Raw genomic sequence first — 72089 nt, 5'->3', positions numbered from 1 at the left:
GTATAGCAAGACAAGCAAACAGTCTTGAGTTTACACACATGAGGTGCTTGGCCCATTAAGTCAGCATATACCATAGTGAGACACAAAGACAACACAGAACCAGATGTGAAAGTAGTAATAACATCATATGAAGTTATATTCACAGGAAATGGGTGCCTCCCAGTAACATAAACATTATGATTAAGAGAAAACACAGAACCTGTGGCATATGCTATGCAAAAATAATTACACAAGCCTTAAGAAAGAGGGTAGAAAAAGAGCTGCAAAATTTGATAGCAAGTGATGTCATTTAGAGAATAGAAGAACCAAAAGATTGGGTTTACTTAGTAATTGCAGAGGAAAAAAGGAGGACGACTATGGTAGTGTAAGGCGCTCAACAAAAACATAAAGGGAGAACACTTCCAGCTACTCACAAGAAGTGACCTGTTGTATGAGCTGGCAGGAGCCAAATACTTCAACAAATGAGATGTGTGGCACGTATTCTGGCAGATTCCCCTTGAACATTGAGAACTCCAAGATCTGCACTTTCAACGCACCCCATTTGTCCATACCATAAAACTGCTTCTTGGAATATGTTTGGCTCCAGAAGTATTTCTGTGTACAATGAGCCAGATACAAAAGGGTCTAGATGGCATGAAAGTGTACATTGATGATGACATAATTTGTGGCAGCAGTGCTACTGAACATCAGGAAAAATTGAGAGGAGAACTGGAAACTACAAAAGCTAATAGTCTTAAATTGAATAAAGCCACATGTCATTTTCAAACAACGGAAATATCACATTTGTGAGAGAAACTGACTTGCAATGGAACCTTGCCCGATGTATCAAAGATTCAAGAAATTGTGAACATATCAAGACATGAAGATTAAAAAGGGAATTCAAAGGCTACTAGGAATATTGAATTACATCAGCAAATCACACGTAACTATACAGCTGGTACAAGTCACCTAAGACCTCTCCTCCACATGGTTACTGACTGGACGTGGATGCCATAGCATAAATGAGAGTTTGGTGATTTAAAGCACATTCTAATATCAGCTCCAGGGCTACAATTTTTTGACCCTTTGAAAGACATCAAACTGTCCATGGATGCCTCAAAAGGAGGGCTGGGAGCAGTACTTTTACAGTGTCAAGGAACCTGATTGATGGCATACAAATCTAGGGTTGTTATAGCCACAGAAAATATGTATGCACAAATTTAAAAAAAGGTATTAGATCTGGCATATGGATATACAAAATTTCCTGACTTTATGGTCATAGCTTCAAAGCAGAAGCTGAGCACACACCACTGATTGCAGAAAATACTGAAGTATGATGTGACCCTGGAGTTCCAACCTGGATGCCACTTATTAATGGCAGACATGCTCTCAAGAGCATATTCTCCCTCTGACAATACACAGTCACATGACCTGCAACCAGCATTAAACATACATGTGAACACAATGAATCGTATGCTGTTATCTCCGGGCATATGGGATGAATTGGAGATGGAAACAGCTAACAATGAAATGATGTAAGCAGTGATACAAGTGATAAGAAAAGGAGGGGAAAATCAACATTTCCCACCCGCATATTCCCACTATAAAATGAGCTATCAGTGATCTTAGAAGTGCTCTTGAAGGGAATGCAGATCATGGTTCTTACAGTGATGAGAAGGAAAATTAATAAGTACATAAAGAGCTCCTGGGGATTACCAAATCAAAAGGAAAGCTAGAGAAGTTGTATTCTGGCCACAGATGAATAGCAGCATCAAAGAAATGGTGAGCATGTGTGGTACATATCAGTACGGAGATTTCCAGCAGAAAAAAACAATACCACATGAATAACTCACAGCTCCAAGGAACAAAGTTGGAATTGGCATGTTCAACTTGAGAAGACATGATCACCTAGTTTTTATAATGGACTAATTAACCAATGTCCCAGAGGTAGTCTCACTTGAAGATACCACTGCAGCAACAGTTGTCAGGCACATTAAATCTGTATTTGCATGTCATTGAATTCCAAGAACAGTAACAGCTGACAACATAACATAGTTCAAAATTGGGGAATTCCTGGACTTTGCTATAATGTACAACTTGCACCATGAGACATGTAGCCCCAAATATCCTCAAGCTAATGGATTAGCTGAATGTGGAATATGCAGTGAAAAACTTGCTCAAAAAAGTAATGGATGCAAGAGAAAATCCATATTTAGCTATAGAGCAACACTACTACAATGTGAAAAGTCACTTAGTGAACTGCTCTACAATAGAAGTATAAATACTTGATTACCAGATATGGGACCAAGAATGATTGATTTTTTAATGAAATGAAATGAATGGAGAAAATGAAATGAATACCAAATCAAAACACTTGAACATTTTAGTTTGCATAGTATGTTAAACTTTGTGCATGGGGATCTTCTTGAAATTCAAAATAACACTTCACACCTAATCATCTTGCATAGGGTCTGCTGGTATTGATACTTAATTGGAATATTTACAGATGGGAGTGAAGAATTAATGGATTCTTGGTGATACAAATTAATATCCATGAGTCATAACAGACTGTGGTGGAAAAAAAAATAAAACAGGACCAAATTCTGCCTTCCAATATGCACATGGAATTCCATTGATGTGCAATGTATATCTGAAGGCAGAATCTTGTCTATATTCTGTGAAAGTAGTATCCTAGATCCACCTGTTAATGCAAAACCAGTAGACCTTATTCTCCCCATATATATATATATATATATATATATATATATACACACACACATATCAGGTTACACTAGAATACCTAGAAAGACTTCAGTTAAGTTACTTCTGAGTTAAATGCATGTGAAAGAGAGGAAAATCAGGCCCTCAATATTGAACCAAATTCAATCATTGTATAATTCCACTGACTTCAGTCATGTGGTATTAGGGATGAATTCTGCCCTCAGGTGGGCCTGTTCAATCCCACTAAATTCAGTGCATTTCTTGGATGTAAACAAATTTGACTCAGTATTTTAAAGTAAGTTTTACCAGAGACATCTAAGGGTCAGATTCTGACTTCATTTGCAGCAGTATAAATCTGGAGAACTTAAATAAAGTCAAGGAATTTACTCATGAATTATTTTGGTGTGGCTGTGATCAGAAGCTGCCCCTAAAATATTTTACATTACAAGGTAGTCCACTCAATTTTAACTTCATTTGTACATTGGGATACCTTACTCCAAGATAAAAATGTCATTGTTTTTGCTCATATTTCATAGTTTGTCTGCCACAAGGGTAAATTGTTCTAATGGAATAAACTTAATCATTATCAATTTGTACATAAGATCTAGGGTATTCACCTACAAGAAAGAGCTCTGGCAATGGCCCAGGAAACAGAGTATGTCATTTTATTACGCAGTTAAATCATAGCAAAATACACTGTGGCACAGACATTATTCTTCTATTCATTAATATTGTGATAGTATCCAAAATATGCTAGGTTCTTTGTGGACTCAGAGGACTAGACATGGTGAAGTTTCTTAAAGACAGGTACACTAGGGATCTGTTCATGAGAATCAATAAGTTCTTGAGAGAAGCCCTCAGCTCTTAATTAAGTTTACTTTGTAATGGATAGAAAAGAAGATAGCTACATTATAATTTAGCTTCTAATTTTGATTAAAAGTTAGGGGTGTAGAATGTGTAATAATCAAATTTAAAAGTTCTTTAATTTACCATATGTGTCCGAAGTGTAATCATAGAGAGGGAACGGATTTACCATCTACTTCACCTCCCTGCCGAGAAAGGATTCCGTATGATGCATTTTCTAGTGTTTTGTTGAAACTAGTTTTGAAATTCCCAACAGATGGAGGTTTCCTTTTTGGGAGACTATTCCATTAATTATTTATAAACCCACGCTACCGATTGCCTTTTGCTTCTGGTGACTCTATCTTCTACACACTTAGTGATTTTTTTTTTAATCTTCATATTCATACTGTTGTTTTATTAGGGAAGGAAGTTACATTTATAGGACAGTAATTTACAGGTTCACACTTCTTTTCCTATTTCTAAATTGGTACTACATTTGCTTCCCTGCATTCTTCTGATTCCTCTCACATTGTCCATGGGTTCCGCTCCCCCTCCCCCCGGCAAAAAAAAATTATTATCAGTGGTTCAGTAAGTCCCAGTAGCCAGTTCCTTTTATGGCCTAGGTTGCACATCATTCAAACAAGCCAAATTATTTCCTCCTCTTCTTTTAATGTAGAGGGAAATGTTCCCCTTTTTACCGTTACTTATTGAAAAGACAAGTGTAAAATTTCATCTTTGTTTCCCAAAAGAAATGTAAGTGTATGAGCCCATTGTAAACAAGAAGTGTAGTTTTGTTTAACTTGTAGTAGGTCTAAGAAATTTATAATTTGGAAGATAATTTCTATCAGTACCTTATATTTCTTATGGTAAAAGTCACTTATATGCTTTAAAGAGTTATTTCTTATTTTCCCAAAATCTATTATTATTTATTGTTATATTTTTCTTAAATTGATCCCCGTTTAGTTGATTTAATCTGATGTTATCTTTGTTTAAATGTATACTGCCTCGAGAAGGTATTCTAGGATTCTGAGGTAATTATTAGACATCTCTATACAACTATCTTGAGAACAAAGAAAGAAGAACTATAGTGTGGCTAGGCTCATCATTATATATATTTAAACAATTCAGGTACTGGATGATTCAAGGTGATAAGCCCTTGAGAGGACCATAATGTGATTATTCTGCAGAGAGGTAGTAAAGTAAATAAGATTATCAATAACAAGCTTATCCACTGATGAGTTCACACTGTGCTGATACAGAAAGTCCTGACACAACTGTAAGGTAATAACAGAAAAAAAGTGTATGTTTGCAAGGGAAGGCTTGTGCTTGAACTATGAAACTTGCAGTGATCAATGCAACATCACCTAGACCCTTTTGTACACTAGCTTCATAACATTTTATGAACTCTTCACAATGTATAACCTAACCAAGTTTTAAAATCTACTAACTAATGTCTCATGTTAAGCATATTTATTTTAAACTTCCTGTCATTCTTAGAGAACTTCGCTTATTTGGTTGGTTTTAAGAGTCTTTTAACATTTCTTTTAACTTGATTTATCACTGAGCTGTGATTGAGATTTGTCACAAACACTCTCACAATCATTCACACCTCCATGCCACAAGTATACTAGCCCTGGTGGCATAGTCTGTCCTTCCCTTGGGGCAGTAGCTAACTCGTACCATCATTCACCCTAACCTTATATCAAGGTAAAGGATTTATGGAGTCTATTCTATTCTGGAGACATAGTGTTATATTTAATTGATTATTCGTTAGGTAAAATCTCTTTCAATTAGATGTCTGTTTTTGAAGCCTTCTTGGTCCCAGAAAACATCACAGACCTTGTTTCTTTTCTGTTATCTTTCCTGCTCCTACTGTGTAGATACTGGTAATAAAATTGTTTCCTTAAATATATAGTGTAATCTGCACCATCTAATTGAGCCTATGGATAATAGGGGATGTTCTTACCCTGGAATTTATTTCAGGTAATGCACTGAGCTGGTTTTAAATCTGTTTTATTGGGATACGTATGAAGCCCCTTGATGGATAATAGGGAAGGTTATAAGCTGATTTTTTAATAAGCATTTTACAAGTGTTGGTGCAAAAACAAAATACAGAGAAAAAGTTCCATAAGTACCAAAAGGAAGTATATAAGTTCAGACTATACCAAATACAGTATCCTAAGAGAGTTTTCCAGGTCAAGATTTTTAAGACTGCCTAGGGATTTTGGGTGTCCAACTTGAGACACCTTAAAGGGGTTTGATTATCAGTGGGTGACTGCTCAACTTTTTTTTAAAATTTGGCCCATTTAAGGTGTGCGAAGTTGGACACCCAGAATCACAAATCAGTTTTGAAACTCTTGCCCCCACAGTCCAGTTTTGAGTAATTGGAATATAGCAGATAATCCTCCAAGTCATAATGCAATTGGTTGGGTTTTTCTTTCTTCAAAATGATAGCTAAACTGGGAACCATTTATTTGGAAGACATTGCTGCCTTAGGCAAAACATCCAGTAAATTGTTCCATTAGTAGAAAGTATTTAATTAACAGAAACAATTGCTCTATGGTTGGACTATGTGCTGATATCAACTTTTGACAATACATCTATTAGTGATTATAATAAAATGTAATGAAATTTTTTATCAGTGCTTCAATCCATTTGCCCAGACATCCACCTGAAGATAAAGCTTCGGATCCACCTTAAAAAAAAATGAAAAAAATCAATATTATGGTCAGTGTTCCACAAATCTTTTCCCAGAAGCTTTAGCTATTGTGATATTGTTATATCAATTGACAGAAAGAGGGGGACATAATTACAGTGCTGTGCATATGGTGTTCTCTAACACTTGCAAAAAAAATAAAATAAAATAAATTAAATTCATGACGAAATAAACTACCTGGAAACTGTGGACATTTGTGTCTGTCACAGGTTGTTATACACTGTAAAGTTTTATGCACAGCTTCTGGGCACATAAGCAGCATCCTCAGTTAATGCTTCTACAGTTTATTTTTAGATCACCCACGTATGCTACTTTAGGTTTTCAGGGAAATCAAAACCCCTAATGGCCTTGTACCATACCAAATGTATTTCATTTTGTTGTCCAGCTGCTGATAGCAGTTTCTCCAATAGGTTTACAAAGATTGGTTCTTTTTTCTTTCTTATTAGCAAGTCTCTGATCTGCATATAATAAAAAAACGCAAGTCCTGCACTTAGGAAGGAAGAATCCCATGCACTGCTACAGGCTTGGTACTGACTGGCTAAGCAGCAGTTCTTCAGAAAAGGACCTGGGGATTACAGTGGACAAGAAGCTGGATATGAGTCAACCGTGTGCCCTTGTTGCCAAGAAGGCCAACGGTATATTGGGCTGTATTAGTAGGAGCATTGCCAGCAGATCGAGGGAAGTGATTATCCCCCTCTATTCAGCATTGGTGAGGCCACACTTGGAGTATTGTGTCCAGTTTTGGGCCCCCCACTACGGAAGGGATGTGGACAAATTGGAGAGAGTCCAGTGGAGGGCAACAAAAATGATTTTGCTGACGCACATGACTTATGAGAAGAGGCTGAGGGAACTGGGGTTATTTAGTCTGCAGAAGAGTGAGGGGGGATTTGATAGCAGCCTTCAACTACCTGAAGCAGGGTTCCAAAGAGGATGGAGCTAGGCTGTTCTCTGTGGTGGCAGATGATAGAACAAGAAGCAATGATCTCAAGTTGCAGTAGAGGAGGTCTAGTTTGGATATTAGGAAACACTATTTCACTAGGAGGGTGGTGAAGCACTGGAATGGGTTACCTGGGGAGGTGGTGGAATCTCCATCCTTAGAGGTTTTTATGGCCCGGCTTGGAAAAAGCCCTGGCTGGGATGATTTAGTTGGGGATTGGTCCTGCTTTGAGCAGGGGGTTGGACTAGATGACCTCCTGAGGTCTCTTCCAACCCTAATGTTCTATGAGTCTATGATTATGCAGGCCAGATTTATTTCACTTTAAAATGAGAGGAGATTATCTTCTCATTAAGTTAGGGAATCTTTGCAGTGGCATATTCCTTTCTTAAATCAAATTTTGTTCAGTCTTTTCTGGTTGGTTTCTGTGCATAGTTACTGCTGGCAGCCCCTGGAATTTGGCAGTCCCATAGTTAAACGTATGGTGGGGTGCTCTATTATGATTGACCCAGTCTTGCTTTTTAAAACTGTCTTTACTGCAATCATGTAGAGGACCAAACCACTTTTAGGGCTAACATAGTTTTGAGGGGAGAATTGAGAAGAAAATCTGGGCAGAGGCAATGGGTAGAAGAGATGTCCAGGAGCATTTCCTACTTTGATATCCTCCGAGGTGCCCCTGGAAATCCTGTGTGCAAAGAGAAGAGAAATTGAAGTAGACTTGCAATTTCTAAAGCATATGATAGACTCTGTCAGGCTCATATGTATAAAATGCATGTGACAAAGTAGGTTTTAAACTGATAGTATGATCTGGCCCAATGACCTGCGTGGAATTACTCTAGATTTATTCCTTTGTAAGTGAGATCAGAATCAGGCTCCACCTATACAAATCAGTTAACAAGATACACTTGGTGGATCACTTCTGAGCCTTACTGCATAGGATTCCTGTTCATTAGTGTTTGTAGAGAAACATATTATATAGATGACATAACTGCCATCTGGTAATCTAATGAGATGGAAGGCAATTAAAAATAATTACTGCTACAATCTCATTAGAAATCTGTCAGGCTGTTTAACTCTGGCCTCCATAATCTACTGCAGCCCATTTTAAATACACTTCAGTCATACATGAAAATAAAACTTAGATCCCAAGTTTCAAATCAGAAAGAGAGAGAGAGTGCCCAAAATTCATGTTTAGTAGGAGGATGAATCACAAGGTAACTATGAAATTTTATGCTGAGGGACAAAAATCAATGATGACAATACACCAGTGTTTTCTTCATCTAACCAAATTAAAAACACTGATCATAACCATTAGCTTTGTTCCCTGAGTATCAGCATATATTATTTTGGTCTGTCTACCTGGAAAAGCAAACTTTCAAAAACATATAATCATTTTCCTAGTTTCAGCAGATAAGAAAAAATGCAATTAAAAAAAATGTGTACACTTTACCATAGTAGTCACTATTACAATCTTTACAACTACTCTTTACAAGTAATGTTACAATTGTGTTCACAGTTCTCCAATGTGTAAAACTGAACTAAAACTAATCCTGACAGAGCCACAAAAGGGAGTAATGAAAGTGTAAGGATTTTGATGATGACCACTCTAGATAGCAGAAAAGTACTGTAAACTGTGCTCCCAATTCCTCTCACACTCAACTAATTAATAAGATTTGATTAAATCATAATAAATGATTCATCAACAAATGTGAGTGTTCACCATACTGCTCTTCAGGGGTCATATTATTTATTCATTTGTAAGTATTAGGATGACCACGAGTTTATTTATGAAGACATCTACTGATTCTGGAGGACTCTTTTATCTAGCAGGCAACGGTATTACAAAATCCAATGGCTGGAAGTTAAAGACAGCAGTCTATGGCCTGTGTTATGCATGAAGTCAGACTAGCGGATCATAATTATTCCTTCTGGCTTTTACAGTCTATATCTCTATGCAAATCTCAGAAGTTTGAGCATCTGAAAATTGATATCAGAAGTGCAATATATCATTTTTATTCTTTTATTCATATTTAAAAACCATTGTCTGGTCAGGGAAAAGAAAATATACCATGTGATTAAGGTGATAAAATATACACCATGAATTGTGACTAGTCAAAGGCATAATTGAAGTGAATAGTCTGAAAACAATTGCACATTGAAATTTATGAACTAAAATTATTCCTTTTTTAGGAAAGAGGAATGGTTTCTGAAAAATTGCAAAAAGCAAAATTAGGCTAAATTTGTTGGATGAATTATTTATTTCCAATTAATAATTTAATACTTTAACCAGGTCCAATAATAACTAAATAAATCTCACTCTTGTGCAGTCCTCAGATGTTTGTGATTTGAGCTGCTTGGGAATTTTACACAAACCATTCCTGTAAATCCTTTTCTAGGTCCTTTTCTGCAGAACTGCTGCCTAGCCATTCGGTCCCTAATCTGTAGTGGTGCATGGGATTCTTCTGTCCTAAGTGCAGGACTCTGCACTTGTCCTTGTTGAATCTCATCAGATTTCTTTTGGTCCAATCCTCTAATTTGTCTAGGTCGCTCTGTATCCTATCCCTACCCTCCAGTGTATCTACCACTCCTCCCAGTTTAGTGTCATCTGCAAACTTGCTGAGGGTGCAATTCACACCATCCTCCAGATCATTTATGAAGGTATTGAACAAAATCTTTGGGGCACTCCACTTGATACCGGCTGCCAACTAGACACTAGACATGGTGCCATTGATCACTACCCGTTGAGCCTGATGATCTACCCAACTTTCTATCCACCTTATAGTCCATTCATCCAGCCTGTACTTCTTTAACTTGTTGGCAAGAATACTGTGGGAGACCGTATCAAAAACTTTGCTAAAGTCAAGGAATAACATGTCCACTGCTTTCCCCTCATCCACAGAGCCATCTGTCTCATCATAGAAGGCAATTAGGTTAGTCAGGCATGACTTGCCCTTGGTGAATCCATGCTGATTGTTCCTGATCACTTTCCTCTCCTCGAAGTGCTTCAAAATTGATTCCTTGAGGACCTGCTCCATGATTTTTCCAGGGACTGAGGTGAGGCTGAGTGACCTGTAGTTCCCCGGATCCTCCTCCTTCCCTTTTTTCAAGATGGGCACTACATTAGCCTTTTTCCAGGCATCCGGGACCTCCCCCGATCGCCATGAGTTTTCAAAGATAATGGCCAATGGCTCTGCAATCACATCAGCCAACTCCTTTAGCACCCTCGGTTGCAGCGCATCCGGCCCCATGGACGTGTGCTCATCCAGCTTTTCTAAATTGTCCTGAACCACTTCTTTCTCTACAGATGGCTGGTCACCTCCTCCCCATACTGCGCTGCTCAGTGCAGTAGTCTGGGAGCTGACCTGGTTCGTGAAGACACACGAACTCTCACAAATTCTGGGTGACAGAATTCCTGTGTGACCTTTGGCAAATCACTTAAGGTTCAATTTCTCAAATTTCTCCTTAAGGTTCAAATACCTAACTGACAGAAGTAATTCAGATCAGAATTTTCCCCAGTAGAGTTACACTATTGCAAAGCTGCTGGAGTTGAGATCAGAATCAAGCCCATTATGTCAGTACTGGCTTTAAGACTGTTTAAGAAACTCCAGTGTTTATTTCAATGGAATCTAGTTACATTATCTTTTGCATTATTTGAACAATGATGTATATTTATGGTATTATAGAGCTGGCATAAATTGAGGCATATAAATGATAGATCAGATTTTAAGGAACATCAACAAAATAACTTCAGGAATTCTCTGACTTCTGAGTGCTTGATCCCTCAGTCATAAAATTGCATTCATGCTAGTTTCTCACATAAAGTTGAAGCATGTGCTATGGAACTGAGAACTTTCTGAAAGTTCTGATTTAATTTTCCTCTCCTAGTTTCATATTCTTATTAATAATGGTCACAAGGTTTGTTGGGTTTCTGTTTTGTTTTTTGCCTTTCTATCCTATCCTTAGGTATAATACATTATTCTCCATATTAGCAGGAGACAAGGCCATTGAACTGCAAAAGCATACTGTAATTTGTCCCTACAGGATGCAACTGTGATAAAAAGCAGTAGCTTTGGGTTTGGCTATTGGCTTACAGGGCATCAGGTGTAAAATCATATGCCATGCTGCGGCAGCCAGGAAGATAATGCAGTTTCACCGCAGGAGAAGGGGGGGGGGAAACAGCAACTTTGGCTCATTAGCAATATGTGTAGATCAGAAGAGTGAAATACTGCTTTCAGTGGGATTCAGAATTTATATTCAAAATGTTGCAGTTGCTGTGAGAAAACACAATAACAATAGTGCAGCACAGTTTCAAAGGCCTAATAAATTAGATTTTCCTTGGCTCAGTCAAAAATATTATATTCAGCAGTTTCAACAATGGCAGGCTCATCTAATTAAATTAAGTGCCTTCAAGCCTGTGCCAGCAACACTTCATAGGGCTGATGTACTAAAGTTTTGCAATATTGCTTATCTGGCATGCGTCCCCAAGAAACAATCACACACATTTCAGAAAACAAGTCTAGAGCTGAAATAAACAGTTGAGGCTCACCGTAGGTACACACCAGCTCTCCTGTCTGTGGTGTAGGACTAGGAAAAAATGGAAGAGTTTCCTAGATGTCTCACTAAAATAGTTTTCTATATTCTGTGGAATTACATGATTACTTTAGGACTACATTTTAATATGCCTATTCAGTTTGAGTCAGTCATATTGAGTTAAAAGGGAATTCTCAAAAGGAAAAGTATTACTCAGTGGCAGAATGGGTGGCAGAATCTGGCCCTTAGTTATATATAGCTCAATTATGCCACCTTAACCACACTGAATAGTACCTTATTCCACCAGTATTCTTACTGGTTTCAATGAAATGGCTTATAAAGTCAGGTACTGCTCAATCTAAGAAAGGGAGCAGAATGAAGCCAAGGATATTTTGGATACAATTTTTATGATGCTGAAATGCCAGCACAAAATGGTATGCTAATCTTATATACTGACCTTTTCTTGTGAAGTCAAAAGAGCTGTGTCCATGAGCTAAGAATCTGGCCCTCATGTATTGTTCCACGTTTCTCATATGTATAAGGGTTGGGGATGCTGTAATTCAGTCCTCAAAAATCCTAGAATTTACCTTTAGCCAGTATTACATGTATAGAACATTCACTCTAATAACTTGTTTATTTACCAGGATATCATCTATATGCACCCCGTGAAGTCACAATGAATAATTAATTATTTTGAAATTACAAAGAATTTGTTTTATATTGAACCTTTGTACAAGCTGTCAGTGTCAAGCATCAAGAGGAAGAGAATCAAATACAAGATGGCACACTGTACTTTGGGTAAGAAGAAAAAGAAATGTGTGCATGCCAAAGGCTGATCTCAACTTATTAAGGTTATAGATGAGCAAGAAGGTGGAGGAGGCAATTATCATAGAAAAAACTCTATCCCCATGATCTCTTACTCTAGCTTTAGGAACACAGAAGAGACTTGCTGACTGAGAACAAAAGGGCTGAGATGGAGTCTAGAGGGACTAGAGGATTTGAAAAACAATCTGGTAGATAGGATGTGGCTGGCCTATAGAGAGCTTTAAATGTCAGGACTCAGGAGTGCAGCTTTAAGAACAGTCCTGAAGAAAAAAATAAAACTTAAAAAAAGTGAACTGGTGAGAGTGGGATGCTGTAACAATCTTTATTTTTTAAAGCATGATTTAATGTAGCAATATAATGAGTGGTCAATAGAGACAGCAGGCTACAAATGTCAAATATCAATCAATATCAGAGTCCTAGGCAGATAGCAGACAGCAGCCTGAAGGGTAGTTTAAGATCCTGACTAATGCCATGATCACGGGGAGATAAGGAGTTAAGCAAAAGGCCATCAAAACTGTTAGGGTGCTTATTCCTTCACCCACTTACTTCCCTGGTCCTTCTCGCATGAACAGAGAGCAACAATACCCGAAGTCCAAAGGTGCAAACAATTCGATGTTTATTGGGGTGAACTTCCAGCAAACATGATTCCAGTTTCCTTCCTCAGTGTCCTCCTTCCCAGCTCAGACACCACAGAGCCTTACACCTGTGTCCTTGTTCCCATTCCTGCCCTTAGCCAAACATGATTCCAATTTCCTTACCCACATTCCCTGTTCCCATCTCCCCCTTTAGCAAAACATGATTCCAATTTCCATACACACATTCCCTGTTCCCATTTTCCCCTTTAGCAAAACATGATTCCAATTTCCGCATCCCCCATTCCCTGTTCCCATCTCCCCCACCCACACACCCATCCCCTCCCACCCACACCCACTCACTTCCTCATTGACTACAGATTATATAGTAAAAATTGATTTCTGCTTAGCTATACCTTAACCAATCATTTTACTGAAATTTAACTAACCAATCCTAACATATTGTAACATGATTATGTAACCAATTATATCCCACCACCTTAATTAGTTTACACCCAGCAAAATTAATTATACAGCAGACAGGAACAATCACAGAACCAGACAGAGATTATACAGACAAACAATAGCAAAGTGGGAACTATAATGACAATGTTGCCGGCACCCAGTGCCGAGAGGCTGAACAACAGCTTGAGTGGTTCGTTACCCGGTGTGCTACACCCAATAATCACAATGGGGTGGAGAAGCAGAAAAGTTTATTTGAAGCTTCAAATAGGTACAGGGAGATTTGAATCTCAAATCCTGTACACAGAGCAGGAAGTTACGCAGGCTTTTATACATCCTTTTCCCCAGCATACTTATCCAATAGCAAGCTGCCCCAAGTATCCATATAGCCAGCCAATCCATTTCCCAGCTAGTTCCCTGGTTCTCTGTATCATTTGTTAAACTATACATAAAGCTGCTTTATTCAGCATTGTTCTTCCATATCTGCCCTGTTTGGCCTTGCTTAGTTTCAGGCAGTCTGACTCTGCAACATATTGTTGCAGATTCTCAGCATAACTGCTGTGTGTGCCTCCAGGCGGGGGGGGCAAGGACACTTGGGCCTAGTATGCAGAGTTGCTGCGAGTGCCTCCAGGCGGGAGGGGGGGCCAAGGACACCTGGGCCTAGTGCGAGGGGGCTTCATCGACACTCGTGGTCTTCCATCCCCTTGAGTTACCTAGTGGCCATGCCCCAGTGTCCCCAACAACAAGACAATACAGAAGTGAGGATTTCACATCCCAGCTATTGATAAGTGAGTTCTTGCCAGACAGGATGCTATCAAACTAAGTTTCCTTTTACATTTTCTAGGCACTTCCCTTTCTCTGGAGGTGATAGAAATACAATCCTGTCCTGATAGTGCCTAACAGCCCAATAGCACCTTCTTTCAATGTGACTAGTTTGGAATGTGAGGATGTGACCGTTCGCTTCCCAGCTTATGGCTGCCTCTGCTGCTTAGCCAAAGGCCTTAGCCTAAGCACAGGGCCACAAACTGTCACAGTAAGAGAAGGCCCTTACACCGGCAGACAGTGGTTTTGATTCTTTCTTTTGTACCTCTATAACTAGCCAAGTGATAAGAATACACCTAAATTCTTAGAGTATAGGCCTTCACAGACAGGCCTGAATATCTATATCCTAACAAAAAGAATCTTTGCAAACTATGCAGCGCTTACTAAGCTTTTAAATAAGAACTGGAAAAATAAAACACAACCTGGTTGTAATGATTTGATGTTAACCTTCCCTTCTGCCCCACAGGTCTGATATTATGGGAAAACAGTGACTCATCAAGTGCAGAGGGGATGAAAATGAAGATGGGTGGTACAGACCTAGGAGAGATTCACTGGGAGCGGGTCACCGAACAACCCTTTGTGCCTTTGAAAATCTTCCCCCTTGTAAATAAATAAATTAATTTAAAAAATCTTCTCGCTGTCCTATGGGGTGGATGTTTGGGTTATGAGGCAGTGACCCATACAAGGCAGTGTATAGAAGACCCTGCTGGGTGAAGTGATCATTCAGCACCCTTACAGACCCAAGGAGGAGGGGACCACAGAACTCAGGAGGATGACATGGGGGGAATGTAGACATCAGGCCCCCATTAAGACATCCAAGGCCAGACAGAGTTCCCAGCACCTGGGCAGTGTGCTAATTTTTATGGATAGTTAACGTAGAACCTGCAAGTGAACCTGCAGGTATTGGTCTTATGCCAATCCCCTGTGAGAATACACACCTTGGGGAGAAAAGAGAGATATCTGTATTATTGTGTATGAATATTGTATGCACCTCAGGTTACCTGCTTGATATTATTGTCTCACTGAATGGAGTTAAATCCAAGGAGGCTGTAAGGTGGGAAACAAGCAGGAAACCAAACAATGACAGAGATAAGGAAACTCCAGGGTGAATACCAACTGTAAAGGAACAATGTTTGAGCTAGACATTAGGAAATAACAATATGCCTTTATCCAGCCAGTTGAACATGCCCATTTTCCTAAATCCAGAGGAAAAGGGGAAAGGAGAAGCAGGAAGTGGGTAGCAGTTGCTCAGGGAAAGACACTCTCCACTTACAGATTATCTCTCTTCCCAGAGTTAAGTAGAAAAGGCAGCAAGGCTGTGGACCTAAGGCAAGCGTTCTGCAGGATATGTCTGAGGCAGCTGGGCTTGCTTGAGCAGTGATGAGCTGAAATGATCACATATCCACTTGACTCAAGGAGCTGGGACATCAAGGAAAACAATGAGACTCAGGATAAAATCATGAGAGTTGGCAACACTACTTGTGTGCCTTCAGTAGAATGGACAATACGTCAGTTTGGAGGGAGCTGTTTTAAGTCACTTTAATGAACTGCTGGTCACAGGCAGCCAGAGAGAAGTGTCTTTCAGGTATCAATTGCAGTTGGGCTTACCAGGTTAATATGGTTAGAAGCTGGGGAGATATAGGGCCAAAAGCTCAGCCCCAGTAACGTCGTTTTGCAATCCAACCCCAAAAGACCCTGGAGTCTTTACACCATTATTTTGAAGGATAAAGAGCAATCTATGTCTGTCATTTATTCTTTCTTCTAGAATGACTAGGAATGTTTGTAATTGTATGTGTGATTATAATACTGATGTGAATACTAAATATTCATGAAGTTGATGACTAGGAAGTCTCGCTTTCTGCTGCAATTATTTTCAGTTTTATGTTGCTCACATAGTGTTCCCTGTAGGGTGTCTTTAGAAACTAGACTCTAGTAACAAGAGTAAATTCAATTTTGTGTTTTTGATCAGGAAATAAATGTATCACTGTAAGGGACCCAATAGTGTAATGAGTCGAGCTTCCTCTGTCTCTATTGTCTTCCGTGGGAGTTGAGAGCACTCAGTGCCAGTTTTTTAAATGTTTTAGGCACCTAACTCTCACTGATTAAAAATCTGGTCCTTGTAGAGTTGAGTCCAAACACCTCCAATATTCAAAACTTTCCTGGCAGCTGAAAATGAACGAAAAATATAGCAGGGAATTCAGTCCCTGCTTTGTATTTTAAATACTGTATACATGCATGTATAAAGTCAATCCATATACGTTGAAAAAACATTAAAATGTGTTGGTCTGGATTGGGATATTGCCATAGAAGTATGGCTTGCATTGACAACAATCAATAATTAATGATAAACCAGTTTGTATTCCTGCAAATTTCCCCACATTTTATTATTTTTAATGATCAAATTAGGATAATGATGTTGTATTTTCCATATAAATCAGGGAGAAACTTATAAGTGATAGCAGATAGTGAGAGACAAACCAGTCATGCTCCATTTCTCTCCTTTATGCTCTTTAAAACATGTATACATGTGAACTTACTGCTCATTACATTGAGGGGCTGTTACTGCTCGTTAAACTCAGGAATAGTACAGGTAGGCAGTATATAAGTTTCCTCACATCTCTGGCAGCGTGCCTAAGTCCTGGCTTCTTACACCCTTGGTGTTTTAGACATGGGCACCTGTTGAACAGAATCTGTAAGAAGTGATCCCTTATGCTATAGGTTTTATGATGTGGACATATGTTTGCTAGGGAATAGGATAAGACCAAACACATTTTCACTTCCCTTGTTAAAAAAAAAAATGAATCACATTATTCTAAAGCAATGGCACAACATTGTAAAATAGCAATATTGCAGAGTTTGGGATAATTATTTTAGAATTCCGTCATTTTTTTAATTAGTGCGGTTATTTAAACAGAATGGGAACATAGGTCTCCAGAGATGAAATGTTAGAGCGTTACATTGGGGGTAATGTTAAGAACTGATCAAAAAATATTTCAAATGACAAAAAATTGCCTTTTCAAAAATGAAGGGTTTTTTCAGGAATAATTGACATTGTCAAAATAATTGTGAAAAATGCTGTACTTCTTTTTGGTTGTTTTTCAGGTGTTTGTTGAAAACACTATTGAGAATGTTATCAAAATGGCTACACATTTTTCATTTATGAGATTTTCCTTAAATAAAAAAGAAAGATCAGGTATTTGTAATGTTTTAATGTCTTTTTTTAAAAGGCAGGGAAAAAAAGAAAAGAAAAAGATGTCTGTTTTGTGCCTGTCAAAATGACAATTTCTAAATTTCATTTTTTATACAAAAATAGGTTATTTTTTGACCAGCTCTAGCAATTATGAGTTTTTCAGCACGAAGCCCAAAGACTGAAGCTAAGCTCTGCTGTGGGGAAATGTAGCTGTATAAAACACTTCCTGATTCTAGTGCTTTACCTCATTGCTTTGCTCTGTTATACTCTTGGGAGATTGGCTTAAGAACCAGTCATGAAAATTCATGAATACTACACTACAGAGCCAACCAGTATTAAAAAGCCACACATTTTGTAACTCCAGTGGAATGTGAAAGTTGCTTGTTAATAAGGAAATGAAAATCTATCATCCTTTGAGCTTTTTTCATGGAAGTGGAAGGAACTAATACCTTTCATTACCTGTCTGGTTCTGCTAGTGTATGAAATAAGACATGCACATATGTCACACCTAATAACTAGCAGGGGGCACAGATCAAAATGGCTCAGGAAACAATATAAAAAGTACTTCAGATTCAAAACAAGTTTACTAACCAGATATAAAATAATTGGTTGGCAAATCTTGGTTACTAGATATTTTGTTTAACTTGTAAATTATTTTCTTGTTCATTGGTTTTAAATAGTGAAACTGAAAATTTTTATATTCTGAATCTGTATGGATTTTGATGTCAAACATATTTTTTATTAATCTTGGAGATTCCCTGAGTTGCTGAATAAAGCACATGGAATCAAAAAAAGCCAGTATCTCAAAATGATAACATTATATAGCATTTGCACTGAACTTTGCATCTTCTAAGCTCTGTACAAAAAGTAACTATAAACATTCATTCATAAATTAAGTATAAATCTCATTAAGATATACACTAGGCAGAGAACATTCAGAGACTTGGTTTCAATAAGCCTTGAAAATAGTGTCTTGTTCTATTTTCACTTACACCAGAGTAGTCAATGGATTTACACTGGTATATAACTGGTGAGGAGAGAAATATGCCACTAGTCTAAATTCTGGCATTATTACAAATCATCTACTATTCTAAAACTCAAAGGTAAAATCCTAGCCCTATTGAAGACAACACAAAATCTCCTTTTGACTTTCAGTAGGGTTGAGACCCAGAGTAACAAGCATGCAGCCATGAAAACATAATAAAGCAAAGGATGGAAACAAAAAACAAAAAAAAAGATCACCTGAGTTTTCAATAAAATTACAGAAATATAAACATTAAGCATTGGATTTTCTAAAGCATTGAACTTTTGTCTATTTACTCTGATGCCAATGCAAATTTTTTCATTGATTTAACTTGAAGAAGCATTAGGCCAGTGCTGAATGATTGCTTTTTAAAATCTCACCCTAAAGATATTCCTATCTCATTGTTCAGATCACATTACTCATCTATTCAGATATGGGTAACATCCACCCTTTGCTTGTACATCAAGTTCAAATTCCTTAACTAGAGCTAGGTGGGAAACAGTTTTTTTTCCATCCACAAGAATTTTTGAGATTAAAAACAAAACAAAACACTCTGTCCTGAATCAGGGCAATAGGTAAAAATTTCAAATTTTCATGAACAGAAAATATGGGAAAAATTTAGATTGGATCAATCAAAGTTTCAGAAGATATTTATTTTGATCGTTTCAGAAGATTTTGATTTTGACCCTTTTTTTTTTACTATAAATTAACCTAAATTATGAAATGAAAAGACATATCAGTCCAAAACCCCAGAACCTTTTCATTTCAAAAATGTCAGAATAAGGTTTCAAAAATTTTGAAACTTTTAAAAAATGTTTTTCTTCCAAAACAGGAAATTCATCAAAACCAGCTTTTTCCTGCAAACAGTTTCCGTTTTAACATATGTTGCATTTTCAAAGAAATGTAAAAAAAAAAATCCTAATTGGCTCTGGTTGTCACATGCAAAGCCTTACCTTCCCATATTTCTTTCTACTCACTAATTTGATCTTCCCGAGCCTATCCTCTAAGTGTTCCCTGCTCACAGCCTCTACACACTCCATTCCCTTGATTACACTCTCCTTATTTCCATGCTTCCTTAAAACTCACTTAGGCAAAACTTTTCAAGGCTAGTCCACCAGTACAGGATACTACATTCATTTATGTATGAATAAAAGTAACTGAAAATAAATAATTTAAAATGAGTAACGAGAAATCTATGATGCAGGTTTAATATTCATTTTCTATAGATATATACATGTTGGTCAAGATTCCCCAAAATAGGAACCAAAAATTAGTCATCTTCTTGCATCCATACTAAGACACCTAAAGAAGCTGCCTGATTTAAGTGCTGACAACCCAACAGAACCCATGCAAGTCATATATAACACAGAGATGTATGTTAGGTAGCAGGAATATTTCATGGATGGAACCCTGCCTATTACTTGGATGAGCTTTCTTATAAACCAAAGCATACCTAATATAGAATTACTTCCTACTGTGATATAGTCCTTCTGTGAGAAATGAACATATGAGAATATACTCTTCTTCTAATCGGAATAAGGAAAAGGGGTTATGGAATAATATTTTTTTCTGCAAAGATGCTGTTCTTAAGAAAACTCACAAACCTATAAATTCAACATCAGGCATAAATCAGTTTTCCAGTGCAGACTTCAGATAAGCAGCTTATTCATGGCTTCAGCACATGAATGAAATTCTAGAGCTCCGTCTATATGCCAAGATAGTGTTGTAGTTCAACTCTGCACCACTTTTACATTGAGGCTAAGGATCTTCCAAAACAGAAAATAGATTTTTTTTGGCCTTAAAACAATTAAATTGAATTTTAATGTCCTGACAGAGAGTTAATTGAAGGTATTTCTCTGTGATGAAATAGATATTCCAGACATTAGGACTGATACATTCCTATTTCTACTTTGTTTATGCTATCTAAAGTGAAACTGTATGAGATCAGTGCAACTATTCCAATGCGTAGGTGCTCACCAACCTTGTGTACAGTTTGTACAACTGGGCCTTTAATGGCAACCTCAAGTATATGAAAATTCATTTGAAATCATCCTTTGAAGCATCATAGCTGAACAAAATGTTTTTTTTTATTTCTTACACTCATTTTGAACACAGACCACTCACACTAGTATAGAAAACATTTTTTTCAAACTTTGAAAAGTGCTTACATCATTTTCTAGCCTGTAGTAAAGTAACAAATTTAAGATTAAATCATGGCTCCACTGACATGAATTTCAAAACTCTTATTGACTTTAGTGGAGTCAGTATTTCCTCCGAAGTCTTTAAATCAATATTTAATGCCTTTCTAAAAGATAACTTCTGGTTTGAGCTGAAGCATATCAACTTGATTCAGGAATCATTGGGTGTAATTCTATGGCCTGTGTTATACCGCAGGTCAGACCAGATGATCATAACAGTCTCTTCTGTCCATAAAAATCTATCTGTCAGTTTGGCTATTGCAGGCTGCACATTTCACAAGTGAGTGTAGCATGACAGGCTACACAAAAACATGTCATATCTGAAAAGCAGGTGTGTGATATGCTTTTTACTTTACTGCCATGGTTACAACGCACACAATTCTGCAACGCATTCTGCTGTCCTTTGGAGCTTAACTACTTGGTGATAGATTTGACACAGCACTGAGTACAAGTGTTGCATGCTCTTTGGCCTTTTATGTGCCATTTTGATACAACATTGTAAGATACTACACCATGGAGAAATCTTTCAGATGACCTGTACTGACCGTGGTCTTTCAGGATAGATATACATGTGCTTCAGATAATATTAGTCTCAGCTATTGTCATATTACATGTATAATGTTAGGGTATAGAATAACTAAAGAGTTACAGTAGTCAGAACAAAAATCTTTTGAGAGGAGTTAGTCAGAATCTTCCTGGTTTTGTTGTTGTTGTTGTTGTTAAAGTGTCTATGAAATTGGAGAATCAGTGGTCAATTTGGAAAATTTCAGCCTTAACCTCTCTGACCTTCAGTTTCTCCTTCTGCAAAATGACAAAAAGATGTCCACAGCCATATCTGTGTAGATAAGTATTACTGTCTTCACTGAATAGATGAAGAACATGAGATATAGAGGGATTAAGGGCCAGACTTTTAAAGATACTTAGGGACCTTAAGATGCAGTTAGATACCCATTGGAGGGGACCTCTGGTGTTGAAAATTGTCAAAGGTTGAAACATTCCCATTACTTCTGGCAAAATACATGCACAGATGATGGATTATATGTTAATAGCTGTCAACAGAAGCCTCCTTATTACCATTATAATTTCTGTGTACTAAATAAATCAATAGTCTCATCAATAGCCTAACTTAATGCAAAGGAGAGAGGAATTGCATCCAGACCTGGAATAGCTTGTTTGAATGCATGAGGCAAAGTGACTCAGTATAGCCCTCTTGACAAGAGGCATAGGAAGTACCCCAAGTTCCTTATTCATAATAGGCAATAGATTATGTCATAGCAACATTTCTACAATTGTCACTATACTATTTGGTTAAAGTTTTGTCAGTGTATGTACTGGTAAGGGCAAGTATGCTTTCATCCATTTTCTCTGTTCCTTCATGTTCTCTATTTTTAACAGGTTAACCCCTGTCATTATGGCATTACGGTATAACAACACATATACCTAGTCCGAAGGGTAGCAATAATGTGTGTTTTGATTTATGTGCTAAGTACTTTCAGCAGTATACATGCCATTGATCTTTTCCTTTTCACTTCTGGGCACAGCCTACATTGGTGTAAATCAACATAGCTCTATTGACTTCAGCATAATTTTTTGTCAGTGACTCACATTTAAGTGAGAAAAGCCAGAGTTTAAATTAAACTTTCTCTGTCATTCAGTTTTAATCTGAGTTTTTCCCAATTATTTGCCTGTGCTCAGAGACATAAGACAAAAGTCCTGGAAAGTGAAGGGAAGCATGTCTAATGAAAATCAATAAAAATAACTTCTTTTATCAAGTCATTGTTACTACGCTAATTTAATCAAGCTAAGAATTTCAGCCCCTTTATTTCATTCTAGACTTTATGGTCCACTTACCCTCCAAATGTTCTTTTCTACAAAATAAGTGGGGTGTGTGTTTGATGCAAGAGGTGGAGATTGCAAATAATTATAAATATTATAATTCATCTTGTTTATAGCAGCTTGGGACCAAATGAGAACGGGGCCGCATTTTGCTACACACTATACAAATACAGAGTAGTCCTTCCTCAAAGAGCTAAATAACAATATAAAATATAACAATAGAATCACAGAAGTTAAAGAATGTTTGACCTTTTTTGAGCAATAGTAGTAAAATGAATCCTTCTCACTGTTCTCTAGAACTCAGGCTGCCTCCTTTACTTTCCACAGTCATAGCCTTATGTGTCTGAGCACAGGGGACTAGACGGGCAAAACTCAGATTAAGACAGAGTGACACAGAAAACTAGATTTAAACTCTGGCTTTTCTCCCTTCCCTGTGATTTACTGGAGAAATCTGCTTTTCATTGTAAACATAAATCACAAGACAGCATTGGCTGAAGAGTGATTTTCTTTGCCCTTTACTTGTAAATTTTCCTTTTCGTTTAGTTTAGCCTTTTCCTCCTACTATATTCTCATTCACCTTGAAGAATGATCAAGTAGCCAAAATTAGGTAATGACCATTCAAATCATCAGTAGATATAATAAGTAAGTAGTCTGTCATTTAATTAGTGGATGAATATTAAATTAAATCTTTTGAATTAATAACTGATAATATATTTCAGAGTAGCAGCCCTGTTAGTCTGTATCCGCAAAAAGAAAAGGAGTACTTGTGGCACTTTAGAGACTAACAAATTTATTTTAGCATAATTGTTCATGAGCTACAGCTCACTGCTCAAATAAATTTGTGCAGTGAATGAAGGAGGCCAAGGAAAAATGCCAGGAGCAGATAGCCAAGAGATGACGACTGTCCTCATTGAGGGTTTATGCATCTAAAACTGAGTCAAGTCAAAAGTAAAAGATGTAAATGATTAAGAAAATAAATCTTGTATGGTGAAATCTGGGGGCGGGGAGGTTCTTCTTAAGGTTTCTCTTGTGTGTGCTAGTTTCCTCACACCAATTGGTTTCCACTTGAAAGCTTCATTTGGGAATGTGTGTGTTGGCATCTGGAGTACATGCCCCAGATATGTCCAGCATTTCCTTCTGATTCTGGTGGAGACGAGCTATTGGTAATTTCTTGGATCTCTTCATTGGTGACAGTGTCTCCATCCAATGCCCAGAATCTTTTGTAGGCACTTATTTCCCAAGGCATCTCATTTTCAATCAACATTTTAATAGATCTCCAGCTCTCACATTTTGTGTGATTACATTTGAGTTGAAAATTCTCCTTTGTTTTGGTACTTTATATCTTTGACTTCCATACATTGTTGAGTTTAGTGAATGCCGTGGATGCCTTTCCTATCCACGGTATTCCTTCTTTCTTGAGGTCTCCACTGGGTAGTATGGTGCTGCTCAGGTAAGTAAATTGTTCCATGTTCTTTATGTTTCTACCTTCTAATGTGACGTTACAACTTGTCATCTGAACTTTAAGGATTTTTTTTATAGTATGACTGGTTTTGAGCCCTGCTTGGCCTGCTGTTTTTGCAAAGGTGTGGGTCTTTGAAGCTTTTCAGGGGTGTCTCTCAAAAGCAGAATATCAGCAAAATGTACGTCTTCTAAGGCATTTGCTATCTATCCATATTATACCAGTGTTTGGGTTTCTAATACACTTCTTTATTATCCAATCTACAGCAATGCCAAACAACAGCAGACATAGAATGCAGCCCTGTTTCATGCCATTTGAACCACTCTGATGTCCGATTGTTCACCCTTACAGTACACTTTACATTGTTACATTGTTGATAATGATGACGAGTTTAGCTGGAATTCCGTAAGACAATGCATGCCTATGTAGGCTGTCAAATGCCTTTTGAAAATCAATGAAAGTGATGATAAGGGGAGCCTGCTATTCTGTACATTCTTCTATGGTAGTACTTAGTATGACTATCTAATCTATACAAGATCTCTTGGGACTGAATCCAGCTTGTTCTTCCCTAAGATGTGCATCCGCTACTTCTTTCCTCTGGTTTAGTATTACACTACAGAATACTACAAATTACCCTTTTTGGGATTCTGATAATACTTCCATCTTTCCACAGGTCAGGTGGGGTGTGTTCTTCCCAGACTTCATTGATCAGCTCTGTCAGTTTCATTAGGGTGGTGATATCAAGTGCCTTTACCATTTCCACTATGCTTTGATCATCTTCCACTGCTTAGATGTTTTTCAGCTTCTTGATTCCAGCCTCTAATTCTAACATCTCTATTGGACCAATGTTGATATCATGTTGATCAGATTCAGATGTTTTATCAAACTCTAGTGTTGATGTAGAGTTCAGTTTGTTTGGGACCTCTTTGAAATTCTTCGTCCATCAGTTATTCTGTTCTACCTCAATTGTAAGAATTTTTCCATATTTCCTTTTGATTGGCCATTTTCTCTTTTGAAGTTTCCACACAGAGTTTTGTTACTTGGTAAATGTCTCTGTAGTTTCCTATTACAGTAGGAGTTTCAACTTCAGCTGCTAGGTCTTCAATCGCTGTTAATCTTTCCTTGTTGTGTGCCATTTAGTTGTAGCCATGTCGGACCCAGGATATTAGAGAGACAAGTTGGGTGAAATAATATTTTTCATTGGACCAACTTCTGTTGGTGAGAGAGACAAGCTTTCGAGCCACACAGAACTCTTCTTCAGGTCTCTCACTGTGTTGCTTTTCACTGCTTCATCTGCTCTTTTGTTTTCCTCCTTTGGTTATTCCAATATTTCTTTGGTCTTAGTGTTCAGGAGTTTTCTTTCAGTGCTTTTCTTTCCTCACTAAGACATTCTTGCTCTGTTTATGTTGATATCCAACTGCAAGCACTGCTGCTTGAATCACAATGTCTCTGAGCACTGCCCATTTGTCTTCAGGACCAGTCATTGTCTCACCTTCCTCTACCTTTGGCAGTGCAAGCATTATTATCCTGCTTAAAAATCAAATCTAGTTGTGTCATGCAGTAGCAACAGCTGCTAAGTTTGCCAGGCTCAAAAAGTTGCGACACAACTTACTTTGGTCTGTGGAAAATTAACCTGTTGCTTGATTTTCTATTAAAGGTAACTACTTTGAACTACTCTAATTGACTAAACAGGAAAGACCATAGCCCATCTCTCTCTTGCACAGTCACCATAGGCCTCCAATCACAGAACTAAAATGTCAACTAATTCAAACTGAGGGTCTGCCTCAGGAACCCTAAATTGCTCTTCTCCCAAGGCTTTATTAATGTGGCAAATATCAACTAGAACTGTTCCTAACATCTTGATTGGCAGCTCAATTTTGCTGCTCTGTTCAGTTCGTCTTTTCTTGCCTAACCCCTGAGCAGCTCTATTTATCTTTGCTTCATTCCCCTTTGTCCACTCCTTCTCTCTGACAGGCAGCTCAGTGTCGTTGTGTTTCCTGACATCACTCAGTCTGCCCTCAGCCTTCCCAGTTCTCTTTGTCTGCCAGGCAGGAAAACATACTTTTCTATACTATACTTTTACATACCCAGATAGCACTTGAACTTGTACCCAGACTTCTGGGCAATAGGATTTTCTCCATCTGCTAAATATAGTTTTCAGCCCATAGCTTTAGTTTATGCACCCCATTGTGAAAATTGGGCCATTGATGTTGATCAACACAATCAACATATTAAAATTTTAAAGATATATTTAAAATAATTACAACTTGTTCCTGGGGGACCCAATCCTGTAGTGGGATTTGAAAGTGTGGTCCACTTGCCTCTACAGAGTTTGCTGTCAGCGAGGCTACACTGGCACCAGGACCAATGCAGGATCAGGACTATATTACACCTTTTTTTAAAAAAAGAAATGTTTGTAAAAACTTGTCCATTCCCACAGAATGTCATTCACAGGAGTAATTCTCTGCTGTGCTAAGTGCCAGCTTTGATGGCTTGTGAAATCATTGTTTGTTTGTTTTGCAAGCCACAAAATGATGGCTCAAGCAGTTTGATCTACATTTCCATCCACTGCCCCATCCCCACAACATAGACACACTCACACAGAACTGCTCTAACTCATGCTTTGACTTTACGTATAATTCCTACCACTGCACATAGACTTCATAAAAGTATAAGTGTGGTTGACAGGGTGTTAACTCTGGAAATGACACATGCAGAGTTAAACCTTCTTATCAAATACATTTAAAAAAAAAACAGTCCCTGAACTTTAGAAAGTCTGCCAGTGCCTTATCCTGTAAACATTTATGCTCAGACGAGTAGATCCATTGCAGTCAATGGGACTGTTTGTGTGATAATAAAATTGCATGTGTGTAGAAATGTTTGCAGGATTGGGACTTAAATGCACCCATTAAATTCCCTACTGCTTTGTAATAATAGATCATGCACTACAATCCCAAATAATTTCTACCAGCTGCTCAACTTTAATTTTATGTCTCTTACTTTTTAAATATTATTATACATACTGGCAAACCAAAGTAAGGCTTTTAGAGCACATTTTCTCTTAAATGAATAAAATTTCAGTATGTCCATATGACTTAATCCAGGATACTTCACTGTAGAAAAAAGTTCAAAGGGTCTGCACAACATAGCTATAAATTCAGCACCAAGGGTCAGATCCTCAGCTTATGGAAATGGCAGAAATGCCATTGCAGCCTTTCCTTGTGATGATACCTCCTTCCCTGGTGGGAGCTGTGTCAAATCATGATGATAAGCAGAGATAGCAGGAATATGGCTCCATCAAAAGAGACAGATTCTGCGTGGTAATGACAAGTAGTAGGAGGAATCTTCTGAGACTTCTCCTGCCAAATATGGAGAAAAGCCTCATTGATCACTAAAGTGTAACTTCTCAAACTGTGATCTCATAATCTCTCATAAACTAAGTAAAGTTTTGCCTTGTCAGTGCTTGTAGAAGATAGCTCTAACTGGGTGCGGGGGAGATGCTCCAGGAAGTGAAGCTCCCATACTGAACCAATATCCCAGCATGGTAGTAGAGGTCACTGTTCTTTAGTCAAGATTTAAAACTCAGGTCCTACCCACCCTGTTCCCTGAACGGATGAGTGTAACACTTTAGAATCAGATTTTCTGTGTGAAGACTCATACTTACAAGGTTAAAAAAAATCACTTTCAGGTTATTGTCTAAATTTTGCTTTCAAATGCTATTTTATGTCAATTTGTCTGCTAGAATCTTCAAAGTCAATGCAATAGGCACTTAAACATGGCCAAACTGAATATTATGCTTTAAGGCCCCAACTGAGAAAATTACCTAAGCATCTGCTCAAGTCTGACTGACTTCAATGAGGCTTAAACTAAATTAGGCATTCAGTAGATAAAACATTGAAATGGTACAGAAAAAGGTGCATGAAACACACAAATTCCAATAGCCTATTTTGTAACATTGACCTATTCAGGCTATGTATAGAGACAGGTGATCAAACTGAGCATTCAACAGCAAATTATAGAAATCCTAGCCCTGTGCACCACAATAGTTAAAGAAATATCACATTAACATAGATCCTAATTCTTCTGCAATATGCCCAGCCCCTAATTTTCAGATCCACAGCTATTCATCTGTTTTCTGGGAGCACACTTAGGCATTCTTGGGAATAGCACTTGAACACTTTCTTGTGGATAATGTAGAATTATTGCCTTTGTCATCATTGTATATTATCCAATTTGTACTCTAAAGATGGATTGTGTATTGCTAATAAACAGTATCTAAGACCTTAGAAAATATCTTCTCTAACATGAGTGATTTTTGCACATTGTCAGCATCAATGAACATCAGCTGGCTCTCTGTGTGTCAAGAATATACTTTCTCATGGAATGGGTTAATAGAGGTTAGGAATTGGATGAGTAACCCAGGTCTAATTGTATATAGTTCAATGAGAAACTGGCAGAGTTTTTTATCAGAATGCTGCTTACAGGGGCTCAGATGGGTTAATATATTAGTGTTTCACCACTGGACATCAAGTTCAAATCCTAATTAGGTCACAATTTGAAAATATGTGGTAGTCTCATTTTAGTCCTTAATTTGCATGGCTGGCAGTCTAAATCAAGGAGGACTAACACTGGAAAGGCAGAGAAGTTTCAGGTCAGGATTGAGGTGCACTGGTAGATATTTGGAAGGATTCTCTGTCTATTATTCTCTCACTATGCTCATTCACAAAGTTTTGTTTTAAAGAACACTTCACAAATATGGCTAAACTATCCTCAACCTGACTTGATACCCTCATAAATACAGCACATTATATTTCTCTCCATAAGGAATGGAGATTCACCATAATATCTATCCAAGGGTGAAATTCACAAGGCCTATACAGCTCTGAAGTCCTATTTTAAGAGCACCGATGTGACCTATGTGATGCATTTACCTTGTGCTGGCCTGCTGCTGGGAGATTAATTTCACCCTAGATGTTTTGAAGGTGGAGGGATCCACATAAGGTGATGTATATTACCTGGTTGTCCTGTGATAGGGATTTTATGAGGAGGCTCCACCTCCCCCAGAGATAAGGTGATCAGGAGGGAAACCATTAAGACAGACTCCCATATATGAAAAGCATGACCCTTCTTAAATACCCCTAGAACTGGCTGGGAAATGGAATTATTCTTCCATGGGGGGAGAAATGAGTTTTGAGGGGAGAAAAACCAACTCATCCTCAATAGGTCTGAAAAGCCAAAAATGGGAAGTTTTTTGCAGAACTGAAATTCCACAATATTTTATTTCCAATACGATTTCCAAGCTCCCTGGGCTGCTTAGCTCCCAAGGAGAGCTTGAGAGCCTAGCAGCCCTTGGCGGGCTTCAGTGGAACAGGGCACCCAAGCAATCTGGAAACCTTAAGATCCTAGGTCCCTATCATCCCATGTACCATGGGGGCTCCCAGCTCCCTGTCAAGTGCATTGCTGAGGAGCTGAGACCGAGGATGAGCTGACAAGCTAGCAGAAAGCAGGCGAGCAAGCAGTCTCTCTCTGTTGGTATCTTCCCATAAGCTTCACACTCTTCAGCTAGTTTGGCAAAGTACCAGGAAGCTTCCCCAAGGAGAAGGTGAACCACCATATAGATTGAAATACTGGGACAGACTCTCATTTGTGTAAATCAATGTAGTGTCATTTGCTTAAGTAAAAAATATATATATTTCTGCATAAAAGGTCAGGAAATTATTTTATGCCAGTGAAAAAATTTGAACATTTTAAAAAAAAACCTATTTTTTTCTGTAGAATATTTTGGGGTTTTGCAAAAAAAAATTTACCCCCTCCCCCAAATGAATTGTTTTTGGCTGTGACTAGGAGCATAACAATAGCTCTAATTTAGCTACCACAGTTAGCCATGTTTAAACAAAGAAATGCTATCGTTTACTAGTTTTAATATATATTCTGTCATATTTCTCCTCATTCCACATTCAAGCATTTTCTGTCTTTGGGTTATTTCTTTCCCAACAATTTCTTCTTGCTACTTAGCCACTTCCATGGACTTATTTTGAATTTTCACTGACAGCAGTATTTGATCTGTTGGTTCTAGCACTGCATTACAAGAGCTCACATTGAAGTCAATGGAATTGATTTCAGTGGTGCTGCCTGATACAGCCAAAATGTAGCGACAAAAGACTATGCTGTAGATTCTCTGAAGGAAATAAAACAAAAATGTCAAGTGATCTAGAGGTAGTTAGTTTGACAACAAAATTAAAATTGGGCTGGCATTTTCAAAGGAGTCTAAGGGAGCTAGGTGCCTAAATCATCATGAAATTCATAAGAACGGCCATACTGGGTCAGACCAAAGGTCCACCTTGCCCAGTATCCCATCTTCTGACAGTGGCCAATGCCAGGTGCCCCAGAGGAAATGAACAGAACAGGTAATCATCAAGTGATCCATGTCCTGTCTCCCATTCCCAGCTTCTGGCAAACAGAGTCTAGGGACACCATCCCTGCCCATCCTGGCTAATATCCATTGATGGACCTATCCCCCATGAATTTATAGAGTTCGGTTTTGAACCCTGTTATAATCTTGGCCTTCACAACATCCTTTGGCAAAGAGTTCCACAGGTTGACGGTGCATTGGGTAAAGAAATACTTCATTTTATTTGTTTTAAACCTGCTGCCTATTAATTTCATTTGGTGACCCCTAGTTTGTGTGTTTTGAGAAGGAGTAAATAATACTTCCTTATTTACTTTCTCCACACCAGTCATGATTTTATAGACCTCAATCATAACTCCCCAAATGCCATGAGTTTGGGTTCATAAATCCCATAGGCTTATTTGTATCAGAGTCAAAACACCTAGAAAAGAACAAGATAAAACATGTCAAAAAATCAGTGGCAAAGAAGATGTTAGTGGAGCTAAGCTAATTTGTACTGAGGGTCTAGCCCTTTGTTTTCCACCCCTGTGCATCTCTTTCAGTCAAAGTTGTCTCCACTTTTAACTTACACTTTAAATGTTTTTACACTTTTAAAATTGTAGTTTCTTTTATTAAATTAATTATATTGAATTTGATTTAAACATTTTGAATTTAAAAAAAAAAAGAATTAATTTCAGATTTATCAGACCTTCAGAGCACTATGTTGCTGATTCAAAGTACTGTCAGCTTATCCATCCTCTGGGGATTCTATAGAATCATAGAAGATTAGGGTTGGAAGAGACCTCAGGAGGTCATCTAGTCCAACCCCCTGCTCAAAGCAGGAACAACACCAACTAAATCATCCCAGCCAGGGCTTTGTCAAGCTGGGCCTTAAAAACCTCTAAGGATGGAGATTCCACCACCTCCCTAGGTAACCCATTCCAGTGCTTCACCACCCCGTTAGTGAAATAGTGTTTCCTAATATCCAAACTAAACCTCCCCCACTGCAACCTGAGACCACTGCTCTTTGTTCATGGTCATCTGCTACCACTGAGAACAGCCTAGCTCCATCTTCTTTGGAACCCCCCCTTCAGGTAGTTGTCCAATTTGTCCACATCCTTTCTGTAGTGGAGGGCCCAAAACTGGACGCAATACTCCACATGTGGCCCACCAGTGCCAAATAGAGGGGAATAATCACTTCCCTTGATCTGCTGGTAATGCTCCTACTAATGCAGCCCAATATGGAGTTAGCCTTCTTGGCAACAAAGGCGTACTGCTGACTCATATCCAGCTTTTATCCACTGTAATCCTCAGGTCCTTTTCTGAAGAACTGCTGCTTAGCCAGTCTGTACCCAGCCTGCAGTGGTGCGTGGGATTCTTCTGTCCTAAGTGCAGGACTCTGCACTTCTCCTTGTTGAACCGCATCAGATTTCTTTTGGCCCAATCTTCCAATTTATCTAGGGCACTCTGGACCCTATCCCTACTCTCCAGCGTATCTACCTCTCCCCCGAGCTTATCATCATCCGCGAACTTGCTGAGGGTGCAATGCATCCCATCGTCCAGATCATTAATAAAGATGTTGAACAAAACCGGCCCCAGGACTGACTCCTGGGGCACTCTGCTTGATACTGGCTGCCAACTAGACACTGAGCCATTGATCACTACCCATTGAGCCCAACAATCTCGCCAGCTTTCTGTCCATTTTATAATCCATTCATCCAATCCATACTTTTTTAACTTGCTGGCAAGAATACTGTGGGAGACCATATCAAAAGCATATTGTTGTGTTTATTTCAAGCTCTGTACATTTCAGTCTCGTAGCTTCCACACAAACATTTATGCAATTTGACTATAGTGCATGTGCCCCTTTCTTGGATTGAACTATAATTTTTGGCTCCCAGGAACATCTAATCAAAAGTGAGGGGTTAAAAAGTGGCATATTTATAAACAATTTTTCCTTTCATGAAAGTTTAAATCAGAATTAATACTATTGAGGTCCACACTATAAATCACTATTGTAAGTGAGATGAGCGTCATGTACTGTCATCTATTTCCACCTTATTTAGACATGTGGTTTTAAAATCAAACTATTCTATTTGACAGCATTAATCTGATTTCAGATGTGTACTACTGTACTTCATGAAGCATACAGATTCTTCTGAGAAAATATCCTGTGGGTCCATATTCTCTCCTATATAGACACATCCCTTACAAGATTTATATGACTATACATCAAGGGAGGGAAAAAGATTTCTGAAGAACTAAAGACAAACTGACTTTTTTTTTTATTTTTTGTCCTCTTAATCCAACTACTATAATTCTTATACAACAAAACTGTCCAATCATTTTAGTATCTTTCTCCAGTGCTTGTCTACAGGCTGTGAAATAGCTGTATCTAATGATAATTAGATTAGATATGAACAGAAGGATAGTTGTAAGGAGCGATAGTGCAGCTATGCAACTTCTTGTGCTGTTGTATATCAAATTTTTTATTTGCTTTCACAATGAAGTGTCCAGGAGAGAGATTTATCAGGATGATTGGTGACCCTTGAGTTTTCTGGCTTGCAAAACATGCCGGAACAAAATGACAACATACCAAAATGTCTCTGATCAGCTGCAGCATCATCTCTGTGGGCTCAGAGAGCATGCTTCCTTTCTATGAACGCTGGCTTTTGCAAATTTGGCACTTCTTTCAGAATACCAGAAGAAAAGAATGACAATCCTAGGTAGTAACTTTGTTACTATTTTGGGGATGGAATAAAACTTCACTTTGAGACATAAGGAGTAGCACATGCAATATGTTGTGGTAAAGCTGGCCCAGAGAAATGGCTCCACAGAGCTGCATTGTGTGGATCATGGAAAATTAGCTTCTGCACATTCACGAGCAAGCATAATGGCCAATTTTATTAAAGCCACAATAGCAATGAGTTTGTGTGCCACTGAAGGCAGCACTGAAAACAGCAATGGTAACGATTGTAATGTCAGTTTACAAAATATTTTGATGCCTACATAAGGCTAACAAATGCTTATGAAGTTATCTGCAATAAAATAAAAATCTTGGAGTTATGGGGCGCTTTTCAAAAAAGTCACTCGCTCCGGGTGAAACTGACTTTGTACCTACATGGCAAGAACACTAACACCTAAGACACAGCTCACCCCCTGTACTTTTGTGTTGACCTATGAAGCACTTGCTATTCCAGACCTAAAATTCTCTTGCACAGAAACTGAGGATAATGAGGATGATGTACATAACTGTAGAGTACAATCAAATTAATTTGTGATTTAATAGCCAGATTCTGATCTCAGTTACGCTGGTGTAAAACCTGAATAACTCCGTTGACTTCAAATAGAGTCAGGTTTTGCACCAGTGTACCTCAGATTAGAATCTATATATATACTTTGAGCTAAATTCTGATCACTGTTAAATTGATGTAATTTTGCAGTAACTCCATTACATCAGTGAAGTTAAACTGAAATCACAATTTAACTCAAAATACATATTCTCTGGTACCATGCCCATCCAAAATAGATGTGTTTTTGTTGCTTGTTGTCTACAATAATGACTTGCTTTTTGCATTTCCTTGGACACCATTTGAACAATAGGATATGACCGCACTGTAGCGGAAGCAGGGGAATGTTGCCCAGGTTTGCTGGAAGAAGGTAGCAGTGCTTTCCAGGTTGGGGGGTGGGGTGGGAGAAGGGGGAAGGAGGTAAGAAACTGCTGCAAAAAGGTGGTTGGGGTCAGCTTGGCAACTCTGACTTATCCCCTGGGAACTTAAGGGCAGAAGGTTTTAACAGGTGCAAGCCCTGACATTGGAAGCCCTTTCTTTAGGCATCAAGCAAGACAGCACTCACCCCTCCCTCCCCTGGAGGTGTGAATATCAGGTTTGGTTAGGACCTGCTTTGGGCATTGTGCTAGTTGCCCCTCTTTAGGGGGGGTGGGAAGGAATTTTTCCCTCACCACCATATTGGCTTAGATGGAGTGGGGATATTTTTGCCTTCCACACAGCGGGTATCAGGGAAGACCTATTATGATGAGGAGGAAAGGGCATAGGCTATATATTGCAATTTACTTTGTAAGTGTGGGGTGGGTGTCTAGAGCAGGTGCTCCACAGGGAAGGCATCTAGTGACCAGATAAATGGCCTGGGAAAAGAATTAAAAAGAAGGTGCTGGTTAAAATAATGGAATGGGAGGGGGTAGGGGCTCCTATGATTGGTACGGCAGGGAGCCAATATCCTTCTTATAGCCCACCTCAACTCTCCTACGGGGTAGGGGTGGGGATGGATGGTAAGGTCCCAGCAATGGGTTGGCTTGGGGAGCTGGATGGAAAAAGAGCGGAGCTGGTGGAAGCCCTGGGTAGTTACTGAATGAACGTGGAGTTGCCTGCACTGTACACTTTTATCAGGTAGTCCCACACATCTAATAATAAAGTTGCGGCCTGATTAAATCCATATCAAGTTTTGCTTGTCCTTCTTCCAGGAAGCTGGATAATCAAAATCATTTACTTTTTAGACCAGGTGTTACGTAAAACCTATAAATATTGATTTTTTTTCTGTTTATATTGCAGCTGTTTCTTTCTCTCTGCATTTTTCTTTGTCATATGTACAATTTTTATTTATGACAACTGAGTGAACCATGATTCTTGTAGTTTCCAGAGGAAAGATATTTTATTTATTTTTGAGAGTTTGCAGAATTGGAAACAAACTTCTGAATAAGCAATTTTTGTGAGATAATATAAAGTTGTATTATGTACATGATATCAAATTTCTTTGTACTAAAAATATGCTTATTTTAAAATTATCATGTTTGTGTTATTTACTCCAGTCATATCTCTCCCATTTGTTGTTGTTTTGTTTCCCTTTGTTTTAATACTTATGAGTACTTTGTTCACTGATAGGTGTTTTTAGTCTCCAAGCCTATCATTCAGACTTCTAATTTTACTACCATTGGTGCTGAATAAGGCCTTTGTTCTGCGAAGCACTTAAGCATATGCTTAACTTTTTAAGTAGCTGTCTAAATGTCATTCTAGTCAGTTGGACTTAAACTCATGCATAAGACCCCAATTCAGCAAGGTATTTAAGCATGTACTGTACTTTAAGTATATGAGTATCCCCACACAGTTGAATGGTACTTCTCACTTACTTAAAGTAAATGAACCTTGCTGAATCAGAAACTAAGTGCTTTGCTGTGTAGGGAAGTCCTTACAAACATGTTTAAGTGCTTCGCTGAATTGGGACTTAAAAGTAGCTATTTAGGTATAGGATTCTAATAATGTATTGTGGAGGATAAGGATCAAGGTAGCCTTGTTGCAAAAGTGAGATTTATATACTGCTCTGGCATTTAAAATATGTCTTTGAAAGTTGTTTATACTGAAACAATGATCCTTTTTTGGTATAATAGATATTTTGTGCATTGAAGGACTCTTTCTAAATCTCAGAAAATCACTTTTCAGATTAGCAATTCACATTTGTGTCTTATTTATTTGCAAATACAAATATATAATGGAGTAAATGGCCTATGCTGTAGATGGGAGAACTTTCTTGATCTACATGTATAATGAGAATTGTGTAAGCAGTCAGCAGCTAGGGAAATGTAACTTATTTTTTTCCATAAGATCAGCTTCACTGGGTCAGACCAATGGTCCACCTAGCCCAGTATCCCGTCTTCTGACAGTGACCAATGTCAGATGCTTCAGCAGGAATGATCAGAATAGCGCAATTATTGAATGAGTCATCCTCTGTCTTCCAGTCCCACCTTCTGACAGTTGGAGATTTAGAGACACACAGAGAATGGGGTTGCTTCCCTGACCATCTCGGCATAATTTATACCACTGATGGACCTATCCTCCTTTAACCATCTAATTCTGTTTTGAAACCAGTTCTACTTTTGTCCTTCACAACATTGCCTGGCAATGAGTTCCACAGGTGGACAGTATGTTGTGTAAAGAAGTACTTCCTCATGTTTTGTTTAAAACCTGATGCCTACTCATTTCATTGAGCGATCCTTGGTTCTTGTATTATGGAAAAAGAAAAGGAGTACTTGTGGCACCTTAGAGACTAACCAATTTATTTGAGCATGAGCTTTCGTGAGCTACAGCTCACTTCATCAGATGTTTACCGTGGAAACTGCAGCAGACTTTATATACACACAGAAATCATGAAACAATACCTCCTCCCACCCCACTGTCCTGCTGGTAATAGCTTATCTAAAGTGATCAACAGGTGGGCCATTTCCAGCACAAATCCAGGTTTTCTCACCCTCCACCCCCCCACACAAATTCACTCTCCTGCTGGTGCTAGCCCATCCAAAGTGACAACTCTTTACATAATCAAGTCGGGCTATTTCCTGCATAGATCAAGGTTTTCTCACATCCCCCCCACCCCCATACACACACAAACTCACTCTCCTGCTGGTAATAGCTCATCTAAACTGACCATTCTCCAGGTTTAAATCCAAGTTAAACCAGAACATCTGGGGGGGGGGGGGGGTAGGAAAAAACAAGAGGAAACAGGCTACCTTGCATACCTTGATCTATGCAGGAAATAGCCCGACTTGATTATGTTTATGCAAGGTAGCCTGTTTCCTCTTGTTTTTTCCTACCCCCCCCCCGCCGATGTTCTGGTTTAACTTGGATTTAAACCTGGAGAATGGTCAGTTTAGATGAGCTATTACCAGCAGGAGAGTGAGTTTGTGTGTGTATGGGGGTGGGGGGGATGTGAGAAAACCTTGATCTATGCAGGAAATAGCCCGACTTGATTATGTAAAGAGTTGTCACTTTGGATGGGCTAGCACCAGCAGGAGAGTGAATTTGTGTGGGGGGGTGGAGGGTGAGAAAACCTGGATTTGTGCTGGAAATGGCCCACCTGTTGATCACTTTAGATAAGCTATTACCAGCAGGACAGTGGGGTGGGAGGAGGTATTGTTTCATGATTTCTGTGTGTATATAAAGTCTGCTGCAGTTTCCACGGTAAACATCTGATGAAGTGAGCTGTAGCTCACGAAAGCTCATGCTCAAATAAATTGGTTAGTCTCTAAGGTGCCACAAGTACTCCTTTTCTTTTTGCGAATACAGACTAACACGGCTGTTCCTCTGAAACCTGTATTATGGAAGGGGTAAATAACGCTTCCTTATAAACATTCTTCACAAAATTAATGATTTAATAGACATCTATCATATCCTCCCCTTAGTGGTCTCTTTTCTAGCCTGTACAGTCCCAGTCTTTTTTATCTCTTCTCGTATGGCAGTTGTTCCATCTCTCTAATGATTTTTGTGGTCCTTCTCTGTACCTTTTCCAGTTCTAATATATCTTTTTTGAGACAGGGTAACTAAAATTGCATGTAGTATTCAAAGTGTGGACTTACCATGGATTTATATACTGGCATTATAATATTTTTAGCCTTATTTTCTATCACCTTCCTAATGGTTCCTGGTGTTCTGTTAGTTTCTTTGACTGACACTGCATATTGAGCAGATGTTTTCGAAAAGCTATCTGCAATGAATCCAAAATCTCTTTCTTGAGTGTTAACAGCTAATATAGACACCATCATTCTGTATATTTATTGGGATTATGTTTTCCAATGTGCATTACTATGCACTTATCAACATTGAATTTCATCTGCCGTTTTGTTGCCCAGTCACCCAGTTTTGTGAGATCCCTTTGCAACTCTTTGCAGTCAGCTTTGGATTTAACTATCTTGAATAAGACTGCAGACTTTGCCACCTTCACTGTTTACCCCTTTTTCCAAATCATTTATGAACGTATTGAACAGCACAGTACAGATTTTTGGGGAACCCTGCTATTTACCTCTCTCCACTGTGAAATTGATCATTTATTCCTACCCTTTATTTTCTATCTTTTATCCAGTTACTGATCCATGAGAGACTTTACCTCTTATCCCATGACTAAGGCTGCGAGTTTGTCATGGAGGTCATAGAAGTCACCGATTCCGTGACCTCCGTGACTTCTGCAGTGGCTGGTGTGGCTGGCTTTGGGGCTGCCCGAGCAGCTCAGACAGCCCCTGGGCCAGTCACACTGGCCACTAGTGGGGCAGTCTCAGGCCACCGCTCCCCCCACCCTCCAACAGCAGCAGGAGGAGTTTGAGTGTGGGAGGTGTCTCAGGGCTGGGGGTTGGGGCATAGAAGGGGGTGTGAGCAGTGCTTACCTTAGGGGGGCCTCCCCGGAAGCAGCAACATGTCCATTCCTCCCTCAGCTCCTAGTTCCATGCGCTGCCTCGGCCTGCAGGCACCACCCCCGCAGCTCCCATTGGCTGTGGTTACAGGCCAATGGGAGCTGCAGAGCTGGCAGCATGCGGAGCTAGCAGCATTAGGGAAAGACATGTCACCACTCCTGAGAATCTGAGTAAGGAGTCTGCCAGCCCCACCAACTCGTCCCCCTCAGCCTCCCAGCACCAGCCGGAGTCCTGGACTGCTCCCACCCAAGCATCCACAGCACCCCCCGGACCGCCCTGCCGCACTCCCGGCACCCCCTGGACCACCCCTCCAACACCTGCAGCCCCCCTGCACACCCATGGTCCCTGCAGAACACCCGCAGCACTCCCAAGATTTAGTCAGGTGTATAGTACAAGTCATGGACAGGTCACAGGCCATGAATTTTTGTTTACTGCCTGTGACCTGTCCATGACTTTTACTAAAAATACCCATGACTAAAACATAGCCTTACCCATGGCTGCTTACTTTGCTTAGGAACCTTTGGTATGCAATCTTGTCAAAAACTTTCTGAAAGTAGAAGAAAACTACATCGACTGGCTGACCCTTGTCTACATTCTTATTTACCCCCTCAAAGAATTCTAATAGATTGGTAAGGCATGATTTCCCTTTACAAATGCCATGTTCACTCTTCCCCACTCTCATGGATCAGTAACTGGATAAAAGATAGAAAATAAAGGGTAGGAATAAATGATCAATTTTCACAGTGGAGAGAAGTAAATAGCAGGGTTCCCCAAAGATCTGTACTAGGATCTGTGCTGTTCAAGATGTTCATACAGGATTTGGGAAAAGGGGTAATTAGTGTTCATCAGTGTGTCTGATAATTCTCTTCTTTTACTGTAGTTTCAACCATTTTGCCTGGTACTGAAGGTTTATGAGTCTATAATTGAGAATATTGCCTCTGGAGACTTTTTTTAAAAAATGGCATTGTGTTAGCTAACCTCCAGTCATCTGGTACAGAGGCTGATTTAAGCAATAGGTTACGTCACAGTTGTTCTGCATTTTTTTATTTGAGTTCCTTCAGAACTCTTGGGTGAACACCATCTAGTCCTGGTGACTTATTACTATTATGTTTATCAATTTATTCCAAAAACTCCTCTATTGACCACTCAATCTGGGACAGTTTGTCAGATTTGTCATCTAAAAAGAATGGCTCAGGTGTGGGAATCTCCTTCATATGATCTGCAGGGAAGAATAATGCAAATAATTAATTTAGCTTCTCCACAATGACCTTGTCTTCCTTGAATGCTTCTTTAGCCCATTGATTGTCCAGTGGCCCCACTGATTGTTTGCCAGTGTTCCTGTTTCTGATGTACTTAAAAACATTTTGCTGCTAGATTTTGTATCTTTTCCTGGTTGTTCTTCAAAATCTTTTTTGGCCTGCTTAATTATACTTTTACAATTGACATGCCAGAGTTTGTTCCTTTCTCTTTTCCTCACTAGGTTTTCACTTCCAATTTTTAAAGAATGCCTTTTTGCCTCTAAGTACTTCTTTAGCTGTGTTGGTTAGCCATGGTAGCATTTTATTGGTGCTCTTACTGGTATTTTAATTGTTATTTGAGGTATACATTTACTTTGAGCCTCTATTATGGTATTTATAAATAGTTTCCATACAGCTTGAAGGCATTTCACTCATGTGACTGTTCCTTTTAATTTCTATTTAACTAGCTTCCTCATTTCTGTGTAGGTCCCCTTTTCAAAGTGAAATGTTACTGTGGTATTCTGTGGTATTCTGTTACTGTGGTTTCTGTGGTATTCTGCCCCCTACAATGATGTTAAATTTAATTATTTTATGGCCTCTATTACCGAGTGGTTGAGCTATATTCACCTCTTGGTCCAGATCCTGTGATCCACTTAGGACTAAATCAAGAATTTCCTCCTGGCTTATGGGTTCCAAGACCAGCAATTCCAATAAGCAATCATTAATAGTGTCTAGAAATTTTATCTTTGTGTCCTGTCCTGAGGTAACATGTGTGACACCGGTGACCAGGTGCCAGCTCTTGCCGAGGCTTTAGGTCTCATCTGAGCACTGACACATTCATTGCTAGAAACCATCTATTTCATCTCTGTGTTAGTATGGTTAAGATGGGTATTGGGTTTATAACAATGTGTTTAGACTTTATGAAATGCTTGTAAATTGCTGCATGCATTAATCTCACTTATAATATGTCTATCACATGCTATAAGGTAATATTTAAGTTTTTGCTTTGTAGCAGTAAGAAATGTTTGCTCTGAAACTCTGAACTCAGTCAGGAGGGATCTTCTCCTTCCCATCTAGAAGGCCCATCAAAACTAAATGGGCTATTGTGGGACTTTATAATATGAAGACTTTGTTAATAGCCCCCTCACTCCCAAGAGGAGGCTACGTACAAAAGGGACCATCCCATCAGCTTGAATTCTGGAAGAAGGAAATAAAAATAACTGACAAGAAATGTTTTCATCTTTTGCTGTTTGGACTCTCACAGGAATAAAGCTATGGAACAGAAGCAGAGATCCCCAAGCAGCCTGAGTAGCCTTAAAAGACATTCAGAGCTCACAGATTACTTCAATACTGTCACTTTTTGAAACCACAGACTGTAACTCGTTTGTGAATATGTACTTGCCTGTTTTAACCATGTAATAACTCTCTCATTTCTTTTCTTAGTTAATAAATGCTTAGATAGTTTACTACAGGATTGGCTACAGTCATTGTCAATGCGAGATCTAAGGTACAAATTGTCCTGGGGTAAGTGACTGATTTCTTGGGACTGGGAGCAACCTGAATATTTTGTGATCTTTGGTATATGGCAACCATCTATCACTAAGTCCTGCTTTCCTGGGTGGCAAGATAGTCTGAAGTGCCCAAGGAGACTGTCTGTGGCTCCATGGTAAGACTGTTACAGTTCTTCAGGAGTTCACACTCGTTACTGGGTTGGTGGAAGCTAATTATAGAACATACAACCAGTTTGGGGTATCTGCCCTGCTTTTTGACAGTCTGCCCTGAGGTTCGCTCACTTACTGTCGTGAGCCACTCCAGCAACTGTGACAACATATACCCATGTAATATGGGGATAGATTAAATCCCTCATTTTCACTGATTTTCTGTTTTTGTAGTTTCTCTAATCTCCCTCAGCATTTTACATTCACTGTCACCATCCCAGTCAGGTAGTTGGTAGTCTATTCCAACTACGATATTCTGAGTATTCAAGCATGGAATTTCTATCCATATAGATTATATGATACAGTTTGATTCATTTAAAATTTGTACCAAAATTTGTCTCTGTGGATATGTCTACGCTGCAGTAAAATACCCATGGCTAGCCCATGTCAGCTGACATGGGCTCACTGGGCTTGGGCTGCAGGACCATAAAATTGCGGTGCAGACATTTGGGCTTGGGCTGGAGGGTTCCAGACTCTGGACTCTAGCCCAAGCACAAATATCTACACTGCAATTTTATAGTCCCCAGCCTGAGCCCCACAAGCCTGAGTCAACTGACATGGGCTAGCTGTGGGTGTTTTATTGCAGAGGAGACAATACCTCAGGCTTGCCTTCACATAGTTTCATACTAGTATGAATTAAGTCTTTTTTTCCCCTTGATTTTGAAAGTAAGTGATTGGTAGCACTGGCTGAAGCCAAGTATAAATTAAGTGGATGCAATGTAAACTGCCACACACACCTTTGCCAGTGCACATTCATCAACTACTACACTATTGCAGCCACTTATTAGAATGCAGTTTGCATGGTCTATATTTTATTTGGAGCTCTACAGCATACAATAATTGAGTGTCATTTTCTAAGGTAAAGTTGGAGGATTGCACAGTTGGTATCAGATTTAAAATCAAATGGCAGGTTATAATATGGGTTATTTCTAGCTCAAGGAGCATTGGTGAAAGAAACTGATTCTGCATAAGTCTCACTTTCACTGTATTCTGGCATCCTGCGTCCTTTGGAGCTGCACTGCCAAGGACTTTAGTGGGTCTATGCAAGGGACCTCACAGGCACATGGCTAGAAAAATGGTTCAATTAAAATAATGTGCAAAATGTACTTTTGCCCTGCTGCACTTCTATTTTTGTAGTAAAAATATGTTTATTTGTTAACCAAGAAAAACAGAACAAAAATTTAAATCATTCCATCTTACAATTCAATTTTAAGGCAATCAACAAGTCATGGTAAGTTGGTGGAAGTGCATGGAATATCTCATGATAATAATGCCCACCTCCTGGAGTCAAGCTGACTGTCTCAACTTTTCACGTTTTTTTTAAGTGAGTGTCTTGCCCTCAGGATGGCACAGAAAAGCCTGAAAACGTGACCTGGGTGTATCCAAATGGCACAAAAACCAGAAGATCAAAGAACCTCCATTTTTTTTTTAATCTTATGATTTTATGGAGCCTGCCTCATGAATTTTGAATGCTTATGGCTGACAGTACTGATAATATTTCCAATCTTCCTGCACTGCACTTGATTACTTGTGCAGACCACAGTCCTAATGTTGGAATGTTGTTTCAGTTGTATTACATTTTTCCTCACAATTCAGAAAAAAAAAAGGATATTACACTGCTAAGATGAGATGTGTACGCTATACACACACACAAAGATGTGTGTGAAATTATATGATTTCTTTTACTGGTATTGGATTATTCTGAGACTGTGCAAGTGTTAGGAGGTCATTGGCATCCAATTCCAGTGGGTATCTAGTAGAATATTTTCCATTTGTGGTTACATATATTGAATCTGTGCTTTCAAAAGCATTTTATCATTCGAGCGTTCTCTTTCTCTGCCTGTATGTATTTCTTCCTCTGTGACAATATACTTCAGTGACAACAGCATTCTAAAGGGACACATACAACTAAGTAGTTATTTTCAGATAGAGAATAGAAAGCAAACAGGAACTCATAAGCAAACCTTGATATAGATATTGTTTGAACTACTTTGAAAAGAGAGAGGGAGAGAAACTTATTATGTCTTGTTCCTTTTTGTTAAATTACTTCAAAGTCTAAATGGAGGCTCAATACAAAGCTTACCATACAGATAAGCTCCTTTCTATTATATCTATTCCATTAAATCTTTTTGGTACTAGCATGTTTTTCCCCTTGTGTTATGGCAACAATTAATATACTAAAATAAGGTAATCCAAAGTAAACAGAAATGGTGCCACATGTTGAGTGATTTAACAATACTGTAAATTACACCCGATGGCCTTGATTCTCCTTTCTCACGCACGTATAAAAATCAGGGATAACTCCACTGAATTAAAACCATTGTAAGTAAGAAGAGAATCAGTGTTGCAGTGTGTAAGTATCATGGGAGACTAGTGAAATCTCCCCCCAACGTGGTGTCCAGTGGGCATGGAAGAGGGGTATAATTTATGTACACAGTGGGAGTGTAGCAGGAAAAACACTTAACATGATTATCTAAATTAAGGATGGGGAGCCAGATTTTTTAGGTAGTTGTAAAACAGTTTAGCTCCATTGGCTTCAATGAAGTTATGGAGTTATGCTGATTTATACTACCAGAAGATCTGGCCCACAGTCTTTCACTACATGAATGCATACTGTTATTTCTCAGATAATAGATTGTTATGTCACACTTTTATTTTCTTATACAATTAAAGCATGCACAGTTCCCCGTCGTCCAGGACTGGCATTCAGTCTGATGTTTCTTTGTTTAATACACAACAAGAGTATTCTATTAAAGAGGATAACTGACTGTGAGCTATAATTGAGACTTTATTGTAATTGGTAAAGAGCTTTTATGCCATGTTGCAGTGTAAGCTAAACTGTTCTGAATGTTCTGTTAACCAGTAGCCACCAGAAAAGGAAATGCCATTGTATATGGTGATTTATTTTAAAAGGAAAGGGAGGGAAGCATACTTTGAACTAAATGTAATTATAACATTATAGCTAGCACTGTAAGTAGTTTTCTGCAAAAACAAACATATTCTGCAGTAATGAAGGATGAGGCATTATGTGGCCATAGAATTAGACTATTAGTTAAGTTATTCTCTCCCTACACAGAACAGAGACATAATAGCACATGCTATGGCCCTTTTTTCCAGCATTCTTGAATTACAGTGCCTGGTTTGGAGCAAATGAGAACCACTTCTCAATTTAATGTAAACTAAATAAATCACAACTGTATAAGGTAAGTGAAAAACAGCTAATTTATTCCTAGTCAATCTGATGCTGTAGCACACGGCACACCCAGATCTACTCAACATGATCAAGCACTTCACGTAAAAAATGCCCCTAAATATCCTGCCCTCCTCTCTAGATGCAAGTTCTGCCTTTTCTTTCTGCCTTTCCTTTGTGCTAAGGCATGTGCTGCAGTTAGGGCAAATTCCCTTTTTTATTTAAAGTCACAAACACATTCATCTCCTTCTCTCCCATTCACTCACAGATACGGGTGCACATGCACACACAAACACACTTTGTACATTCTTTCCATGTCCACAAGCAGGACCACTGTGTATTCCACAGCCACAGAACATACTGTGGAATTTACCCTTTGTCACAGACCTGTGCTCCAGAATCTCAGCTTCAAAGTGAAAAAAGTTATGGAGCAGGTCCTATCAAAATTACTTCCAAAACCAAAACATGCACCAAGCATAAACCAAACCTACCTTTCTGATAGGTAGACAAATTAAACCAATGGCTCTGAGAGTTGTGAACTGTCCTATTCATTTCAATAGGTTAACTCTGAAATTTAAAGACAATCATGTTAATGCCACCAATATTTCACTGCTGAAAATTGTGACTGGTTTCCCCTGGGGTGCCTCCTGGAACTGGGGTACCACCGAGTCCCCCACCTACTAGCCTGGGCTCTCTTTACACTGTACTGCTGTGACCAGCCTGCCAAGCCCTCTCCCAGGCTCCCGCACACATACATGTAGGGACACACCCAGCTGCGGTACATACAGATGCTGTGATCAGCTCTGCATGGGCAGGCTGCAGCTATGGAGCTGCCCAGCTGCTGAAGTGCACCCCCCCACCTCTCCAGAGTGTAAACCCAAAATTATACCATCTTGCGCTGCACAGAGATCTATACAGCATAAGCTCATGACATTTGACCCCTCCCTGAATGTGGAAAAGGATATGCAACAGTTTTCTGTCCCAAATTATGACTCCCACACACTAGTTTTAGACAAAACAAAAATAATTTTATTAACTACAAAAGATAAATTTTAAGTTATCATAAAGGATAACAAACAGGTCCATGCGAGTTACCTAGCAAACAAACAAAACATGCAAACTAAGCTTAATATACTAAAGAGATTGGAAATGAGTAGCAAATTCTCATCCTAAACGATAATTCAAGCAGGCTGCAGAGATTCTTAAGAGGCCAGCTGCATTTCCTTACAGCTTAAAAAACCCAGTGTTCCTTTCACAGACTGAAAATCCCTTTAGCCTGGGTCCAGCACTTGCCCCCCAGTTCAGTCCATGTTCCTCAGGTGTTTCCCAGAATCTCTTTGGGGCGGGGAATCAGTGAAAAACCACAGTGATATCACTCCCCTGCCTCAAATAGCTTTTGCATAGGGCGGGAACACTTTGCCTCAAAGCTTCGTTCCCACACCAGTCAGTGGAAAAACACTGGTATTCCAAGATGGAGTCCAGTACCAGGTGACCTGGTTACATGTCCCGTAGTGCCACATCAGCCATTGCTCTGAAGCCAGTTGTAGCATCCTCAGGAAGACCCCCAGGTGGGGAATAAGCTTCTTCTAACGCCTATTGTTCTCCCTAATGATTTATTAACTTGAATGGGCCCTTCCCAGACAGCTGTCTAGACTGACAGTCTTTTGCCTAGTGGGAGTTCTCCAGGTGTAAACACATTTGTGATACAGATACATAGTCAATATTCCTAACTTTAGATACAAAAATGATACCTGCATACAAATAGGATAATCATATTCAGTAAATCAAAACCTTTCCAATGATATCTCACACGACCTATCCTGCATAAAATACAGCAGAATTATGCCATAATCATAACATCATAATATCACAGTGAAGAATATGGGGTGTAGTGTCACAAGCATTTTAGCAGAAATATCCAAATAATCTGCTTTAACTGCATCCCATGTCTCCCCTGGTGCCAAAAGCCCTAGCTGTCTCCCATCAACTTGTCACTATGTCATCTGTAGTTACCAAACAATTTGAAGAAGGAAACAGGAACCAATTGTACCCTTTTCCAGGTTCATCTTAATTTTAGTTTGATCAGGTTTTTTTTTTTTTATTAACATGTTCCCCAAATCAACATACCTATGTAAAGTAATTCAGGTAAAAGGAAGAAACAAATCCTTTCTTATACTCTGTCAAGGTCTGTGGAATTCATTTACAGGACTCAATCTTGCAAGATGCTCAGCACCATGCAGGATTATGCCCTCTTTGCAGTGTGTGCAGGGAGAGAGCAAAGGGAAGAGGAAGTACAAGCACAACAAGCCACATTCATAACTGATGCTGTATACTGTACAAAATCCCCAGTCCATTTTTTCTGGTAAATGAATACACTGGGTGTTGTTGGGTTTTGTTTTGTTTTGTTTTGTTTTTGACACCTTATAAGCAACAGAAGCATTTCAAAATTCATGTCTCTTGAAAACCAATGCTTGTTTTATAATTTATGAAGCAGTGCATCTCATTATTTTGCGACAAGATGCGCGAAGAGACCAAATCCCCTGAATCTATTCAACAGTTAGAACAAAAAAGTATCCCATTTTCTCATGGATAACTTGACCTGCTAATTGCTTGAAAAATCTGTATCTCATTCATTAGCAAAAATTTTCCAAGGTTACAAATATGTTAAGTTGCTTATTTCCATTTTCCTTTATTTTGTTAAGTATACAAAATGATGTAACTTATTGTTTCATGATGTACAGTTACCGCAAGGCAGTTGTCAAATATTGAAAATGTAGCAAAGTCCTCCATTGTAATATGAACCATTTACATAGAAATAAATGCTCCTGAGCACAGTACCTGATGCGGAATGAAGTCCAAATATTAATTTTCTGAGTGTTCAAGGTGAGGTCTGGACACTTTATGGCAAATGGTTTGTGGGAAATTCAGGACTGGGGGTGAGTTGGGTGACTTGGCTAGTAGTAACCAAGGCTGTTGGAGAGTAGAGAGGTGTTGTAACAAGGCTGCAAAGGTCAGAGAGCTGAACCAGGGCTGCACAGTGCACATATGGTCAGAGACCTGCCCACTTGTCTGTGGGCTGTTGCTATGCAGGCTTTGAGCTACAGCAGCAGCGCATTTAAAACATCCAGGGTTACAGGGTGGGTGTTGACACAACCCTTTAGTGGTCCAGATTGAACCCCAAAATGTGACAGGACCCGTTGTTAAAATGGTGGCAGCACATCACTCCAACTGGCTGTCCCTCAAATCCTCTTGCACTTTTGAGGAGGCCTGGTATTGTAGTCCCACTACTGTCCAAAAGCAGGAAATTCTCTTTCGTTTCTGCTCCAAACCCTAACTAATGGCTTTAGCCTCTGACCCTCCAATGTACAACGCATGGGCAGACCAACACAAGGGCAGGGAAGTCATCTGGGCTCCAGAGAGGTGCAGCAGTCCATCTGCACATTGTATATTGTGAGATTGGAGCCTAAAATGCTGAGACTGGTTGATAGTAATCATAGAATATCAGGGTTGGAAGGGACCTCAGGAGGTCATCTAGTCCAACCCCCTGCTCAAAGCAGGATCGATCCCCAATTGAATCATCCCAGCCAGGGCTTTGTCAAGCCTGACCTTGAAAACTTCTAAGGAAGGAGATTCCACCACCTCCCTACCTAATGAGGTGGTATGCTCAAGATCATGTCACAGAGATTAGAGTAAGGGCCATTAGCAGAAGCAGTTGCAGGATAAAGAAATATTTCCCAGTCTTGATGCTGGTGAAGCAGGGCCCAGATGGATAAGCATCATATTGATGTGAATTTGGATATAAAAATATCTGCTTATGTTGCTGTAGAAAGAAGTCCAAGATTGCACTGTGCAAGTAGAAGATTTTTGCACTACTTGCACTGTGCAAGTAATTGCACTGTGCAAGTAGAAGATTTTTCTATAAAATAATAACTGAGCTGTAAAAGATGTTGCTGTATGTTATCTTGGCGATCAACCTTAATATTACTACATCTCTTATTATGCTACATTTTATCATTGGCTGCTAATTGGCCTATGTTTAAAAAAGGAACCACTTCTACACTCTGCGAAAATGTAACACCATCTTTTTTTAACTTCTGTCCAGGGAAATTGAAAATAATCTAAGTCTCGAAAATGTATTTCATCAATTTTCTGTCCTCTGCTGGTTATTATCTACAGACATGACTTTGAGTGTTAAAGATAGGTGATCCAGTTGTACAGGCTCTTGAGAGGAGTCATTTGGCCTTATATTTCAACACTCTCTTTTAATAATACCGGCGCGACAGAATCCAATCAATCCATTCTAAACAGTAATATTTTGATTGATGGTTATCAGACAAAGAAATAGGAAAATTTGCTATGTACTTATATATCTAATAAATGAGTCCTTGAAATTTTCCAGGTCCCAAAGTTTGTAATATACACTTCATTCAACTGAATACCACATACAATTTTTCTTTCTTTATGTGTAGGACTGTTTCTTTTCTATTTTCCATCATTCTTGTGCGGTTTTAAATTGCAAATATTTATTGTGACAATACCAATTTATCTTAGGCAAAAAAAAATAGGATTTTTTAAAATAAAGAAACAAAGCTTAAGATCAATAAAATGTTTCATAATATTTTTAACAAAATATTAGTGGGAAACAGTTTAATTCAAAGTAATAACATTCCCTCTAGCGTTTCCAACATTTACACTGAAAAATCCTGCTAACATATGAGAACTTGAAACTGATTATAAATAAAAGTGAAACTACTTCTGTGGTGCAGTCTGAGCAAAATGTAAATTAAACATACAACAGAAATAAAGAAAATTAAGTTCAAATTATAAAATGCTTTCTATCTAAATATTTATATAAATACTAAAAGCAGAAAATCTGGGCTTTTTGTAACTGTATATTATTACTATTTATTTGTATTATAATAGTGCCTAGGAGACCTGGTCATAGACCCATTTTGCTAGGTGCTATACAAATACACATGAAAAAGACAGTCCTTACCAAAAAGAATTTGCAATCTAAGGGTGGATTTGTCTCTTTAATGGCTTTATTCACTCTTGAATAACTTGTTGTCCTTTTCAGTATGGATTTTCTTTCTTTCTCTCTCCGCCTCCCCCCCCCCCATAACTTAAACAACTGTTTCTCTTATTTACAGAAGTCTGGCAGGTTACAAATTATGGGCTATATCATGCTATTGATTTTCAATGGAAAATTCTGCACTAAGGTCAATGGCACAATGTAACTATGTATTTTTTAAAAAAATCCTTAACAGTATCACCATAACCCTAAGATAACACTATCTTAGATTATTAAAACTGCCAAATATTAAACATCTATTTTCCCTTATTATTGCTGTTTGTTTCCTTTTTGCATTTCCCTGTGTTAAGGAAAGAAAAAAGCAGCAGTCAATATAATTTTTTCTCAGTCTCCAGTCTGTTCCACATTCTACCTCTCATGCGCTTCTGCGCAATACCACGGTATTTGGTCTGTAAACATGACAGCACATATTTAGACTAAAATCCAAATTACTATATTTCAACGATAAGGATGTGTGTGCATGTGTGTGTTGTGCCAAAGTTCCTCCTCTGCCTTGGTGGATCCTGCGCTTTTTGGCGGATCTGCTCACCTCAGAGGACAAAGCCCTTAGTTTGTCCACTTCTGCTAGAGGCTCAAACCTGCCATTCACTCAGCTAACCCCATCACTGGCCAGCATGGGGGAAACAGAGAACAATCCCCACAGACTCTATGTCCCACCTAGTGGGTCGGGGACAGGCCAGATCCCTTTCCAAATTAGACTTTCCCTCTGGTGTTTCTCACAGACCAGGTCAACTACTCCTGTGTCCAATCAGGAGTTGGGAGGATAGGGGGAACCCAGGCCACCCTCTACACTGAGTTCCAGCCCAGGGCCTTGTGGATAGCAGCTGTCTACATCCTCTGTATCAGCTGTATGACAGCTACAACTCCCTGGGCTACTTCCTCATGGCCTCCCCCCAGCACCTTCTTTATCCTCACTGCAGGATCACCCTCTTGAAGCCTGATCACACTTGTACTCATCAGTCCTCCAGCAACACACCTTCTCACTCCCTGCTCCTTGCATGCCCCCCCCTCCACTAACTGATGGGAGGTCCTTTTTAAACCAGGTGTCCTGATTAGCCTGCCTGCCATAATTGATTCTAGTAAGTGCTTAATTGGCTGCAGGTGTCTTAATTAGCTTGCCTGTCTTAATTGGTTCTAGCAGGTTCCTGATTGCTCTAGGGCAACCCCTGCTCTGGTCATTCAGGGAACAGAAAACTATATTTGCCTTCTACCAGACTCCTGTACCGCACTCATCTGGGTCTGTCACAGTGTGAATATATAAACATTTCTATTGAATGTAGGGTTTGTAAAACCTAAATTTGTGGCCTACATTGACTTATCAGTGACATTTTAAGTCAAATCATGCTTGGCATCTCCTTGTATGTGTCTTCTTTTCTGGAGTACAGCTCATGCAGGGCCATGTCCTGCCATTATTTTATGCAGAATATTCCCATGGGAGTCAAAGCGGCTCACATGTAAAAACAGATTGGAAGGTTTTTCCCTTCCAAAAGGAGCTGTCAATCAGGGACCCAAGATGGGACTCAAGTCTAACATAAGAGCTTCCTACCAACAGGGATGCTAGAACAATTTGTATAGTGAGAGCCATGGAACCAAACTCTAAACCCTGTATATGATGAAAAACATGGGTCTGGCAGGCTAGTACCAACACCTACACCTAGCAACAATCCTTGTCCCTGAAATACAGTATAGGGACCTCTTCCTACTCTTTTCCTCTCTTCCTGCTGGAGCTGTGAAGCCCCAGGTTTGTAGCAATTTGTTGGGAGTAGATAATTCTGGGATGTACAGCTGCTTAGGAGGAGCAAGTGATGGTTAAAATTTTAGGCAGGGCACTGTAATTCACTTTAGTTGAGTGTGTTCTCATTTAAGGTCCTGGTTAAGCAAAACACTTCATCACTTGTTTAAAGTAAAAGAGAAGCTTAAGTCCCATTAACTTTAATGGGGCCATTCATACTCTCAGAGTTAATATTTTCAAGTGCTGTGATGAACTGGGGCCTAATATGAGTCATATATGAAAAGTGTGTAATTTAAATATTAAAGTTGAATGTGGCTATATGGTCAGAGGAAGAACAAAATTAGTTGAGGGGTAGAACTAAAAGTTTAGGTCAGAGTTAAAAGAAAACACAATCTATGCTCATCATTTTGGCTTTTTAAATTAGCTTATTTTTGAGAGACAATGGAAGAAGAATGTGTTCCTTGACCATGTACCTCCCATTTCGCTGAAATATCTATTCCCATCCCTGTAGACCCATATGCACATCAAAATGTAATTGAAAACAATGAGATTTTTGCTTAACAGCAGATTGCTTGATGTGACCCAATTTCTATGGTTTCCTGTCTTAAATGGACAATTGGACAATTTAAATGGACAACTGTCTTAAAGGGACAATTTCTATGGTTTCCTATCTTAAATGTCTGTGAAATTCTAGATACGCTATTGAATTCTTCCCCTTAAATCCCTATATTCCCTGTTTGGCAACACAGAGACCTACAGAGACAGTTCATACTGAAAGCTAGTATGTGTATACTGTGTGACAGATAGGATCCTTGGTCTGTTATGAACCCATAAACATTAATTGCTATGGTATATTTGTTTCTGGATTTTCAAGTTTGTATTAGCATGACCATAAATAAAACTTCTAAATATTAGAAGGAGATTGAATCTTTAGGGATTACCCAGCAAAGAAATTCATTTCTGTCAGACCTGCAATTCGAGTGTGTGTGCACATGCACACACACACAAAAATACACAATTCTGACATTGAGAAAAATGGGTAGTCAGTGTGTTTTGTTCGCAGATTCAGTGCACTTATTTCAATAGCAGAAATAATTCACGTTTCAACTTACTTACTTAAGTCACTCTGGTATTTTGGCTTTCGAGCGCTTGGATGGATTTAGTATTCAATTGCATATGACAGATTTTCTGAACAGTGTTAAAAAAGCATATACCAGTGGTGCATTGATTTAGAGGGAAAAAAAGCAATAAAGAACACACACAATGAAAACCATTTTGTATCCATAAAGTAAGGTTTTAATAGAAGCCAAACAACAGAAGATAGAGACAAAAATTTACATTTTTATATTAGAAAATGATGCTTTGGACACTGCAGGTGATATCCTTAGCTGGTATAAATTCACCTAGCTCTATTGACTTCAATGGAGCTACATTGATTTACACCAACAGAGAAGCTGCCCCTATATCTTGTCAGGCAATTTTTCTTTTTTAGGACTTATCCAGTATTAGCATTTTTTTAAACTCAGTCACTATGGCAACTTTGAGATAAAATGTTTCACAAATATATCAGATATATTGTTTATGGCAGGAGCAGGCAAACATTTTGGCCTGAGGGCCACATTGGGTTTCCAAAATTGTATGGAGGACCGGTTAGAGGGCGCTGTGCCTCCCCAAAGAGCCAGGCGTGGGCTGGCCCCCACCCCCTATCTGGCCCCTCCTGCTTCTCACCCTCTGATGCCCCCCCCGGGGCTCTTACCCCATCCAACCCCCACTGTTGCCTGTCCCTGACGGCCCCCCTGGGACTCCTGCCCCATCCAACCACCCCTTCTCCCTGACTGCCCTCGGAACCCCTGCCCTTGACTGCCCCCAGCTGCCCCATCCAACCCCCCCCTCCTGACTGCCCCCATTCAACCCCCATGTTTCCCACCCTCTGACCACCCTGCCCCTATCCACCCCCCCAAACTCCCCTGCCCTCTATCCAACCCCTCCTGCCCCCTTACCGTGCTGCCTGGAGCACCGGTGGCTGGTGGCTGACAGAGCATTGGGTCAGGGTTACGCTGCCGCAGGAGCTCGCAGCCCCCCTGCCCAGAGCACTGCACTGGCAGCGCAATGAGCTGAGGCTGTGGGGGAGGTGGGGACAGCAAGGGAGGAGCTGGGGCGAGCCTCCCAGGCCAGGAGCTCAGGAGCCGGGTAGGAGGGTCCCGCAGGCCATAGTTTGCCCACCTCTGGTTTATGGGGATTTCAAGTAAATTAATCAATTACTAAATTAATGAATTCTGGCTCATTATGGCGTCACAATAATTTCATGACTCAGAACCTTTTCCCCTCAATTTCAACAATCCTTGGCTATATAGTACATTCTACTTTCGTTACACTTAATTTTGTGTCATTCATCACATATTATGATTCCTCAAGGAACTTCAGCATCTGTCCTCCTGAAGGTTACACACTAAGGACCTGGTCCTCAAAGGTATGGATTTCAATGAGATTTAGGTGTCTAAATTCCTTTGAAAATCTGTTGCTAAGGCCCCAATTCTGCAAATATTTATACATATGCTTAACTTTACACACTGTGAGTAGTTCCATAGAAGTCAGTGGTACTACTTACAAAACATAAAGTTAAACATATGCGTAAGTCTTTGCAGGATTCAGGCCTGATTCAGTGAAATGGATCTTTTAAAAACTTGATCAAATCCAAGTTTTCTGTATTTTAGGAGATACAAAACTCATAGGACAATAACTAATACAGGGTTATGGGCAGTCCAAGCTAATAACCATAACTGAAAAAATCTAGTCTGGCTAAATGACAACGAAAGGAGGAGAACAGGGTGAGGGGGAAAACAACACAAATATTTAAGGGCTTTATCACCAAGGAGAGGAAAAGGAATTATCTAGTGTGTTATCTGGAGGAATAACTAGGAGTAGGGTGAAAAAGTTATGAAGATTCATAAAATTCAGAGTGAGATGCATAAGGCTGTGGAATACTCACACAAGAAATTATGGAAACCACTTCACTTGGGATTTTAAAAAATAGACTTTACAAACTACAAAAACGACCAAAAGTCCAGGAAACAATCCTGTACTTGCAGAGAGATGAACTGAATGAGCTAACTGATCTCTTCCAGGTCTCACTTCTATGATCCTTTGATTTAAGCACAAGGATGAATAGTTTCCAGATTGTGTTCTGTATACTCCATTGAGTTATCAGTATTAGAGACCATGGTACATTGCTATTTATGGTCATAGGCACAAGTGTACTCAATAAAATGTGCTAATTTGTAATAAAATATTATTTTATAGATTTTTGATAGAGATTCATAGATATTAAGGTCAGAAGGGACCATTATGATCATCTAGTCTGATCACCTGCATAATGCAGGCCACAGAATCTCACCCACCCACTCCTGCAAGAAACCTCTCACCTATGTCTGAGCTTTTGAAGTCATCAAAGCATGGTTTAAAGACTTAAAGGTGCAGAGAATCCTCCAGAAAGTGACCCGGGCCCCATGCTACAGAGGAAGGTGAAACCCCCCCAGGGCCTCTTCCAATCTGCCCTGAAGGAAAATTCCTTCCTGACCCCAAATATGGCGATCAGCTGAACCCTGAGCATGTGGGCAAGATTCACCAGCCAGATACCCAGGAAAGAATTCTCTGTAGTAACTCAGATCCCACCCCATCTAACATCCCATCACAGGCCATTGGGCCTATTTACCATGAATAGTTAAAGATCAATTAATTGTCAAAATCATGTTATCCCATCATACCATCTCCTCCATAAACTTATCGAGTTTAATCTTGAAGCCAGATAGGTCTTTTGCCCCCACTGCTTCCCTTGGAAGGCTGTTCCAGAACTTCACTCCTCTGATGGTTAGAAACAGTCATCTAATTTCAAGTCTAAACTTCCCGATGGCCAGTTTATATCCATTTGTTCTTGTGTCCACATTGGTACTGAGCTTAAATAATTCCACTCCCTCTCCGGTATTTATCCCTCTGATATATTTATAGAGAGCAATCATATGTCCCCTCAACCTTCTTTTAGTTAGGCTAAACAAGCCAAGTTCCTTAAGTCTCCTTTCATAAGACAGGTTTGCCATTCCTCAGATCATCCTAGTAGCCCTTCTCTGTACCTGTTCCAGTTTGAATTCATCTTTCTTAAACATGAGAGACCAGAACTGCACACAGTATTCCAGGTGAGGTCTCACCAGTGCCTTGTATAACGGTACTAACACCTTCTTATCTCTACTGGAAATACCTCGCCTGATGCATCCCAAGACCGCATTAGCTTTTTTCACAGCCATATCACATTGGCGGCTCATACTCATCCTGTGGTCAACCAATACTTGTTATTAATCCCTAAATGCATGACCTTACACTTCTCACTATTAAATTTCACCCTGTTAGTATTACTCCAGTTTACAAGGTCATCCAGATCTTCCTGTATGATATTCCAGTCCTTCTCTAAATTGGCAATACCTCCCAGCTTTGTATCATCCACAAACTTTATTAGCACACTCCCACTTTTTGTGCCGAGGTCAGTAATAAAAAGATTAAATAAGATTGGTCCCAAAACCGATCCCTGAGGAACTCCACTGGTAACCTCCCTCCAGCCTGACAGTTCACCTTTCAGTATGACCTGCTGTAGTCTCCCCTTTAACCAAGTCCTTATCCACCTTTCAATTTTCATATTGATCCCCATCTTTTCCAATTTAACTAATAATTCTCCATGTGGCACCGTATCAAACGCCTTACTGAAATCTAGGTAAATTAGATCCACTGCGTTTCCTTTGTCTAAAAAATCTGTTACTTTCTCAAAGAAGGAGATCAGGTTGGTTTGGCAAGATCTACCTTTTGTAAAACCGTGTTGTATTTTGTCCCATTTACCATTGACCTCAATGTCCTTAACTACTTTCTCCTTCAATTTTTTTTCCAAGACCTTGCATACTACAGATGTTAAACTAACAGGCCTGTAGTTACCCGGATCACTTTTTTTTCCTTTCTTAAAAATAGGAACTATGTTAACAATTCTCCAGTCATACCGTACAACCCCTGAGTTTACAGATTCATTAAAAATTCTTGCTAATGGGCTTGCAATTTCATGTGCCAATTCCTTTAATATTCTTTGATGAAGACTATCTGGGTCCCCCCGATTTAGTCCCATTAAACTGTTCGAGTTTCGCTTCTACCTCAGATATGGTAATTTCTACCTCCATATCCTCATTCCCATTTGTCATGCTACCATTATCCCCAAGATCCTTATTAGCCTCATTAAAGGCAAAGTATTTGTTTAGATATTGGGCCATGCATAGATTATCCTTAACCTCCACTCCATCCTCAGTGTTTAGCGGTCCCACTTCTTCTTTCTTTGTTTTCTTCTTATTTATATGGCTATAGAACCTTTTACTATTGGTTTTAATTCCCTTTGCAAGGTCCAAATATACTTGACTTTTAGCCTCTCTCACTTTATCCCTACATATTCTGACCTCAATAAGGTAGCTTTCCTTGCTGATCCCGCCCATCTTCCACTCCATGTATGCTTTCTGCTTTTTCTTAATCACCTCTCTGAGATGCTTGCTCATCCAGCTTGGTCTACAACTCCTGCCTATGATTTTTCCCCCTTTCTTGGGATGCAGGCTTCTAACAGTTTCTGAAACTTTGACTTGAAGTAATCCCAGGCCTCCTCTGCCTTTAGATCCATAAGCTCTTCAGTCCAATCCACTTCCCTAACTAATTTCCTTAATTTTTTAAAGTTCGTCTTTTGAAATAAAAAACCCTAGTTGCAGATTTATTCATTTTTATTTAATTAGTTCATGATCACTTGAACCAAGGTTGTCCCCTACAACCATTTCTTCTATGAGGTCCTCACTACTCACCAAATCCAAATCTAAAATGGCATCCCTCTTGTTGCTTCAGCAACTACGTGATGAAGGAATCCATCAGCTATCACATCTAGGAAAATCTGAGCCCTGTTATTATTACGAGCACTTGTCCTCCAGTCTATATCTGGGAAGTTAAAGTCTTCCATGATCATGCAGTTTCCATTAGTATTTACTTCATTAAAAACATTAAAGAGGGCTCTATCCATATCCAAATTAGATCCCGGCCATCTATAGCACACCCCAGCACTATCACAGGGGAGGCTCTAGTAGTTTTTTTCCCCAATGTGATTTTTGCCCAGACGGACTCTGTCTTATCCATTCCATCGCTTCTTATTTCTTTACATTCAACCCCATCATTGATATATAATGCTACTCCACCACCTTTACCTTTATTTCTGTCTTTCCTAAACAGCACATACCCTTCAATACCTGTACTCCAGTCATGACGACTACTCCACCATGTTTCTGTTATCCCTATAATATCTGGTTTCACTTCCTGCACCAGTAGCTCTAGTTCCTCCATTTTGTTACCTAGGCTCCTCACATTGGTGTACAAACATCTTAATTTTTGCTGTTTGGCCTCGCTCACATTCTTTACCCGATTAGACATGGACATTCTACAGCCAGTATGACCTATTAGACTGGTATCCACACTGCCGTACATCATAAGCACACCTCCAAAGACCCAAGTGTTTGACACAGTGAGCAAAAACACAAGAAAAAAAAGTTAGTTATCCTGCAATTATGTGGGATCAATTCAGATATGTGAATTATTATTACCACCACTATATTTTATTATTTATTTAGTTATTGTATTGTAATAATGCCTAAGAGCCCCCAGGCATGGTCCAGGATTAGTGTACTATGCACTGTACAAGCAAATAACATTCATGTGAGCAAGGCAAGCAAGAACATGGTCCATTCTCTACAATTTCATTAACATGATTCAATATTTGTGATGCAAAATATTACAAATTTATGGCAAACAGAGCATTAAGGTTGCACTGTTAAACACTCTAAACTTTGCCAGAAAATGACCTATTTAAGGTTTATTTATGTAATCTTTTCATAGATTCATCGGTTCCAAAACCAGAAGGTACCATTGTTGATCATCTAGTCTGGCCTCCTGTGTAACACAGGCCATAGAACAACATATCTTTTAGAAAAACATCCAATCTTGATTTAAAACTTGTCAGTGATGGAAAATCCACAATTACCCTGGGTAAAGTATTCCAATGGTTAATTACTGTCACTGTTAAAACTTTATGCTTTATTTCCAGTCTGAATTTTTCTAGCTTTGACTTCCAGCCATTGTATCATTTTATATCTTTTCTCTGCTAAATTGAAGAGCCCATTATTAAACCCTCCATGTGCATGCCTATAGACTATAGTTAAGTCAGTCCATGCACTTTTCTTTGTTACGCTAAATAGATTGAGCTCCTTGACTCTGTCGATAATAAGGCAGGTTTTCCAATCCTTTAATCAGTCTCAAGGCTCCTCTCTGAATCTTCTCCAATTTATCAACATCCTTCTTCAGTTGTGGCCACCAGAGCTGGACTCAGTATTCTAACCTACTTATGCATTACAGTACTGGACTCAGTCCTCAGCTGCAGCTGAGCTCCATTCAGCACCCCTAGGGAGAAGGCAGGCAGGCAAATTCACTTTGTGGATCCCCAATCCTGGAGCTAGCTGGGTTCCAGTTTGGCCCCGATGCATCATAAAGCAGCCTCAGGGCTGCTATAAAGTTGCATGGATTGCAGCTGTCTCCAGTGGACCATTACACCAATACAGTCAAGACCTCTTCCCCTGGACACACCATAAACAATGAGGGCTGAGTGGAGGTGGACACAGAGCTGGCTACACTGGGTACACACCACTTGAGGATTCCTACATGCTTTGAGGGATTCCTCAACTGCCTCTTTAAACTGTCTCAGTGGCCTTTTGTGTTAATAGAGTGGGCTGGAGCAGGGTCAGAGTCTGGATCCATTTTTATTTACCAATCCTATGCTATTTCTCATATATAGTACCATACATGTTTTCAATATCCTTAGATACACTTTGTGCTTGGGAACTATGGGAAGAATTGTGCCTTCCTAGGACACAATCCCCCTGGAGCTCTCCCTGGGGTATTGCAGCTCTAGGCCTCACTTAGTGCAGGACTGTGTATGTCAAACAATGCTGGGCCACAGGTGTTTCAGGCCATTTAACCAGAAAGAAAAACTATGTATAACCTTTCATATTGGGCTGCTACTTTGCCAGGTTCACCAAAGAGGTCACCAGTTCTAGCTGAACAAAGTATTTTGAAATAAATGTTATGTTTTCGGGTCCAAATCCTGTTCACCTAGCACCTTACAACAATGGATGAGTTCCATGAGCAGGGTTGACTCCCAATGAGACGAGAAGTGCTGGGACAAATTTTCGCTAATATTATTGTATTCAATAGAGCTAGACCAGGTATGAATTTCGGTCTGATTCTGGGAGGTGCAGTGCACCCATATCTCCATTGAAGTTAATTAGTTGTTGTGTTTGCTCAGCATCTCACTGGGTCAAACCATACGTTTTCCACCAAGGTAACATTCAAATGTCTGAACTGATTAGAAAAAAAATACATCTTTCTTTTAGCCATATAGTATGATTCACAGAAGAGTAACTTGAGACTTGCATCAAAGTCTGAGAAGGTTTGCAGAAATTTGAATTGGAAGAGAATGACTTTGCTCCTTTTCAACGGGCAGCACCACATTACTGATAATGCTTTGCTGTGTTTGCAGGGCAAGTAGATCTTTCTGTTCAGTGAATGGAATGAATAGGCAGGATAGTTCCAAAAGAAATCATGATGAGTTATTATGCCTCACTCGTTTCCTTGAGGAATATTTCATAGAGAGAATCTAATTGCTGTGGAAGGGAAGGACGATACAATTTCGCATACTTAAATTCTCATAAAACATTGCACAAATCACACTATCAATTCAGCAAAGGACATAATACACCTCTGTAAACATCCAGGAATGAGACATATACATATATTACCACAGGTAGAGAATAGTTTTGTTTGATGGCCAACATCCTAAAAAAGAACAGTGCCCATGAATTAAAAGAAAATACTAACATTTTTCAAAAGTATTATTGTCAAGGGTGTAGTGTTGTTGGTATTGGAGTAACGATAAGATAGGAGCGAACTGGCTAAAGGGTAGGAGATAAACAGTATACTGATCAATAAAACATTTTCTAGATGGAAATACAGAACCACTGGAAGAGTTCATGTTTAAATCAGATTTTTATTATTTATTAATTGAGTATACAATCGGAATAAAAGCCCTTCAAATTCACAGATGAAACTAGGCTGAGAATAACGAAAATGCTATAGAACATTTCAAGCAGATAAGAGAACCAGAGAGATCCTCCTCTTTGGTGAGTTAATGAAGTGGATATCAAGTGTAGTTAAATGCAGGTAAATGAGTGTTATTGTTTAGAGCAAAGAATAAAAACTGATTTCTGCTAAATAGAAGAAAGCTGAAGCATACTGACAGAAAAAAAGGTCTGGAATTTAATAGTGAAAGCTCTAAACCCTTCTTGTTGCCACAGTCTTTCCAAATTCAAAAAGATAAACTACTCTTTCAGCTTTCAAAAAGTCTAGTTCCTGTCCTGAATCTTCAGAAGTACATGCACAGCTTTGCATACTCCCTGTTTATGTGTATACACACACAAGGTATATTCATATGCAGCCTGACTTGCACATACATTTTAGAAATTATGTGTATGCCAAATGGTCATGTGAAAATTTGCAGCATCATAGGTAGAACCAAGTTCTGATATCCTTATTCCCATTAAGTAGCACCTTGCTGCGTAAGCAATCCTATTGAGTTCAGCGTGACCCGTTCATGGAGCAAAGTGATATCATCAAAAAGCTTGGCCACAAAATGTAAGCCACAGAGTAAGCATTCATAGACTTACTTTGGTACATAGTTACATTTCATATTTTATGAAAAACTAAACTGTGATGAGCTTTGGTGCTCTCAACTCTGTTTCTTATAGATGGACAACAAAGGTAGTTTTTCCTTTAAACCTCTCAAGCCATTTTTGTAAGGTTCTAAAACAGGCAAAAGTCTATATGTGTCGCCCTTCTTTGCAATATTAACAAAATATGGGACAGTTAATCTCTCGAAGATAATGAGAAATATGAACTTCAGCTATCCTGATTTCTAACATTTTATATGCTATGGTGATAAACTCTTCATAAAAACAGGTAGATTTGAAAAAAAATAGATAATGCCAGATCCTCAGCTGATGTAAATCAGAGTAGCATCATTGAAACTATGCCAATTAACGCCACCTCGGGATCTGGGCAATATGTTTCCCTGCCACAGTGAGTGATATCACAACTTCAGTAAATATATATTTCCATTGTGAAAGCCTTAATACTCCCATGGTGTGAGTAGCAATTTACCCAAATGCTTGTTTCCAGTTTCTAAACACAAGCCAAAATTCCTAATTGGAAAGATACTTACGGGAAAAAAAACACAAATTCCACAAAAGACATACAATGGAAACGCCTGCGAGACATGAAGAGGAACCGCCAGAGGAGAATATTTAGAAGGTGGAGTGAGAAGAACAGAGGCTATGAGATCACATACTACAGGGACACACCCTATTGCTGAACTCAGTGGTGGCTTTTGGTTCCACCAAAAGTAGAGGAGTAGAGGAGAGTCTCACAGATGTACTGACAGAGAGTGACAGATTTGGGTCCGGTAAGTCACTGTAGTTAAAGTCCCATCTGTGAGGTACCCGCCCTTCTCTGCAACAGGCAGACATTTCCCTGTGTATAGGCATGGAGAGATGTTGTGCAAGAAATATTTTGCCTGCCAATTTAGCCTTCTTAGAGTTGGGTGTCATTTGAGAGGCTGAATATGGCACCCCAGCCTGTGTAATCAGATCATTTATTCTGACCTCCTGTATAACACAGGCCACTAACACCACCCATCACACACACACTAAACCCAACAACAAAAATAAGACCAAAGTGTTACAGCATACAGAAGATTAAACTATTATGTGCCCCAGGCAGAGAATAAAAGAGACTGAGCCACACCAGTGCTTGAGACCCCCCACAATGGCACAGAAATATTTACGTGAGATACACCCAGATAATCCTGGCAACTGACCCAAGCCCACACATTTCAGAGGTAGGCGAAAAAAAACCCTAAGGTCACTGCCAATCTGACCTGAGGGAAATTCCTTCCCAACCCCACATATGGCAATCAGTTAGATCCTGAGCATGTAAGCAAGAACCAGCTGGCCAAGCACCTGAGAGCATGACCGCTCAGTGCCACCTCAGAGCCCAGGCTCACCCTGCCCAATGTCCCATCTCTAGCCATAGCCGTCACTGAGGCATCAGAGGAAAAAGCTTAAAAATACCCTCAGGGGATACTTTGGTGATTCAGGGGGTCAGGGGGAGGGGAGAAGGAATCCCTTCCTGATCCCTGCTGGTGGCTGGATAATCTCTGAAGTAATGTTTTTGTTTCCTTCAGTGCTTCCAATTTCTCGGTCTTCTAATTACTTTGCCAAACTGGATTAACATACTACTTAAACTGGAAAAAAAAGTATTCAAAGCACTTAAGCACATGCTCAAGTTTACCCCTATTCAGGAAAGAATTTAAACACATGCTTAAGCATGCGCTTATGTCCTATTGGCTTCAGTGGCATGTAACCATATGCTTAACGTTAAGCACATTGAACTACAGAAACGTAAGAGTGGGAGAGACCAAATGCTCTTCCGAAATAGGCAAGTTTTCCTGAATCAGGATATTAAACATGTGCTTAAATTCTCAGGTAGTCAGTGGGATTAAAGTATATGCTCATAATTAAGCACATACATAAGCACTTTGCTGAAATTTGCTTTAGGACCCCAGCCCTGCAAGCTCTGAATGAAGTCCCATTTATTTCCATAGGACTCCTCATGAATACGATTGCTTGTTTGGGACCTAAATTCAGTACCCAATATTGTTACTGATTTATTTCATGCTTAAGAGCTCTAGAAACTCAGGTTTTCTACTTTTAGGTTATAATTAAGAGTACTGTCTAAAATATACCCTTAACTCAATGTCTTCCTTTGTGCTTTTATGTTATTTGGTATTGTTTGAATCAACTGTACTGACATCCTATATTTGTGGCATTTCAGTTATTAAGAGTAAAGTTCTGCCAAATGTTTACAACTAAACCATGCAAAACTAGCCTTTCTGGAGAGTCCAAAATCTGGTTCCACAGCTTTTTAAAATGGATTGCTCAGTCTTGGAGGCTGTCTGGGGGCAGAATCAGAGTCTCTCACTCACTATGGACTTAATCACACTCCACTTTGGGTTCTATGTCCAAAGATAAACGGGATGTTATCTTTTTTGCAAAGCATACTTAAGATAATTATCTTCCACACATACAAACAGTTTAGCTTATTCCCCAAACTGAAGATTTATTTACTATTAATTTCTGTTCCAGACAGATCCAAAATAAAATGTTGCAGCCAAAGGTCCCCATCATTTGGAGTATTTGAAGTCCAGATCTGAATTTTGCCTCCTGGGCCTGTCTCATTTTTATTTACTTTTTGCATTTTCCGTGTCCTTCCACATCAGTGTAAATTAGGAGTAATTCCATTAATGTCAATGGAGCTAGCTATGTCAATGTAAAATTAGGGTAAGTGATATCACAATCTGACCCAAGTTATTTAATATAAACTAAAATGAGAATAGCAGAATGGGCAAAGAAACGCAACCTACACAGCATCAAATACTGAAAATTCTACTGGCAACATCCAGGAAAGGAACCCCAGGCATTATCAAAAGCCCTTTGAAGTCAATGTGAGTCTTTACAAGGGCTTCAGCAGACTTTGGATCAGACCTTCAGAAAGGAGAATTCACCACACTGAAGATTATATAGAGACAGCAGAGTCATCAAACCATTCTGGACAGGAAGGGACAACTGGCCTGTTTTGGGTTTCTCACAACTATATAACCCTGTCTACATTAGGATTCATCTGGACACACCATCCATGTGCAATGGTAAATATGCCCTTCACACTTATGGGTTCCCCAAAAAAGCCAAAAAAGTATAGTGTGTAATTTAATTTCAATTTCTTTTCAGAATTAATTACAAGTCCTCTGAGATAAAATAGAAAATTACATTTTCTGTTGGGCTTTAGTGACAATAAATAGATGCAGTTTCCTTGAATTATGTTCAGGTTTTACTGATATGTAACTTTTACTCATAACACTAGTGAGGAGGCCATAAGCAATATGCAATATATATGAATGCGCTTGTTCATGGTTTATGATTAACCATAAAAAATGCTGGGGTTTGGAACTGCTTATCTTTTTCTAATGTTCTTTATTGTGTCTCCAGGGATTGATATTTTATATATTTAGCAAAATATATGCTATTCTTACTGTGAATAGAAATTAAAACTACAATTTATTCACAGGACATTTTTATAGCCATGTTTATGTGTACCGCTAACCATAACCTTGCATGAGGCTGAATGGAAGTGATTTGACTAAAAATATGTTGCACCTGATAAGGTATAGTTTGCTACAGTACTTCATAGAACCCATTTGAAACAATCACCCTTAATGCTTGTAGTATTTCCTACATATACAGGAAGAAGTTATTTGCATATGTAACTTTTTCTTATCACTTCTTTAAAAGCCATTGTGCCAGGAATGTAGATTTGAGAACACAAGTCAAAATGTTTGAGTAGTAGCCAGGCAGTCCTTTGTAGGAGCTGCACCTACTCTTCCATCTTCCTAGCTCACTTTCACCATTGCCCCAGGCTGAATAAAATATCTAAGGTCTGTCTGTCCTCTCAGTTATACCAGTTTTTTACACTGCCTTCAATTTCTGGTTTACTCTAGAGTAAGTGAGAAGAGAACCAACACCTAGGAGTTAAAGTTCCATCAAACTTTAAAGAACTCCAAGGGGTAAATATCAAGCCTTTAGTTTGAAAATGTAAACCTGCCCTGAACAGGTGAACAATATTCTCTTACTGTTACCAAAGAAAATTTCACTTATAAAAAGGAATGTGCTCAAATGCCTCAAAATCCCAATATCATCCCATGATTCCTGTCAGTAAATGTAGCACAACCAAAAGAAGAATACCATGTCTATCTCTGAAAATAACACACAAATTAAGGCCCTGATTCAGGAAAGCATTTCTATCCAGGAAAGCATTTAAGCATATGCTAAACTTTAAGCATGTGCTTAAGTGCTTTCCTGAATAAAGAACCTGGTCTCTTGGTGTATTTCACCATGAATTTAAAAATAGTGTTCCCAAGCAGTGTGCCAAAGTAATGCATGACAAAAAGAACAGGTACAGAGAATCAAACAGGAAAAGAAAGGGAACCGTACACTTTGATACAGCTGCCTTTCACAAGGCATATCTCAACAGATTAGTCCGTTTACCGCACTGTTCCATGAAGTCTAATGTGGTGTCCCATTTCTTGCAGAAGCTTCCCAGTTTCTCTTGTTCTTGAAGACCTGCTGCTCTAATGGTAGGAAATATCATATTAAATTTCTCCAGCTGGGTAACGTTGGAGTGGAGTCAGCCATCCCAAACATTTAACTAAAGGAAAGCTCATTTAAAATATTTCCATTAGGCAGTTCTGTATCTGGCAGCTCAGAAGAATTGTCTTTCTGTAAGCACTCAAAGGGTGCCATAAAGATGAAAGAGCTTTTAAACATTTCTTAGGCCAGATTGTAATTTCTATTTCTCCTCTTGCCTATTTTGATTCTCCGGTCTTGGTCTTCTCCCTACAATTCCCTTCTCATTCTTTCCATGTTGCTTCCCCATCTATCTAGTACTGTTTTCCTGTCCTCTCCCTTCACATCCCCTTAAGCTACAAACTCATTTATTCTCTTTAAATTTTATCTTATTACAATCTCTTCTTTCTTATGACTGACTTTATAGAATATTTGGTAACTGTGTTCAAGACACTGAATACAAATAAAATATGTTGTATTATATTATACATATTTGGTGGAATATCTGAAGATAATTCAGCCTGGTTAGTAACTGTAAAGGATACATGTTTTCTGATAATACCTGTACATTTTGTACCTAAGGAAATTGTCACCACATAGGAAAAAGAAATTCAATATTCTTCTCTCTTTCCCTGCTGCAGCCTTTTCAATAACAACAACCTCAGACAGGGCATTTCTTTGGGGTTAATGACTCTTGCCAATGCCAAGGGTCATCAGCTCCCAGGAGGATGTTAATCCCCAGGAAAAACCTTGTGTCTCTGTTTTTATTGCTCAAATGTACTGTACTTAGAATGGTATACTAACACGTAACACAGGCTATAAATCTGGGCTCAGACTCAAGCCTAAACTCCCTCCTGTCAACACACAATTGTGTCTGACTCTGCCCAGGCCCCAGGGCCCTTCAGTGGTGTAGGGTTCGAACCTGAGTCCCGAGGTAGCTTAAGCCTAAACTCCATCATTTAGCATTGTGGACACAGCTCATGACTGGGCCTTCCAGTCTCAGGTCCTGAGAGTCCTCCAATGGTATCACACAATCCCATGGGACAGTATTCTTTCTATGTCAAGATGGAAACAACCCACTCCCACATCTCACCCCGGTTCAAGTACAGCTGTGCAGTGTTTAACCCTTCCATTTTGTTCTGGCTGCTAAGCTGAAAGCAGGGTGACCCTTCCCCTGTGTTTGTAATTGCAACCAACACAAATTCCTTTTCCAAATGTGCTGCTGGCTGGTCATGCAAGTACAGCCAGATTTTGGTTAATCTCTGGTGCAAGATGAGCAAACAGTTAAATTTTAACAAGAGTTCTCATAATGACCATGTGAACCAGGAAATAGCAATGAAGTTGGCAGTGTTGAGGATTCATTGGATTAGTGAGCAGTGCCTGGAGCGGATTAAGCAGCTCAGGAACAACTACCTGAAATCCAAAGATGAGAACTGCACCTAGGGGAACTCACAATCATCCTGCCCGCTTTTATAAGGACCAGAGCGGAGCCAGCAAACACCAGATCAGGATGCCAAAGTGACTCTTGTACTTAAACTGACCCCCAAGGAGACTTTGCTGCTGGAGCAGCTGCAGCGCATTCTGGGTCCGTGCTCTGTGGAGTTTTCTGATGACCTTCCAGAGGAATAGCCTGCTGCAGAACTAGAAGTCTACTGGCAGAGATCGGGGGAGCACAAGGTGCTCTTGGCTGGCTGCAGGAGGTGACAGGGCTGGACAGATTTGTTGCTGCTGGGACTAAGCAGTTAGTTACTGGCAGGGATGGGAGGAGTGAGGAAGGAGCTTCTAGCTGGCTGCTGGGATTCAACTATGAGAGACTACAGGGCGTGGCCCAGGGGAACATAGAACAGGGAACGGAATTAGAACTGTGGCACCCCAGGGAAGGGGGCTGCATTGGGACTGACTCAGCAGAGAGCTGTGATCAGTGAACTGAGTCCAAAAGGGGAGGCTCAGCAGGAAGGTTGGGGTCACTGAGGGCTCAAGTAGAGGCAAGGAGTCCCCAGGGAAGAAGCCCTCAGGGTGCTGCTCAATTCCATAGTAGGAGACTTGCAACCTAGCCGGACCAAGCGAGGGTGCCATGATGAGCCCAGGGAGGGGTGCGGCACATTGGGGACATTTTGGATTGTGTACCCAGGAAGGGGTTTGTTTGTTTTGCACATGGACAGAGTGTGAGTTGACAGGAGGGCTGAGTCGCTGAAGACCTGCCTGAAAAGCACAGCAGCTCACGGGGCACCGAGACCAGAGAAAAACTGCAGGCATGTGCACACTTGACCAGCGGACACTTGCAAGAGGTGAGTGCACCCTTTTAGAAAGTCCATAATGTGGGAGCACAGAGCATCCTTAATCTGCCCGGGCGCACCCTGCCCCTCCTGTGATAGATACACTTTTCTGCTTGAATGTAGTAGATCAGCAATCCATTATTGTCATAGCTCCATTCAGGGGCAAATGACTCACGTTTGGCTTCAGAAAAGTTATGAGAAGCACAGCAGGCCGCAATCATGTAAACAGCATTGATGACACTGGAATACAAATGTGTCTAATCAGTGCCAGTGGGATTTTCGTCTGCCAAATGCATAATTGAACCACCATTCTGCACCTGCCAAGAGTGTAATTAAGCCTTCTTTTGCTAAGCCTTCTGAGATCTGGATATGGTTTCATAAACCAAGGCAAAAGGGAGGGGGTACTTGAAGTTCTCCAAGTTACAGTGGGAAGAGTTACTCCATTTATGGCAATGCCATTTGGTGGGAATAGTGTCTGTCAATTGCCTGACAATGAATGTAAACTCCCAGTGCTCAGAAAACACTGACATCATGAATTTTTCAAGTGCAGCCCACATCGGCATCCTTGAATTGGCTTCTTTGGTCTACCAGGGCCTGCATAATAATGGAGAAGTACCCTTTATGGTTCAGGTACTCATGTGCTTCTTTGTGTAGGGCAAGCTATGAGCACATGAGCCCCATCAACGGCCCCAGCACAGTTTAGAAACTCCATTGTCTCAAAAGCAGCAGTTACTTCAGGGCTCTTGTTTATGACCATCACCTTTGGGTAAATCACACACCTGATTGCCTTTGAAACCTCTGCAACCATTTTACCCACTGTTGACTTTCCAATGGTTAGCAATGGACCTGTAGTAGTCTGGGTAGCCAGATTCTAGATGGTTATAGCTTCTAGACTGGTATGACCATGCTCATTTGTGTTTCCTGATGCTGGAGAGTTGGTGCAACCTGCTCACAGAGCTCCAGAAATGTACCTTTCTTCATGCAAAAGTTCTGGACCCATTGCTGGTCATCCCAGGTGTGCTTGAAGATGTAATCCCACCAGTCTGTGCTTGTGGTCCTGCCCCAGAAGTACCAGTCTATATACAAGGCATCAGCAGCTACACCAGAAGTCACAAGCAGCATCAGCTAATTTGATACTTCCATGTATGTATCATCCCTCCTTCTCCTTTTCAATCAGATTGCTACGGTAGGTCAGAAACTGCACTGCAATGTCCACCATCGTCTCATGGGTGCTTTGCCCGTTTGCTGAAACAGGAGTGAAAGCACAAGCAAGAGAAGCTGTTCAAATGGTGACTCTTCCATGTTACAGGCTCTGGTTTCCGGGAACATGCAGACCCAAAAGACAGCTCGGCGGGATGTGTTGGTAGGCTGCAACAACTTCCTGTAACATTTGGAATGATCAGTCAAGTTTTTCCACTCTGCACCAGAAACAAGGGCTAGAGGGGCCACAGCTGAGCAGGGCACTAGGAAGCCGGGGATATGGCAGTTTGACTTTGGTCTGCATGCTGCACTGTTAGTTCTGGAGGTCTGGGTTTGGGGCCTGTGTCTAGAAGTTCCAAACCTATGGGCAATGTACAGTGTGGATGCGCAAACCCAGTGTTCATGGACTCAAGTCCCACTAACTCAGGGCTTCCACTGCAGAATAGACATATCCAAAGAGTTCTTTAAAAAACATAGAGCCATATCCTTACCTGGTGCAAATGTATGTAGCTCAAATTCATTTCACACTATGCCCATTTACACCACTGGAGCATCTGGACTTTAGCATGCATATCCATTGCTGAGCAGTTACTATTTCGAAGTACAAATGGCAGGGTAGAAGATTTTCACTTAATAATAATTGTTGTTATTATTTTAAAGAATTAAAGGCATTTGTTTACTATAAACATGAATTGTTCTAAGTGTAGCCATTTGCACTTTGGAATTGAAAAAATGAACAAACAACAACAACAAAATAACTCACACATTACACACCAAACAAATTGAATTAATGATTTCTGCTAATTTGTGCAGAAAAATAAATCCATCAGGCATTTGGGCTAAAACTAGCAGACTAAGTTTCAGCCCAGTGTTTATAAAAATGAGATATAAACCTCGCAATAATGAAAATGCTGATAGACCATTAAAGAATAGTGGCTATTAAAAGCAAGTTATAAAATATATTGTAGCTTTTTTTTTTCTTTTTTAAATGAAGTGGTATTGTTTCCCCTCTTTGTAATCTGTAGTGTCCCCAATACAGGCTTTTGCTATTGTATAGGACAATCAAGTATAAAAGCATTATGGTTAATGTATTCATAATTGTTAAATGGAATTAAAGGGCAAAACAAACACCACCGCAAAATTGTAAGAACAAAACAGACCTAATGTTAAATAAAATATCGTATCAAGTGAAAACTAATAACAACAACTGCACAGAGCATTTACTACAGCATGTCTTTTGGAGAGGCCACCTCCCAGTTTAAATCAAACTGAGAACTAGTTGTTTGGGATTTTTTCCCTCCTCCTGAATTGGCCCTGAGGTGGCAAAGAAAATACTGAGAAGATGAACTGATTTCTTAGTCACATAGATCACTGAGTCATTAAAATACCTCACACTATCTTATGGAGCATGGTGCAGGGCAGGAGATGATTTGGCTATAATGCCTATAGTGTTACATTTTTAATCTCTTTTTTATATTCCATCCTTATCTATATGAAAATTGCTGGTATAGTCTGCAGGCCACTGTAGCCATATAGCGAGATGGGCTAGAAAGGCAATTATATTATTTTGTTTTGGACCCTTGTAGATGTTGCCATTGTAAATCCAGTTGTATTCAGCTAGCTCTTGTCCTGTCACGTTTTCATTAGCTTGTATTCAAGCTTTTATTTAAACTTTTATAAAATGTGAAGGAGATGTAATTGGATCCTACTGGAAGATAGTACACCAAGTGAAAGGTTGCAATGTTTTATTGACTTTGCGGTGCTGTATACTAAACTTTGATCAGTTTGTCTGCCTTTTGGTCTGCTTACTTGCCTTAGAATGATGAGACTTCCAGGTCAAAAGTAGCATGGGCTTCCAGCAGCTGACTGAGCAACCAAAAGATGATAGGATTATTAGTGAATTTATTGCAGATGGATACGGTGGACTAAGAATCAGTCCATAGAATCTGAGGGCTAAATAAGGAAAGGGATTTAGATGCCCAGCTGCCACTTTAGGTGCCTAAATCCAAAATGTAGATCCGCAAAACCCCCACTCAGTTGCTACCTAACCCTGTAGGTGCCTTAATTGCCACCAATAAAGTTCATTAAATTTCTTCTGGTGGGCATGCGCACAGCTTCCTGGTGCGTATATCCCATAGAATGCTCAAGCTACATGTTCCCCCTCTAAGGCCACTTTAAGAGTACTCCTACCACATCAGGGCCCACATTAAATACAGCTACAGGAAGAGCTAGGGCTCTCTCAATCTCTCCTGTTGAAGCTGATATTAAATGTTTCTTGAAGCAGGGACTCGCACCTGATTCTTCGACACCCAAAGGGTGTGCCCTAACCCCTAAGCTATAGAGCCACCCACTTTCTTTGTGGCTCAGTTAACAGTTAGTTATTTTATACAAAGGAATAGCTTCAACAGAAGAGATTGACAGAGACCCACATCAGAATATTGCATAGCCCAGTGGTGGCACTCCTCTGGGAAGGGGGAGACCTGTGTAAGTCCCAGGCAGAATGTGGCATGGTCTCCCACAATCCAGGGGAGTACTCTAAACCAGTGGGGTAAAAAGC

Source organism: Lepidochelys kempii, chromosome 1 (assembly GCF_965140265.1).
Source record: "Lepidochelys kempii isolate rLepKem1 chromosome 1, rLepKem1.hap2, whole genome shotgun sequence".
Classification (NCBI taxonomy): Eukaryota; Metazoa; Chordata; order Testudines; family Cheloniidae; genus Lepidochelys; species Lepidochelys kempii.
Note: the sequence above shows the minus strand (reverse complement) of the source record.